This window comes from Dermacentor variabilis, chromosome 7, assembly GCF_050947875.1.
Source record: "Dermacentor variabilis isolate Ectoservices chromosome 7, ASM5094787v1, whole genome shotgun sequence".
NCBI classification, from domain to species: domain Eukaryota; kingdom Metazoa; phylum Arthropoda; class Arachnida; order Ixodida; family Ixodidae; genus Dermacentor; species Dermacentor variabilis.
The window spans coordinates 154,426,282-154,487,229 of NC_134574.1; the positions used below are offsets into that span (position 1 = coordinate 154,426,282).

A 60,948-nucleotide genomic window follows, 5' to 3' on the forward strand; every position below is an offset into this window, starting at 1 on the left:
CGAGCTCCACTGTTCCTGGTGGTGCTGTCCGTGGCCCTGATAGCCGCCGGCGGCATCCCTTCCCCCTTCGGCTACATCACGTCGGGCTTCCGAAGCCTGGCCGAATACAAGCTGGCCACCACTGCCAAGCTGGCGTCGTACCTCACGGGAGACCGAGCCGTCAAGGCCACCGTTGACCTGAAGGTGCGTGCATGACCCAGTTGGTTCACTGATCGACGTTCTTGGGTTCGATCGGTGTTGACCCCCATCCATATGTTATTTTGCGGTGTCATGCTCTTATCCGTGGCTGTCCCTATGCTTTACTCTGCGCTGCAGGTTGCCGACGATCCAGACGCAGGTGCAGAGCAAGCCGTGGTCGAGGGAGCAGCCAGCGACGTGCCCGTGCCAGAGCTGCAGCAAGCGCCGCCAGCCAAGCCGCAGGAACTGTCCGTCGCGCCCGCGTCGGACGAAGAAGCGCACGACTTCAAGAAGCACTTCGCCGCCGGCTACGCGGCCCTGGACTTCGCCAACCAGCTCGAGAAGAGGCGCCTAGCCAGTGCCGCCTCGACAAAAACGCAAAACTTCGACGCCCCGGTCCTGTCCCTGCCCCTGGAGCACTACAAGGACTACGTCACGGGTGGCGAAACCGGCGGATCGCTGATGCGAGTCGCCGTCGTAGCGCAGGACGTCCCCAAGCCTTTCTACTCGTCGCAGCCGAGCCACGACTCCGCCCAGGCGTGGAACCAGCAGGGTGCGCCGCCGGCCCTTCCAGAACAGCCAGTGGGTCAACAGCAGCAGCTACAACAGCCGCCGACCCAGGGATCCAGCGCTGGACCGGCACCCGCGTTCTCCGGGGACCACCAAAGCCACATCTTCCCCTACAGCGGATGGCAGTCGGCGCAGCCCTACGGCTACGGCGTGTTCCAGCCGTCTTCGTACGACGTTCCCGCCACCGCTTCCGACGGGCTTCCCGAGCCCTCGACTGGCGACGCCTCCCCGACGCCGTCGGCGGTCGAGCACCACGGCGAGGACGTCGTCATTCCCGGTAGCCAGTTCCCGCAGCTGTCCGAGGGCACGCCCGACGCCGAGTCCGCCCCGGACGCCGCCGAGGCTACGCCGTCCACTCATTCGCTGGAGAGCAATGTCCCGGAGGAACAGCAGGGCCCCAGGTACCGTCGTGACGTCGACGCGGAGGGAGCCGACACGACGAGCTTTCCGGTACCCGGAACGAATCTCACCATCTACGGCCAGGACATCGAGACCTACTTCGGCTACGTCAAGACCCACGACACTACGGAGTGCTTGGCCAAGATCTTCTGCACGATGGCCGGGCATCCGAACGTGTTCGGCACAAACGGCACCGACATGACCGATTTCTTCAGGTAGGCATTAACATTTTCTTGCAAGTTGATGCAACATGTTCTACCTCGTGTTTTCGAAGTGCAAGATTGCTTCACTAAAGAGAACGAAGGTCGTCTGGTGTAGCGTCGCCGCCTGCCTCCCGGATAAATTACCTGTTATACGTTGTCCACGTGTACCCATTAAGCCTTGTCTCTTATCGTCATTTTACTATATGTGTGGAGATACTCCTTTCTTTTTTCACCGATCCAGGTCGTACAGGCCGCTGCCCAGCCACACGGCGGTCACCTTCTACAAGGAAGCGTCCGCTGCGGGAGCCGCGAACGCCGACTGCGACGCCCTCTTCACCAAGTGCGCCATGGGCCTGGATCAGATGAGGGTAGCCTTCAACCACGACGTGCCTCAATAAGCAGGCGCTTGATTTAGTCACTTGTACAGTAAATTCCCCCCCCCCCCCCATTCTGATAGTCATCGCCCACTATTTAAATAGCTATATGACCAATTGTTGTGTATAAGAGCCCTCTTCTTGTGTATCCTTATGATTGTGAATAAAAAGATTGAGAGCTGCATCACTTTCACTCTCGTTATTTTACGTTCAGAGCGCCGGCGCTGACTCGAAACTGAACTTTATTTGAAGAGCCTGCTGCGAGAACCCGGGAGCCTTATTCACAAAAGTCCTTTCTCTTTCGCACGCTGTTCTTGGCTACGAGTTTATCGTACGCAGAACAAAAGTGGCGCTCTCACTGGTCCACACTTTCGGGTGTCTGCTACAGCGCTCGGGTGTACATAAACGGGTTGGGAAAGGCAGGGAGGTTAAACCGGAGAATATTCTGGTTTGATACCCTATATACGCTGGGGGAACGGTACGACGAAATGAGCAGTGAATCCTGTGATACGCATGGGGGCACGTCGAAATATTGTCGAAAATCGTGTTGCATCAACCATACACTGCGCATTTTAGAAAGGTAAGCTAGTATGAATGCATAGTACAGAATGATTTGCATATAAAGTGCAAATGCATATGTTCGCCTTAATTTCTTGCTCGTCATAATCGATATGGTTGTTGTCCGTTCCACTGTTGTCACGTGCTGACGTAGTAACCCTAGATATTGCCATTGAATAATATTAGTAAAATTTATTTGTAGATTAGGAGCTCCGCAACTAAGAAATAACTTGCAACGTTTTCACGAAGTGCCAGCAATGTTCTCTTATGTGAGAAAAAAAAAAAAAGATTCAACGAATACCGGAAAAAAGGCTGAGAAAGAACGGAGTGACGTGATCTCAAAGCTGTGCAATATTGGTCTGATGTCGAGAGCTGTAGGTATAATCAATTCAATGCTCCCAATATCTGCTGATACGGCCGTCGTCTGCTCGCCTGCTAGAAAAATACACGCCATTGAATATACATGTATCTTAGATACTATCTTCGATGCTCTTTGGGTATTTCCTATATGTGCTCTGATACGACTAGCAAGACGTGTATCAGTATCTGTATTCCCGACAGATGAAAGAATGCATCGTGCATCTTAAGATACAAGAAAGTGGCTATCGCAACATCACCGTGCGAAACTATATAAACGTTGGCTGAAATTCGCTTCTCAAGCTGCTGCTGCTGCTGCTGCCACTAAGTCGCCTGCATGAAACGAAAGGAAGCGACATTCTTTTATCTTTCCGTCAGAGCCATGCTGCAAGAGTATAGGCGATGAGGTCTGCGCGCAAACGGTACTGTGTAAACGGTAATACGTTTACGGACAAGGTGAAACTCTACAGCGGTATTTGCGTCATCGTGCATAGGCTTCTTATTGACGTTCTCGTAATTAGATGGCGACCCGCTAGCTAATCGGCAAGCAGAGCAGCGACTCAAATCAATTAAAAAATGACAAGCAAAAAGCGCCGACAGCGCAGCGTTTAAAAAGCTTTCATGTTAAGCAGCTAAATCAACCATAATAAATTGTTTCGGAATGAAAATATTATACTTTGAGCAAGAAAGACGAAAGCTATGAGATACTAACATATTTCATCCACATGAAACAAGCTTGGTCGCAGTTAAGAAATTTACAAACAAAAATTTTCTGTGCTTAAGAGTTTTCTACTACGTTATATACGTATGATGAGAAATCTGCGAATGTATCGAAGTATCTGAAGATACAAATGGAAAATGTCGCAAACTGCGGTAGTATCTGTATCTGTATCTCAAGTGCTTGTCACCCGAGTATGTCGTATCGTATAATGATATAACAAGAAAGTGTCTTTGCCCAGCCCTGCGCCCAAATCGCATTCTTTTACTTTCTTGTTGTGCACATAAAGCAGTCCACCATTTTCCCTTCTTTGATTACTAAGAATAAAAAAATAGATCCAAACAAATTCAACGAAAAAAACTGTACCTGTTGAATTTGTCAGACGTGACGATGGCGCTTGAAGAAACGCTGCGGGCGAGGATAGCGAAAGCGATATTTATTCCCATAAAGATTCTGAACCAAAAAATCTTGTCTTTTCGTCGCGGAGTTTTTCAAGCTGCATACCATAGACAGACAGACTGGGAGCTATTTCTTTGATGATGATGATGATGATGATGATGATGATGATGATGATTTTCATGACGCAGCAGCCGTGCGCATGCAGACTATATAATGCGTCAGGCACAAGCTATTTATGTGTTTCACGTAAGGGTTTGTCATACTACTGCAGTGCTAAAAACATACTTGGGCAAACACTGTGTTGACAACGCATTGCTGAACGATTGCTCAATCAAATCCAAATTTCCCCAGAGGCTTTCGACATATGCGCCTCAAACTCGCGGTAAATGATGCACGGTTATTCCACACACATATATTTTAACGAAACACTCTTATGCATTGAAGAACAAAAGTGAAATACATTCCAAGTTGACACGCCTTGCGAGCTCGCCGGCTACAGTTCGTAAATCGCAACATGTGTCGTAAAGTAATTAGGAATTTAATTAGTGCGTTTCCGTTAATTCGCGGAATGTGCGTTTCGAGTTATCGCGCATGTCCGCCTCTGTGACTATTCCAGCTCAAGAAACGGAATTATGCTATCCACGGGTGATTTGTGAAATTTCTGTAAAACTTAAAGGTGATCACCCGGTATACATAAGTTCCTGGCAAAACTGTATTCGCAAGTTCCGTAGACTGTCACGCCACCCCGCGGCCATCGGCGAATCTTTTTCAAAGAGTATTGCAGCAACCGCAGGCGGCGCGGAGGTAGCGCATTTGCTTGCTTTCTTCACGGCAACCAGTACACGCTTTATTTGTTCTTACGCATCCTTTGTGCAAGATCGTATATGCTGTTTCCCGCAACGCACCCAACAGAGCTGTGGCAACTGAAGTGAGTCTTCACTCGTGCCCCCAAAGATGAGACAAATAAGAAAGAATGGGTTGTCAAGTTGCGGATTGGCAAGCCAGTCACACCACCGTTGAAAGTGCAGTGCGCATTTCGTCGGCCGTGACTTCTTCTGGAGCGACGTAGTTAAGAAAACGAAAGTTATATGCTGGTGTACATAATTTTATTTGTTTTTCTACAGAGAGTCGATGCGTTATAACGATAGAGCTTGCGACAGTGTACTGCAGCACTGCGAATAACGAAGTGGCTTTGATCCCGAGTAACCCGCCGTGGTTGCTCAGTGGCTGTGGTGTTGGGCTGCTGAGCACGAGGTCGCGGGATCGAATCCTGGCCACGCCGGCCGCATTTCGATGAAGGCGAAATGCGAAAACACCCGTGTGCTTAGATTTAGGTGCACGTTAAAGAACCCCAGGTGGTCGAAATTTCCGGAGTCCTCCACTACGGCGTGCCTCATAATCAGAAAGTGGTTTTGGCACGTAAAACCCCATAATTGATTCCGAGTATATGTAGCACGTTGGCGTTGGAAGCATTTGCTCAGGTTTCGTCTGCATCAACTCGTAGTGTGTGGTTGCCACGGTGTTTCCCTTCGCCAGAAACACATGTTTTTGTCCTCACTGCACTCCGTGCGTCAACACACGACCAAGCTTTGCAGCTACAGTGGCCCTGAAAACACGATTGGTACAACACAAAACACAGACATTGAATTCGCGACGTGAGCGCGAAAAGCTTGTCGTGGCTGTTCCCTCACTCGAACGATAATACAATTGCACCAGCGAAAAATAAAACAACCGGCATGGCTTTCTTTACATCTGTATGCGCTAGCATAGCGACGTTCAATAAAGACGTCTGAAAAACCACAGTTGTGATAACCTTAGTGATATCCTTCCTCTAAGTATCGAATATAAATACCTGCTCATAACAACTCAATACATGAAAGGACCTCGGGAATATCACAGAGCAGTAAAATTGCTCTTTGTCGCGAAACGGCAGTGCGCGAAAGGTAGGTTTTGCGGGCCGTCGCGATTAGCACGAAGAAAAAGGTAAAAGACAAGCTAACGCCACCTTGATAGAACCTTCCCGGTTACAAATAAATTGCAGCCCTTGCGGCTTCTGCGGGACATGTGACGTCTGCAGGCAAAGCAAAGCGACAGACGATGCGCTGCAGGCTTTCACGCCGCAACAAATAATGCGCTTGACGTTCATGACTTCTTCCCCTCCAATGAGGCACCGTATCTGTGTTTCTGAGGCATCCATGTTGCGCACGATGCCACTTAGCGACACTTCTTCCCCTCCAATGAGGCACCGTATCTGCGTTTCTGAGGCATCCATGTTGCGCATGATGCCACTTAGCGACAGTGATTGTGAAAAGGGCAAAGCCATCTTGAAGCGCTAAGCCTTTTGACTTTTGGCAGCAGTGACAGTGGTGTACGCACGTTTTTACAAGCATCCATTGCACTTTCCAGAGCCGAGGGATATCGAGAACTGTCAAGCACAGCTGAACGGCTGCGGAAACCACTATCTTATTCACGCATGCGAAAGAACACGACGACTGACCGCAAGCGACGACTGGCGGACGAGGCCTCAACTGGTCACGGCGTCTGGTCCTCATATATCCGGCACCGACACCACGGATCGGCACTCTGGCAGCAGTGACAGCGGTGTACGCACGTTTTTACAAGCATCCATTGCATTTTCCAGGTTGGTGCACATGTTTTTGCATTGATCTGACATAGCTAGTATAATACTGAGCCGCTGTCGCTGCTGCCCTGTGCCCTTTCTTTCCTGTGTATGCCTGTTGTACCTATCATGTCAAAAGAGTTCGCAAAGCTGTTGCAAGATTTTATAGAAGAAATGAGAGCCGAGTGGAAACGCACGAAGGATACTGTCGAACGAAGCATGCGCACAGACGAGCGAAAAATGCGCGCGGAATTTGAAGAAATAAAATCTAGCTTGGATTACGTTAGCTCAAGTCACGATGATACGAGCCGTCGACTTGACTTTGTTCTCGACGAGAACAAAGGTATTAATAAGGAAAATGAGGCTCTGAAACTCAGGATCCACGCTCTCGAAAAAGATGTTGCTGACTGTCAAATAAACATGCTAAAATGGGAGCAATACGCGCGAAATCGAAATATTGAAATCAACGGTATAGTAAAAGCAGATGATGAGAACCTTGCACAGCTCCTGACGAAAGTTGGCGAAGCCATCGGAGAACTCATATCAGCCTGTGACGTGGATATGTGCCACAGGGTGCAGACGATAAAGATAAACCGACCAACATTGTCCAGTTTCAACGTTGGGAAAAACGTGACAGGGTTCTCAACATCACTCAAAAAAAGAAGATAACGAACGCTGCCATCGGATTGTAAAACGACGCTCCAATCTATATAAATGAGCACTTGTGCCCGGCAATGACAAGAATCCTGGGGATGGCAATTTCCCGAAAGCGCTAAAACGGTTGCAATGGAAGTTCGTTTGGACGAGGAATGGGAACATCTTTGCCCGTCGTACGGAGACGTCACGTATCATTGCTATCTGTCGCGAAAGTGATGTGGAAAAGATTTACCAACCCGCCGTGGTTGCTCAGTGGCTATGGTGTTGGGCTGCTGAGCACGAGGTCGCCGGATCGAATCACGGTCCACGGCAGCCGCATTTCAATGGGGGCGAAATGCGAAAACACCCGTGTACTTAGATTTAGGTGCAAGTGAAAGAATCCCAGGTGGTCCAAATTTCTGGAGTCCCCCACTACGGCGTGCCTCATAATCAGAGAGTGGTTTTGGCACGTAAAACCCCTCAATTTAATTTTTAGAAGATTAGCAGCACCTCACAATTGTAGTGTTCGAACCATTCGATGATGCCTATTCGCAATGTTATGTCGGCTAGTTATATCGCCCCTGAGGACATTCAGCACGTTGTGAAATCTAGGAAAAACGGTATTAAGTTGTTCAAAGTAATGCACTTAAACGCACGGTCACTTCAACCAAAAAAAGATGGCATCACTTTGCTGCTGGAATCATGTAGCATAAACTTTGACCTTTTAGTGTTCACAGAAACGTGGTATACTAGTGAGTCAGGACATTTCATGCTGCCAGGGTTCGACCATTTCTTTTTAAACCACACGGAGAGTAGAGGGGGTGGCGTTGCCATTCTAACAACTCTCGAGTTTTGTGAAGTAATTGAAGAATACAGCCGTATCACAAAAAACGACGACCATTGCAAATTTATAATTTATGCTGATGATTGCACACTATTTTTTACAGGAAAAAAGTTAGGTACTCTCGAGGCACTAGCAGCAAAGACCTGTTATAAGCTTCGCGTTTGGTGTACTAAAAACAATTTAACGCTAAATGAAACAAAAACAAAATGTGTCCTTTTTCGAGCCCTTGGCACATCCCTACAGTTATCTCACGATATTACCCTAGGCCCATACAAAATTTCAGTAACCAAATCAATTAAGACGCTTGGAGTAATTTTCAATGAGCATGTATCCTGGAATGAACAAATAGATCAGATTAATCAGATTAATAGATCAGATCAGATGAGACGCGTGGTTGATGTTTTAAATCGTTGTCGATATATTTTGCCGCTTACCATAAAACGACTTATTTATCAAGCTCTCTTCCATGCTCACTTGAACTACTGTGTTTTAATATGGGGAAACACTACATTAAACAATTAAAATAAGCTGAAAATACTTCAGAAAAGAGCTATTAGGGCAATAGAGAACATACCATACCTTGAAGACACCAGCCATCTTTTTGTGAAGCATAAAATTGTTACGGCGAACAATATATACAAATGCAGGCTGTTACAATCCTACATTAGCGCAAATCGCGGGAAGCTTGACACATTTCTCACACTTGCAAATCTTGGACCTACTCAAAGTATTTACTTCCATCGGTATAAACCCCCCTGGAAAACTCCATTCTCACGCACTATTTACGGAACGCAAAGGCTTAGCCACACATTACCAAGCACTCTTAACGCATATGAGCAGCAAGACATTGAAATCGAAACACTAAGCCCCCCCCCCCCCCGCCCCCCAATGTAGTTAGCTTGTTTTTGTAACTGCGGATTCCTTAAATTGTATTGCTTTATATCATTATGTTTTCACTAAGCATAGAACTACGATGCCAATTTGTCTTCTCTTGCTTTATTATGTGCAAAAATGATCCTATATGCACTATTATTTTTCGTACTGGTGTATAATAATTATTTGTTTTCGCTTGTGTGTTCGCCCTGTCACTTTAATTATTCACTTTTTGCTTGTATAATTCTCTTTTTGCTTGCATATTTACCCTGTCATTGCTCCTACAGGGTGGATGGTGCTAAGTCACGCTGCAGTGCCTGCAGCTTTCTCGCCGTCTCCCCTTTTTCACAGATGTTTTTGTGTGGTGAAAATAAAACACTGACTGGCTGAAATACGAGCTGACGTGAAGGACACACATGTGCTCAGGGATTCCTATACTCTCTGTAGGCGCCATATTGAGTCCCTTGCGCGCCACCTATAGGCGACGGAACTTGCGAATACAGGGCTGGGCAGAGATACTCTCCAACTGAATCATGATACGATACAACATACTCGGGCGACAAGTATTTGAGATACAGATACAAGATACTAGCGCAGTTATTGTATCCGATACGACACTCTCCATTTGTATATTAAAGTACTAATTTCTTAACTACGACCAAGCTTGTGTCATTTGGATGACATATCTGTTAGTATGTCGAAGTTTTCGTCTTTCTTGCTCAAAGTGTAGAATTTTCATTCGTAAACAATTTATCAGGGTTGCTTCAGCTGCTTAACATGAAAGCTCTTCAAACGCTCAGCTGTCAGCGGTTTTTGGTTGTCATTTTTTAATTGATTTCAGTCGCTGCTCTGCTTGCCGACTAAATAGCGGGTCGCCATCCAATTATGAAAACGTCAATAAGAAGCGCCCGCACGATGACGCAAATACCGCTGTGGAGTCTTACCTTGTCCGTAAACGTACTACCGTTTGCGCGCAGACCTCATCGCTTGCCCTAGCAGGACGGCCCTGGCGGAAAGACATAAGAATGTCGCTCCCTTTCGTTTTATGCAGGTAACTTAGCGGCATCAGCATCAACTTGAGAAGCGGAGTACAGCCAAGGTTTACAGTTTCGCACGGTGATGTTGCGATATCCAGGTACATACACGACATATACTTTCATGTATCGGAAATACAGACAGTGATACGCGTCTTGCCAGTCGTATCATAATACATATAGGAGATACCACCCTAACGCTATCGAAGATAGTATCTAAGATACATGTATCTTCGATACTGGACAGTACTCATGGGATAGTTACTTGAAGAAATCCACTTTGAAAAGCATACATTTATTTTGGGCGTTTCGGCCGGTTGAAAATAAATTTGTTCCTTTCAAGGCCCAGCAGTATAAAAAAAGGGGGGCTACGATATACGGCACGGCAACAACGGTATTTCGTTAGAATTCGCCTTGCGCACACTGGTGAATTTTTCTATTATAATTTATAAGCTAATTTGTCCAAATAAATTGCCTAAATTTGTAATTTCTTCCCCAACTGGGTGCCGTTGTCAGACGGGAAGAGGACTTGGCACCCGGAGGTGCCGCATCCCAGAGCTTACGTGTACTCATCAACTCTCAACACAAAAAAGGTCAAGGCATACAACCATGGAGACCACATAGCCATCCGTGGAGCAGCGCGACCACACGAGGGTGTGCCACGACCGATTCCAGCGCAGCGTTCCACTGAGCCAAACAAAAGCCCGTGGATCGATGACACACACGTCCAAGTCGAGCGACCTTGAGAGCATGCATCATAGCGTAACGGAGAGCTTTCCACCTGACTCAAGCTTGAATTTCAACTTGTGCGTGCACACACGGCCAAGTCGAGAGACCTTATAGGAGCATGCATCATAACTTAATGGTGAGCTTTCCGCCTGACTTAAGCTTGAATTTCAAATTGTGCGTCGTAATCGAAAATCGAAATGAGGAGCGAAGTTGGTCCCGCGCGTTTTCGGCGCTCTCAAAAGGGCGTTTCCAATAATCAATACTACACTCAGTGCCCGACTTCGTGACCACGAACAACAACAACAAAAAGGGCGAGGGGACGGCTGCCATTGTGGACCTTGCAGAGAAAGCGGAACAGCCGCTCAGCGACAAACCTTTCGGATCACAAGGCGCCGACTTGCTTGCCTTCGTAGAAACGGGCCGCAGTAAACAATGGGAGACGAGCAGCGAGTTTTGGGTGACGAACGCAGTTCGTAAAGCCTGTTTCGTGGTGCGATCTTAGGTCCTCCGCCCTTCGTCGCTCACCTGGCTTGCAGGTGAGAAATTCGTGCGGGTTCGTTGCATCGCTATGTGGTCTCCAATGCGGCAGGTTTGGTGCCTTCAGGGGGCACGCTCGGTCGCTCGGAAAGGTAAACACTCGCCAGCCAGTCTCCGAACGATTAGAGCACTGCGACATTGCGAGACGCGGCACAAAAAAACCTGCAGCAAGGCGACGGCTGCTGAGAACGCGTCCCAATATGTCGGCCATTGATCTGAGGCGCGCTTGAAGATGGCGGAGCGGGTCAAGATAAGTGGTGCGAAACCCCGCGGTAGTTTAGAAGAACTTCCACAGGGTGAGCTTAAGTAGCGTGTGTGAAACCGCAGAACACATATCGTTCTTGAGTGTAGCGGTTGAGGTGCCCTCTTGCGAGGCAGTTACGGTGCTGCTCTTTTTTTCTTCATTTCCTTCTAAGAAGCACCTCCCCCCCGCCCCCCCTTCCCCGATATGTGTCCCCCCGCTGCTTCGGGCACCACTGTCGCCGTCGCTTTGGTCTTTGCGGATGCTGGCTGGGTGCTTGGCTCTTCAAGCGGTGATGCGAGCCAAGCTACGCTGGAACGAATAATGGAGGCGTCTTTGCGTTTGCTGAACCGGAATAGACTCTCCCCTCCCCACTTTCTCCAACCACTTGTTTTCATCCCCCTCAGTTGTGATGCCCGTAGTAGCACCTTCGTCCTCCATGCATCCACTTTCTCTCTTTTCGGTGTCTTCGTTCATTCGCGGGCGAATTATTTAACTCCCCTTTCCTTCTACAAGAATCTCCCTCTCTCTCTCTCTTTGAAGTGTGGCTTCACCCTCTTCAGGCCACCGGGTTTGAACGCACCACACGGTGTATGCGCATTTACAACGAAGCCGACATCATCAACCTGTCAAGGTAGACTGATTTTTTTTTTTCGCTGTACTATAGTGGAAATCGCAAATCGCGAATCCGACTTTTCAAAGCTCCGACTTTTTCACAATCCACCTCTTTCATGTTCCTGTGCTGCACTCTGACGCATGCCGCTGGGAACGCTTTGGAAGGGTGCCCGGGATCTCGCCGGTTGATTTGTGTACCTGCGCCCACGTTGAGAGTGCGTCGGTTGTGCGTTTCGTGGATCGCGATTAATTATTAATGGTTTCTCCGGGACAGCATGTCATTCACCCATCGATTATAGTGGGTGAGCAGGCCCGAGTGCGCTGGTGTAACAGCGCGGCCGAGAAAGGCATGCTGGGTTCCGTCTGCCGACGTGGCTGCCTTGAGTTCGTTGTCGCCGATGTCTGCCATTGCACATCGCTTTTTCTATTCCTTTTACACATTCACTAAACATTTCGCATATTCAAGAAGCCTTCTAGTGCAGCCTTCCACGTGGGATTTGCCAAAGCGGTCCATTTGTTTGCATCCACAGCTTCAGATCGCTGTTAGCTTCGGATATTGTAGAAACGGCGCATCGCTGATATGACATAATATCAAAACGTAGCAAAACATACAGACGAGTCAGTATGACCGGCCGAGTCACTTAAACAACTGCAACTGTGATCCAGACACATATATATTACGGGATCTCACTACTGATGCTCGCTTTTGCTTAACTTGATCATAGTTACAGTCTGCGCGTGCTATAAAGTATTATTAGAGACAATTGTGCTCGGCATAAACCCCCACTTACAGGCCGTGTAGTTCTCTCGCGAAGACGTGGGTGCCGTCACTGACACCGTTGGCAACTGAGCGAGTTGATGGTGCTGTACCGAATGCACTGTCTCTTCTTTCCCGTTTGACGCAGAGGTAAACAGTGCTTCTCTGTAATGAAGAAACGTGTCAACAACACGTACAGACCCACCATCTACGGGGATGCGACCGGCAGCGCTTGGAAACGGTGACGAAAGTACAAGATGTCGACACAGCGCTGTGTTGCCGTGTGCGTGCCGTGCGGAGTGAAGAGCAGTTACATATCGCTGTAGGACCACAACTTAACTATAAGAGCGGTTCCCTTCGTCCTGACTGCTTATTTTTTAAAGTCCCGCTCCATCGGTAGCGGGTTCACGAACTCGACGGGGGTCAAGCCTAACCCAAACTTCGTTAAACAGGATCAACATTGACTTAAACTCCACGTGCACGGCTTGAGAGGACTGAAGCTCGTGCATTTCAGCTTCGAAGGCCTGTCGACGCATTTTGAGCGCGAATAATTATATTCACAAGTGAATGAGACGCAGCTATCGCGTTGTCGGTTCGACGGCTGATCAAGTAGGATTCGGTCAAGCTATCGTGGTCGGCACGCTGATTCTGTCGGTGCCGTTGACAAGAAAGCCCGTCGCGCTATATGACAACTCGCACCCGTCGTTTGCCTCGTTGTCGGCCTATTACGATCAAATGGCCTCAGTGACACAGTGCTGAATAGTCGGGGTCAATGTCTCGTCGGTCTCGTATCCGACCCAGTGTTACCACGCGTTAAAAAGGGTACATGAAGTCAGGCACGCGCTGCCACCACCAGCAACAGTGGGCCGACGCTGCAAGAAGACTGCGTCAGCAACGTGTTTTTGAAGTGTCGCCCAAGTGCAACGCAGGGGTTTATCGATAAAATTGACAGCCTTCAATGCAAGGCGGCAACTACGTGGTTCACGGTGCAGTCCGGACGAAGCCCTGGCCCTTTTCACTTTCAAAGTGGAGTTGCAGTCTTACGCACGTTTACGGCACCACACCGACGTCGAGCTGCCAGTTGAGTTTCAACGCGTTCACGGCACAATCGTTCGCTGCGGTGAGCGTCCGTGCGCTTTTTTTTTTTTTCGAAGTAGTTTGCCTCAATATCTGGCCGCGTAGCCGCGCGCGCGTCCCTTCATGGCCTCCGAGATCCACCACGGCGCGCGCGTTCGCGCGGGGGTAAATCTCGGAGGCCATGGTCTCTTCCAAAACGTTTTGCGACCAATCCGCTAGGGCAGGGCGCATGCGCCGTCGCGCCGTGAAAGAAGGTGGATTTCGGTCGGTTCACGTGGTATACTATAGTCGGTTCACGTGGTAAGACCGCGTAGCGAACACCGCAACGCTACCCAGTTTGTCTCCATGCATTTCGTCTCTTATAGACAAAAGTCACAATGCCGCGCTGCTAGTGAACATGAACATGTCGTGCTCGTATAATCGTACAAAGTCGTCGTTCGTCCCGGTTTTACTCTGGGGACCAGGAACGATGACTGCCGTTTGGCCAATCAACCCGCGCACATTACGGCAAGGTATATAATCAGGCTTGCAGTGGTTTGTAAAGGACATTGCGCATGAATTCGCTCTCTCCCCAATGGTCGGATTAGTTAAATACGAGTGATGCGCTACGAAGTGACGCAAGTTGACCAGTCACACGCTCTCGGTCAGAAGTACTTAACTGAGAAGCTAGAACCGATTCAGCATAGAACTTTCCGATTTAATTTCGCGTTCATAGTACAGTGAACTCTCACCTGAGTGAACTTCGAAGCACCCAAGGAAATAGTTCGCTTAACTGAAAGTTCACTAAATTGAATATTCTCCAGAGCACGGAACAGCACAGGGCACAGCATACATCGAGTGAAAAATTTGAAACGCAATTTATGCAGTTATGTGCATCAATACATACGAAGTGCGCAACAATTACGTTGCTGCCTATCCGATTTTGAGAATAGAAATATATATATAATTTTCATTTGCACTGATGCGGTTAAAGCGCAAGAAGTAACAAATCTATGCAGAGAGTCTACACTGTAAAAGTTTTTACACCCTTAAGAGTGTTTTCTTGCCGCACTGGTAACACCCTTACCCTCAGGGCCTTACAAAAACTTGAAGCGGACGACAACGGAGCTCTAACTAGACGTGCGATGGCAAAAGATGCAGTTGAAGACTACACTCTAAGAAGTATTCCGGGGAAAACGGGAGTAACTGGGCAGTTAGTCCTAAAAAGGGCGCTTTCGTCCCTCAAGGGAGTAACTGCATGGATGTGCGTGCCGTGTGCAAATTTTGGAGAGTAAGTGTTTAGTCCCTGGTCGGAAAGAGAGCAACGGGAGGACGAACGGCAACAGTTACTCCCCATGTGCTCCGCTGTTTCCGTCCGCGTCGTGGAGTGATGCGGCAAAAACTGTATTGTCTATAAATCGTGAATAGTTCGAAGTTCGTGCACTGTTTATTGAACGACATACAAAGCATCACTTTGCCTCTTCGCGAGAAAATTGCGTGAAATATAAAGTTGGAATGTGAAGAGCCATGCCCTTAATGCGCGCACCATGAGTGAGCGATACACATTAAACGCGCAAGTCATTGATAGACTGCTAGATTTTGCTGGTCAATAGTACCTAAGTTCATTCCGTTCCAAGGAGATTATGAACTCAACTGAAGCGATGTGTAGCTCAAACGGGACACACTAAGCGACAAAGCAATTGTCCGTCTCTGTCGTCTTATGTGCCCCTTTTGAGCTCGCTACACGTTTACATCGCGTAGTGCCTCAGTTTTAGGCCCCCTAAGAATACTCGGGTAGATTTCTTTTCGCACTCGCTTATTGTTGAAAGTACACTCAACGTTACACTCTCCCCGCACAGGATGCACACAAAATGCCGAATCGCTTGTACATTGCCGCACCTGCGTGCCGATGCTTAACCTGTCTCAATTTCCTACCCCGGTCAACCAATCTGCCGTGGTGCAGTGGTTAGAGTAGCTGACTTGTGAGTCCGAGGACGTGAGTTCGAATCCTACTTTCGGGCACGTTTTTTTTTTGCTTTTTTTTCAGCTCAGTGATCTTTTTTATTAGCGTATAAATGCCTAATTTCATTAATTCCACCTTTGCGGAGCATCGGAAATAATGGCCATTACTCCCTTGAGGAGCATCGGAAAAGAGCAACTGTTAGTCCTCAGAGGAGTAACGGCACGGGGAGTAACAGTTCATCCCCTCGCACTTACCCCCTAAAGGGAGGAATGGTTGTGGCAGATCAGTTGCTCCGCAAAAGGAGTAACCTCAATACCCCATTTCCTCCTTTTCTTCTTAGAGTGTATGTAATTATTCTGACAGCCTTGGGCGCACAGAAATATCCAGCAGGAGAATTTCACATGGAGAGATATGAAACTCTCATGTCGGATATTTCTGTGAAGCACGTGAAATTTCAGAAGCGTTCCATATCATAAGGTGCGCTGAAAGATGCATCAGTCAACCATCGGTTGCTATCACTGACAAAGAATTTGTATTCTTGAATACTGATTGAAAATTTGCAATCTGTTTTAGTAAATATTGATGACTCGTTTTGCACATGCTCAGTGCAGTTGGCTGGCGCTTTTACGTTCTGTCTCTTTCCAAAAGATAAACAGTTGTGAGTAAGGGATCGCGTGTCCACCTTGTCTGCGTCCTTGCCTATTATGCACCCTACAAGTTTCACCGTGAAATATTCGCCATTCTGAAATACGTTTAACTGAAAGATTTTTGCGTAAAATGCATAGGAAAACCACCGGGCTTCTTTTCTAAACGTTATTCTGAAATATTCGTTAAACCGACGCTCGTACAACTGCAGCCGTTAAATACTCGTCGATGCATTGGTGTTATCGTAGTTTCAGAAATGTAGCGACAACTCGTGGCTATCGCCGGCCCACGCATATTGACGTTTCCTCGTGCATTGCATATCACGAAGGTTGTACAAATGTGTACAGACGCGATCGTGTTCGCCTATGGCTCGGCACTATAGCATTGAACTCGGCCGCTTTCGCCAGCAATTCGGCTTAGGAATTACCTTTCCGACACTGCAGGGTTTTCAAGAGTGACCACGCAAAACTCCGACACCTGCAGTGAATTCATGAATTTTGCAAACTCTTCATAAGTTAGGCTTTAGCTGATTTCGTTTTTTTCGTCGTCGTCGTCATCATCATCATCATCATCATCTTATTTTCGCGCTTCTCTTAATCTAGGAGCTATGTGCTTGTTGTGATGCATGTATATGGTAGGTGCTAATTAACACATTACTCTTGCCTTGTGTTCCCTGCGCTGTGTTTTACCGTTTGATTGTATGCGTGACGTCCGCACATTTCTTTCCTTCCCTTTTTTTTTTTCTTTCGCTTTGCGGCTTACTGCTGTATTGCGCTCAGTGTAGATTGTGCGTTATTTGCGTATTATTTATTTTTCATACGTATTATTGCTACTATACCAGTTTTTTCTTTAAATATTACTCGGCCGACATTTGGTGTACATCGTGCTTACGTAACGCGCCTCTAGATGCCTGTAAGGTGTTTTAAAATAAACGAATTTAACTAAATCAACAACTTACGCAAACGGCTTCGAAGATAAAATTTGTGATGACTAACAGATTCGCAGATGTTGCGAGCTCCAGTGTTCCTGGCGGTGTTGTCCGCGGCCCTAATGGCCGCCGGCGACACGCCTAACCCCTTCGGCGGCATACGTACGCCCTTCGGCATCGTGGGAACCCCGACCGAATGCAAGTTGGCCGCCACGGCCAGGATGGCCTCGTGCTTCGCGAAAGACCGAACCGTCCCGGTCCCCGTTGACCTGAAGGTGCGTACATGACACAGCCGGTCCGCGGACCGGTCGGCCTCATTGTGTCTTTAGCGGTTGTAGAGGCGTTACGTTACGGTGGTTGTATAGCGGCAATCCATGTTGCAACTGCAAACGATCGCCCTCCGTAGATTCCTTGTTGTGTGCCGTACACTTCGTGCTTTCACTTGCATCCCCGTGCGGAGTGAAAGCAACGTACTATCGCATGCGGCAGTCATCGTTGTCATCCTACTTCCCCAGTCATATGCATATGCATGCAAATTTTCGAATTGCAAATCACCGCCTCTTTCTATGCCGTCTTCCCCTCTTCTGATGCGCATATTGTAACACTAGTAGACAACCGGCTGTCTGTCTGCCCTAAGCATTACCTGGTCCGCCCAGCTCCGTTTCTTCATGTATCGACTGTATGCCCCCGTACGCTGTCTTACGCTCCACTTCTCTCATGCGCGGAAACAGTTGGTACCATTTTGCTCACGCGTTTTATTTGCCTTCATTACGCATTCATCGGTGGCCGTCTCTATATGCTGTATACTCTGCGCTGCAGGTTGCTGACGGTCCAGACGCAGCTGCAGAGCAAGCCGTGGCCGAGGGAGCAGCCGTCGAGTCGTTCTGCCCGCTACCGCCGGCGGTCGAACACTACGGCGACGATGTCGTTGTTACCGGTAGCCCGGTCCCGCAACTGCCCGAGGACGCGCCCGACGCAGAGTCCGTTTCGGACGTCGCCGAGGCTACGCCGTCCACCCGTTCGCTTGATAGCTATATGTGTGAAGAACAGGGGGGGATCATTTATCGCTGTGGCGTCGACGTCGATGAGGAGGGGCTCGACACGTCGAGGTGCGCTATACGCAGAGTTAACTGCCCCGCCGTTAGCCCGCACGGCGTCAATATGAACGTCAGTAGCGCCGGGGTTCACGACCTGCTGCACATGGCGGGGCAATTGGCCAAGCTCTTCTGCATGGTGGCCGCGCGACCAACCGCGTCCGGCCCGGACAGCGCTAACACGCCCGAGTACTTGAGGTAAGCGATCTAGTCTAGTACCGCGTAAATAGAACGCCGCCAATTCCCGCCGCCGGAAGTGACGCATGGCCTACGAGAAGCCGCAGCTCGGTGCCCGCGGCTGCCCGAGGCGCGCTGAAACATGTCGGATGTGATGTGCCGGAACTTAGGTCATAGCCGCTAACCAGCAGGTGCGCGCTTTGTCTGCTTATAGGTGCTGTTTAGACGCTGCTAACAAAAAAAAATGAAACAATTACCTGCCCTGCGGCTTCGCCAATATTGGCCCAGTGGTATCCCTTACTCATTTATGACCAATTTGGCCAAATGATAGATATCGTTGCTGTTGGGCGTGCACTTTGAACTCTATTTTTTTCGATGATTATTTACCGGTAATAGGTTGATTACTGGAAGGTAAACTGAAGGCCATTTTTTTTTATTTCGTGCTCGAAACGTTAGCGCCGGTACGCCAGTGTGACGTCGTGGAGTTCTTTCTCGTATTCGCCATGGTATTCGTATTTCTCGCCGCTGTAGCGTAGTAGACGTTCACTAAACTTCAGATATTTATTCTTTGGCTCGATTCTTTAAAATACAGCCCGCATTTACTTGTTGCGCCTTTTATGACTCATCGTGCCTTCTCACGGCATACAGTATCGCTGCAATTTACTGAAACAGCTCAATGTACTTACCACGCCTGGTTTATACCGGCACGCTTCGTAGTGAAGCATGCACACTGTGTATACATAGTATGCACGTACGTCATTCAAGGATACTCCGCGACTTCCGGTTTACGGCGGCGCCATGTTTGGGAACCTATAGGCTGTTGATAAGGTTCCCCAAGATGGCGGAAGGTAGCGGAAGCAGACGACAGCAGCGGATGTGACGTCACGTGCATACTATGTATGGGAACGTCAAAATAAACGGGCTGGAGGGTGGTGTGCCCGTCACGTTTACTGTACTGTCTCGGTGATTTCATCTTGAATCGACTCGTCACGCTATTTGTCGGACGTGCCCCTGGTGATCACCGCTTTCTCGTCTGTGCAGTTGGTACGAGCCTAAGTTCAGCGACCGGGCTTTCGCCTTCTACAGGAATGCGTCCGCTGCCGGAGGATCGAACGCAGACTGCGAGACCCTGTTCGTCAACTTCGCGATAAGTGTGGAGCTGACAGAGATCTTCTCGAAGAGCTTCTTTGGTCGATAATCACGTGCTCCAATGTTCAGTCGCAAAGTGCATACTTTCACTGAAATTGAGGTCAACTGACCGCGACCAACTGTTCAAATAAAAGCCTTCTTGTATGTCCACGTGATTGTGAAATCAATAGATGGTGCTGCGTTATATGCACGCGGGTAGGCGATGCCAAACAGGTTTGACATCAAGGCGTCCTGCAGATATGCACCGGCGCTGACTATGTGAAAAGCTTTCTTTTTTTTTTTTGAAGAGCACAAATCTATACTTAACTGAGCTTGATCACTCGGAGAGATGGACATATATCGCTCGCGCAGAAAAATAAAAAGAAAATCGCACATTTTTGGGAACGCATTCGTGCTCGGAATTCGTTGCAATACGTGTCGCAAAGCAACCAGTTTATAATATAATTAGCGAAATAATGATTAGTCGCGGTTATGACGGAATTTCGATTTTCAGTGCAAACAATCATCTCTTCGTGCAATCCTGCTCAAGGACTGGCCAGGGTCACGTATGGAACATTAAACATTAACGATAAAGTCTACACCGGCTGTCGTTGCTCAAGGCATGAGTTGTTCGAGCACCAAGAAAGCACGCTCACTCACCCTCGTGAACACACCATTGATGTTGATGAGGCGCAGCCGTGCACACACCCTTTATGTAGGGTGTGTGTACGGCTGCGCATTCCTCTCCGCGATTGGCGACACGCACACACAGAATGGAAAAAAGAAAGTGAACTACACGTCTTGCCACACCCCGCAAGCCCACCAGTATTTGAATCGGCAGGGACAAACTCTCTGCAAGAGGTCACTCTACAAGTCGACCATGGGTGACTCCGACTTGGTCGCTCTGTTGTACACACGTAAACAGTGCCCTTCTTTACTCTCTTATCACATCTCTCTCTGTCATTTACTCCCTTATACTCCCTATGGCTCATACAATGGTATGAGCCATTGATGAATACAGTTTCCGACACGCTGTTTCCTATGTTGTATGCGTGATTAGAAAAAATGCAAATGCGGTTCGCATCCCTTTGCTGAGTGCTTGTAGCCTCTGCCTTACGGGGCTATGATCTATTGTATTTCTTGCTTGCTTAGGAGGGTATGAGTGCTTACAGGGGAATGAATGGACATGGGTATGAAAGCAAGGAACATTAACCATATACAGCTTCGCTGTAAAACAAAAACATAGCTTGCAACTATACTTGCAATTCTCGGCTTTTGCAGCATACAATTCTAAGAGAGGCAACGACGTCGAGAAAGCGACAGCACAGTTTTCAAGCGTTTTCACTATACGCTTTCAGCTTCGTCTTGAAAGCTATATGGGCCCATACATTTTAAACTTGGCGCAATACAGGACGCCGTCTGTGTTTTGCTGTCGGTCTGGCGTCTGGGACTCCGCGAATCACGTGGAACCGTCAACCCTGGTGGCAAGGCCTTTGCACTAACCAGCCACTGACAGATTGCTGCAGATATCTTCGCCCTCTGCCAGTTGAGAACGAAACTGGTGTTTGTCTGCAGATGTTCATAAAGGGCTTAATTCGCGACAGGCTCAAAAGTAAACGTGTTCAAAACTTCGTGTATACGTGCGTATACAATCAAATTTGAACGTGGAAGCGCAGCCGCGATCGATTCCAATGCCAGTGCGTCCAGCGAGAGCGACGAGGGCAATGACCTTTTCCTCAGCTATCATTTTAGCAATCTTTCGTAGAAGAGGACAGGACGTTCATTCCATTTTCTTTGTATTCTCCGAGCAATTGTCGCATATATTTAGGGATAACTTTTTTTTTTATTGCTGCAATAATAAACATAAGCTACTTTTACTGGAATTTCAATTTTTCTGAACGTTTTCTAAAAGAAAATAGGAAAGAAGACGCCTTTATTCACGCTCAAGATTTCACTACGTTTTGCGTCTCTATACTTCTGACTCGCCGTACTCTTGTCGAGTTCATGTAAACGAAGCTGTAGTCTTCCCGTGATGTCGCAGACTCAGCTTCAGCGCACTGCAGTGGGCAAACATGGCGGCTACGGTGACGAAATTGAGCCGTATTATCGGGCACATGTTGTTTTGCTTTATCTTTCAGTGACTTCTTTAACCCTATTATCGCCGTTATCGCGTTGTCGCTCGGCTCGCGCAATGCGCCCCTGTCGTGCTGTCATGCTGTCCCGTTTCTTGCTTGCGCCTCTTTTCGCCCTGCTTTAGTAGCCCAAGATGGCGGCCACGATGACGTCAATGCAAACTTCATGCATCACGTGGTAAAGGGGCTTTACCACACGGCGCCCAACAGTTGTCCCCTGCTATACTGTATGTTGAGACACCCGTATACAACAGTTTATCGGTTTCCTTAGCAAACAGAAGGATGTATTCCCGAAAGTTCCTTGATTATATTTTTTTACATGATCATAATTATCTCACGCTGTCTACGAACTTCGTCACTATATATGCAAGAAATTAAGGTCTACAAATCACTCTAAGCTCGCAGACTATGTTGGGCGGGGAACGTAGCTGCGAAGCCGTCAGGTACGTGTTGTTCTCGGCGGGAATGAAAGCACGCTGTTTTGCGTGCGGCACGGGCAAGCATTCTTGCCTCATTATTCTTTGAGCTGCTCCCGTTCCCAGACAGCCCGCATGTCATATAGGTTCAACCATGCGTCTTTTATTTATATTTTGTGCGTGTGAGGAACGCAGCAAGCTTTTACATTAGATCATCATCATCATCGTCGTCGTCGTCGTCGTCATCATCATCATCATCATCAGCCTGGTTACGCTCACTGCAGGGTGTTGCGTTTCGCCTGCGACACGTGGTTTTGCCGGCGCGACTGCGGCGGGGCGGCAGACATTTTGGCCCGATCGTCGTCGCCGCAACACTCATCGGCAGGTGTTTCCAGGCGCGACTGCGGCGATGCGACCGCAAAAGATCATCCTCTCATTCCAGTCATTGTGCCCGAAACAGGCGATGCCAAAGCAGGGACCATCCTCTCATTACAGTCATTGTGCCCGACCGGCAGCGCTACAACAGGGTGCTACGAGATCGTGCTCGACAGGGTGCTACGAGATCGTGCTCGTCATGGTGCTACGGCATCGCTACGACAGTGTGCGTCACCATTAGCCCATTGTACATTCACGTGCTCGTCTTTTGAGGGGTTCCTTCTTGCCCTCAACTGCGAGAGTATAAAAACAGCTGCCCCCGGACGCAAAAGAGAGGGCTCCGATTTCTTCTGTTGAGTGAAGTGCTCTCCCGTCTCTCTACTTCGGTCAACCTGACCGCCAACTCTTTGCGATGTTAAAATAAACAAGTTGTTTTGTTGTTACCAGTCGACTCATGCTTTGCCGGGACCTCCGGATGCTTCCAGTTGTACCCCAGGCCGCCAGGCCAACGCTACCCTTGGGGCTTGCGACCCAGGTACAACCACGGGCGTCAGCGCCGAGTTCCCAACAGATCGTACCAGCAGTCCGATCCAAACATCTGGTTGGCAGCGGTGAGATCGCCTACGACTTCAAACAACTGTCTGCCAGCGGTGAGATCGCGACAACGGAGGCCAGCAGCGAAGAGATGCAGTTGACTGTATGCTGAGCAGCTCAACGACGATCCGGGAGCAGTGCAACGAGCCCTGTGTGATGACTGGTTGCCTGCAGCGGAACGACTGCGCTGGACTCTTGGCTGCGAGGTTTGGTGAGTGCGGGACTTTCTTCTTCTGAGCTTTGCCAGGCTTTTGTTAGTGTCAGAAACAGAGCTGGTAATTGTGGTTGTCGTTGCTGCCGGGTTAGTTTGCGGCAAGACAATAGTAAGCAGTAGAGAAAGCAGCATTCAGAGCAGCCATGGATTTGAAGTCGTTGCGCAAACCGAAATTGTTGGAGCTTGCAAGAGAGTTGGGTCTGGATGTCTCAGACAAACTAAGAAAACCAGAACTGATAAAGGCTATTCTTGAGTTAGAGGCTGAGGATGACGAGCTGTCGGAATGCCTTGAGACCATTGAAGAGAGAGAGACTGCAAAAAGACAGGAGCGCGAACTTAAAGAGCAAAAAGAAAAAGAAGAGCGCGAACGTAAAGAACAGAAAGAGCGAGAGCAACAAGAAAAAAAAGAAGAGCGTGACCGTCAACACGCTTTGGAAATGAAGCGTCTCGAGATAGAGATGGAACGCGCTCGTAATGGAAGTCAGGCACACGGTGCAGGAGAACGAGTATTGTTCAAAATGACTGACCTGATGCGGCCGTTTAAGCTTGGAGAGGACATTGGTTTGTTCCTGGTTAACTTTGAGCGAACGTGCGAGAAGCAGGGGTTCTCTCGGGAAACGTGGCCACAGCGCTTGCTCACTTTGTTACCCGGCGAGGCGGCCGACGTAGTCGCTCGCTTGGATAGAGAGGAAGCAGAGGATTTCGACAAAGTAAAATCGAGTCTGCTAAAAAAGTACCGGCTGTCTGCGGAGGCGTTCCGTCGGAAGTTTCGGGAAAATGAGAAAGGCAGAAGTGAGTCATATACAGAGTTTGCGTATAGGCTTATGTCAAACATGCAGGAGTGGCTCAAAGAAGAGAAAGCGTTCGGTGACCACGATAAAGTTCTGCAGTGTTTCGGGCTAGAACAGTTTTATAGTCGGTTACCTGAGAACGTGAGATACTGGGTCTTGGATAGGCCAGACGTTTGTACGGTGGCTAAAGCCGCTGAGCTAGCCGAGGAGTTTGTGACGCGTCGGGCTCGCGGAGCTAAGGACGGTCAAAAGGGTGAATTTGGCTCGAAGTTTGAGAGGCCAAAGTTCACACCCATGAGATTAAAGGGGGACACGCGTAGTGCGGATGCGAGCGAAAGCAGTCCGACCAAACGTAAAGAGACGGCGGCAGCCAAACGCAGAAAGCGGTTCGAGATGAGGCGAGCGCGCTTGTGTTATACGTGCCAGAAGCCGGGTCACTTTTCGGCGCAGTGTCCGGAAACAACACCAAAAGTTGTTTTTTTTTCAATAGGCAGCACTGACGAGAACATGAAGCTTCTCGAGCCTTACATGCGAGACCTCCTCGTGAACGGGAAAGAGTGCCGAGTGCTTCGCGATTCCGCAGCAACGATGGATGTAGTTCACCCGTCTTACGTAGAACCCCATATGTTCACGGGCGAGTGCGCATGGATCAAGCAAGCCGTGGAAGCTCATAGCGTGTGTCTGCCGGTAGCAAAAGTGCTTATTGAAGGACCTTTCGGAGCGCTTGAGACGGAGGCGGCAGTGTCATCTATGCTGCCCCCCCAGTACCCGTACCTATTTTCAAACAGGTCCGATCACCTCCTGCGCGAGAAGGGGCTTTTGTTTGGTGAAGCTAGTGTTCAGGCCTTAACCAGATCGAAGGTTCGGGAGCTCGCTGCAAAGGCGGTAGTTGCGGGGCCGACGTTATCAAACAACGAAAAAGGGTCAGAGGCGCAGCAAGCTGATATTCAGAGCACGCCCGAACTGAATAAAATTGAGTCTGTAGCGTTGAAGGCGCCAGATACTGGAGAGGGAAATCCCGATTCGGGAAAGTTAGAAGAGCTATCTACTGATTTGCTCATCGCGCCTACGTCAGACGGACTTGATAGGTTGCTAAAAGTCAGCCGGTCGGCTTTGATAGCCGAGCAAAAAAAAAGGATGGTAGCCTAGAAAACATACGCTGCAATGTCAAAGAAGGTATCGCCAGGAAAACTGCGCGTTTTGTGGAAAGAGGTGGAGTCCTGTACCGGAAGTATCTAGACCGAAGAGGAGTGGAGTTCGATCAGCTGATCGTGCCTCAATGCTATCGTCAGGATCTGTTGCGCTTGTCGCATGGGGGTTCGTGGTCCGGACACCTAGGAGTTAAGAAAACTAAGGACCGTCTCTTGCAAGAGTACTATTGGCCAGGGTGTTTTCGGGACGCAGACCATTTCGTGAGGACATGTGACACTTGTCAGCGGGTGGGCAAACCAGGGGACAAATCGAGGGCGCCGTTGAAATTGGTACCTATCATTACGGAGCCTTTTAGACGGCTCGTTATTGATACTGTGGGACCTCTGCCGGTAACAGCCACGGGGTACAGACACATTTTGACTGTGATCTGCCCAGCGACAAAGTTCCCTGAAGCAGTGCCGCTTAAAGAACTCAGCTCAGTTGAGATAGTTAATGCACTACTGTCCATATTTGCGCGAGTTGGTTTTCCTGCGGAAATCCAATCAGATCAGGGCACAGTGTTTACTAGCGCTTTGACGACAACTTTTCTCGAAAGGTGTGGGGTAAAGCTGTTACACAGCTCCGTGTACCACCCACAGTCGAATTCCGTTGAGAAGCTCCACTCCGTCATGAAGCGCGTGTTGAGAGCCTTGTGTTTTGAACATCAAACTGACTGGGAGCTGTGTCTGCCTGGGGTGATGTTTGCTTTAAGGACCGCGCCGCATGCGGCTACGGGGTTTTCGCCAGCTGAACTGGTGTACGGTCGCTCGCTTCGATCTCCGCTTCGCATGCTTCGAGAATCGTGGGAAGGTAGGGGCGACGACCCAGTCGTGGTGGAGTACGTGCTTAAGCTCCTCGAACGCTTAAGAAGGGCACAGGAGTTGTCAGGTGAAGCAATGACAAAGGCCCAGCAGAGGGCCAAGGTTTATTATGATCGGACAGCCAGGGCCCGTCGTTTTGAGGTTGGCGATGAGGTCATGATATTGCGCACATCGCTAAACAACAAACTAGAACGTGCAGTGGGAGGGCCCAGCGCGAATTGTTCAGAAACTGTCGGACGTTAACTACGTGGTAAGTCTGCCAGGAAAGCGGAAAGCACAGCAAGTTTACCACTGTAATCTGCTCAAACCTTATAGACAAAGGGAAGCAGTGGTGTGCATGATGGTAAACGTTCCTGAAGAGCTTCCGGTCGAGCTTCCGGGACTAGGCTCAGTGACGAACAGGGAAGACACCGGTCAAGTCATTAGTGACCTTATCAGTAAAGCACCGCTGTCGCCTGAGCAGAAAACCGAACTACACCAGCTATTACAAGAGTTTCAAGGTCTGTTCTCTGAGAGGCCTGGTAGGACTTCGGTACTTACTCATGATATAGAACTTACCTCCCCAGAGCCAGTACGATCCAAGGCGTATCGGGTGTCACCCCGCCAGAGCGATATTATGGAGGCTGAGGTAAAGAAAATGCTACAGCTCGGTGTTATTGAGGCAGGTGAGAGTGATTATACCTCCCCTTTGATTTTAGTTGAGGTACCGGGCAAGGAACCTCGTCCTTGCGTCGACTACCGCAGGCTTAATTCCATCACTAAGGATCAAATTTATCCGATCCCTAACATCGAGGAGCGCCTTGAGAAAGTTAGTAGCGCTCAGTTTATTTCCACCCTAGATCTTGTCAGGGGTTATTGGCAGGTTCCACTTACAGAAGAGGCTAGTAGGTATGCGGCGTTCATTTCACCAATGGGAACATTCCGTCCTAAAGTGTTGAGTTTTGGTTTGAAGAACGCGCCATACTGTTTTTCAAGTCTCATGGATAAAGTGTTGCGGGGACCGCAAGAATTCGCTTTACCGTATCTAGACGACGTAGCGATATTCTCCGCATCCTGGTCTGAGCATATGACACACTTGCGGGCAGTGCTAACCCGCCTGCGCGAAGCAGGCTTGACAGTAAAGGCTCCTAAGTGCCTGTTAGCACAGGCCGAGGTTGTCTACCTCGGTCACGTGATTGGTCAGGGTCGTCGCCGCCCCTCTGAAATAAAAGTGGCCGCTGTGCGAGACTTTCCGCAACCGCGCACAAAGACCGATATTCGGTCGTTCTTAGGTGTCGCCGGCTACTATCAGAGGTACATCCCTAGGTACTCTGATATCGCGGCTCCCCTGACGGATGCTCTAAGAAAGACAGAGCCTCAAACAGTCGTCTGGGACGAGACAAAGGAAAGAGCTTTTAGCGCCCTAAAGAGTGCCCTAACAAGCCAGCCTGTGCTACGATCGCCAGACTATACAAAAGGGTTCATTGTTCAGTGCGATGCTAGTGAGCGAGGCATGGGCGTTGTACTGTGCCAACGGGAAAATGGAGAAGTAGAACACCCCGTCCTGTATGCTAGTCGTAAGCTGACCAGTCGTGAGCAGGCGTATAGCGCCACCGAGAAAGAGTGTGCGTGTCTCGTGTGGGCCGTTCAGAAATTGTCATGCTATCTAGCCGGCTCGAGGTTTATCATTGAGACGGATCACTGCCCTCTCCAATGGCTGCAGACCATCTCTCCCAAAAATGGCCGCCTCCTGCGCTGGAGCCTCGCTTTACAACAATATTCCTTTGAGGTGCGTTACAAAAAGGGGAGTCTCAACGGTAACGCCGATGGCTTAAGTCGAAGCCCCTAACGTAGGAATCAGCCTCAAAATTGTTTGTTACTGATGTTTTTTTTTCTGAGGCAGGATTTTTTTAACATATTGCTTTTGTTTAGTGTTTCAAAGTGATGATATGCTTTCTAGTGCAAGTTTTCAATTTGTGGACGCGTTCTGAGTGATGCTAGACTACTGTAAGGAACTAGGCAGTGGTATAAAAAGGGGAAAGAGCCTGGCAGGGCTTAGTGAGGGTTGTGCCGTGCTTGCTGACTGAGCGGTTGAGTTTCAGCGTAGTTCTAACGCTTACCGGGAACGAGAACAAAAATGTGAACTCTCCCGAAGTCACTTTGCAGTGTCCCGTGCGAACCTGAACAAGAGAACGAGGCCTTCTCTGTGCGCTGCGCTCAAGAAACGTCGAGGGACGCCCGACTTCGGTTATGAGCATCATCGAGCGACATCCCTCCGGACAGCGGATGCAGTCCCCTGTCCATCGGGATCTCCTTCCCCCGGCGGGGCGGTCTGTTGCGTTTCGCCTGCGACACGTGGTTTTGCCGGCGCGACTGCGGCGGGGCGGCAGACATTTTGGCCCGATCGTCGTCGCCGCAACACTCATCGGCAGGTGTTTCCAGGCGCGACTGCGGCGATGCGACCGCAAAAGATCATCCTCTCATTCCAGTCATTGTGCCCGAAACAGGCGATGCCAAAGCAGGGACCATCCTCTCATTACAGTCATTGTGCCCGACCGGCAGCGCTACAACAGGGTGCTACGAGATCGTGCTCGACAGGGTGCTACGAGATCGTGCTCGTCATGGTGCTACGGCATCGCTACGACAGTGTGCGTCACCATTAGCCCATTGTACATTCACGTGCTCGTCTTTTGAGGGGTTCCTTCTTGCCCTCAACTGCGAGAGTATAAAAACAGCTGCCCCCGGACGCAAAAGAGAGGGCTCCGATTTCTTCTGTTGAGTGAAGTGCTCTCCCGTCTCTCTACTTCGGTCAACCTGACCGCCAACTCTTTGCGATGTTAAAATAAACAAGTTGTTTTGTTGTTACCAGTCGACTCATGCTTTGCCGGGACCTTCGGATGCTTCCAGTTGTACCCCAGGCCGCCAGGCCAACGCTACCCTTGGGGCTTGCGACCCAGGTACAACCACGGGCGTCAGCGCCGAGTTCCCAACAGATCGTACCAGCAGTCCGATCCAAACAAGGGCAAAGGCCTCTACCATACTTCTTCAACAACCCCGGTGATGTACTAATTGTGGCCATGTCGTCCCTGCAAACTCCGCCCACCTAACTTTCTGCCGCCCCCGGCTACGCTTTCCTTCCCTTGGAATCCAGTCCGTAACCCTTAATGACCATCGGTTATCTTCCCTCCTCATTACATGTCCTGCCCATGCCCATTTCTTTTTTTTTTTATTTCAACTAAGATGTCATTAACTCGCGTTCCCTCACCCAATCTGCTCTTTTCTTATCCCTTAACGTTACACCCATCATTCTTCTTTCCATAGCTCATTGCGTCGTCCTCAATTTGAGTAGAACCCTTTTCGTAAGCCTCCAGGTTTCTGCCCCGTAGGTGAGTACTGGTAAGACATAGCTATTATACACTTTTCTCTTGAGGGATAATGGCAACCTGCTGTTCATGATCTGAGAATGCCTGCCAAACGCACCCCAGCCCATTCTTATTCTTCTGATTATTTCCGTCTCATGATCCGCATCCGCCGTCACTACCTGCCCTAATTCCCTTACCACTTCCAGTGCCTCGCTACCTATTGTAAATTGCTGTTCTCTTCCAAGACTGTTAAACATTACTATAGTTCACTTTACATTAGATGTGGGCTTCTTTCTGCGAATCTTGGTTTACTAGAATTGGGAGGCGCTGCTGGAACGCGAGCATGAATGGGATTTCTTTTTTAAGCACAAGCAGCACCAAAACTATTAAGTACGTGGTATCCTTTCGTGTTTCCCGTGCGTTGCATTTCTTTTCTATTTTATTTAATACATACTGCAGAGACATACGTCCATGCAGAGAGAGCAACAAGTAAACAAAAGGAAAAAATAAACAGAACATATGTGAACACAAGAAGTACAAATGTGCATATACAAGTGTCATAAAGCCAAGTGATTCCAGTCATCGATCGATGGTGCGCGGAAACAGCGAGTACTTAAGTATGTTAGTTGGGACAAAACAGGGGGTTAAACATTAAGATGACTGCGGCTAGTTGGTCTCATCATCAGTGGACCACTTTCGTCACGCCGGGCTTGACAGTAGCATGACGTCACAAAGCAGAGTGCACAGGCTTGCTGTCTAAGACGCATTGGCCAATCCCGGCAGCCGAGGCAATGGAAATCTCTCAATGAGCATTACAGATTTTAGGTAAAGGTGTGTTTAACAATACCGTGTGTCGATGCATTCTTGAAAGCTAATCGCATTAACGTCGACAGTCATCTTTAGGTGGGTTTTGTCTGAATTGTTCAAAGACAACATCGCGCGTTCGCCCTGCATTGTTAGCATTTCTGGTAAACAGTGGAGACATACATCTTGGTTATGCATAGTCTGGCATCTTGTCACAGTATTTTACTTCTTGAGCGGCAACTGAAAATTGCGCAGGTCATTACGACGCAAGCACGAAACAGGGATAAACTAGGGTGCCTCGATGTCCGCCTCCGCCACAGGGTGGGCGCTTTTATAGTGGGCGCCATCTCGGTTGGAACGTTCCCGTCCGCTGGGAGATTGGGCTCAGTTAATCAGTTAATCTCTCTTAAAGGTAGGGCTTGCGCATATATTGTTAGTAACAAATATGTGAGACTTCTTTTTTAACGTTAAGCTTAAGCTACGCTGTTCGGTAGTTGAAAATGCAAAGCTATTCAGTGTGTTCATCTTTGTTTTCGCAACACCAGTATACTTACGACGCTGCGTTAACTTAGACTTAATCTTGACAATGTGAAACATTTTCTCCAGTGGCAGAAGATTACCTAAGCTGTTGCCGACGTCTTTTCGGCACTTTCACAGCACTCGCCGTCAAAAAAAAAAAAGAAAAGAAAAGAAAAGAAAAAAGATAGAAAGAAAAGGAAAAGGCAAAAGAAAAGAAACGCTTACGACAGGATTGAAATATGACTGACAACACACAGCGCTAACTGAAACTTTTTTTCATTATTAATTGTAATTTTGTCAGCTTCAGAGGTTCATGATTGGCAACAGCTCATCAGTTACACCAGAAAAAGACACGGTGCTTCTCACTTGGAGTTTTGTGCCTGTAACAGTCTTGCTGCAACACGACTGGCCCGGTTCTTCCGGCTTGCTAAACCAGCGCGTACTAAATGTGAAGTCGAACGGAAACAAAGCGGCTTAGCAGCTTGTCAGTTAAGTCTGGATGCCAAGCGCAAGAAAGTTGTCGTGCACCGACATGTTTACAGCTGCTTTCAGAGTCTTTCTTCATTGGCCGCTTTAGACGGTTATCTTCGTTCTCACACATATATGCTTGAAGACACTTTCGCATTGAAAGACAAGGTTAAGCATCTCCCGTCTTGCATACATGAAGTTATTGCCACCTTTATCGTACTCATTCAACTGGGTAAGTTGAGTTGAGTGGTTGTGTAGCTATACTGGTGGGATTAGCCTTGCACTTGCTGCCGGCAATCGCTCCACCGAAGCGACACTTAAATAAATCACGTAAATCAGACACAGACCTCACAATTACGAATAGTCACTCCTAAGGTCACCATGTGGAGGCCAAATCCGTGTCCTGCAGGTAAGTCAACCGGGTAAGTCCGTGCTACTCTATTGGTTGTTCAGCCAGCAACAGTTCAGCGCGATTTCCACAAAGCTCTACATCAGAAACTATTGGCTTCAGTAAGAATACAGCCATGCGCTAGTATTTTAAGGCGTAAGCCTTTAGTGGCTCATGAGTGGCCGGGCAGTCCGTGGTGGACGCAGGAAAGCGGCGATAACTGGCGAGGGGAGCAAGGAGAGGAGGCGCCATGCCAGTAGCGCTGTGAGAGTGGGTGAGCGCGGACATGCGCGTGGGGGTGCGCACACATGGGCGACAAACCTTGAAGCCATGTGGCTGTGATTGCATCCCATACTCGCGGCCACGGCAGCGTCCGTTTGCAGAACAGTTCAGACAACAGCAACAGAGGCAGTCATAGATAGGTTTTCGCCTATCGCAGTTTAGCTCAGCCGCAGTGCCCATAGATTTGTTTTCCCTAGGAAACTGGCGCCAGGTCGACATTTTCATCGGTGCTGTTATTCACTGCCTTCTGGGTCACCAATGCTTCATCCGCGACAATTCTAGCTCTTTCGTTGTCCTTTGTGTTCACACGAGCTGCGCTGACGCGCAGCAAAGGCCATGCCTCGGCCATTTGCGCCGCCGAACCACGTGGAAACTTGAAAACAGTGGCTGCTGTCGCGGAAAACGAGAGAAAATGCCTCGTCACATGCTACGACAAGGGAACAACTCACCTCGCATATCTTGGTGCTGTCTGTCGGGTGCCAACGGTCGCGCTTCACTTGTGCCTGCCACTTATTTCTTTTTCTTCGCTCGCTGCTGCGAGGGGAGCGAAACATCCGTTTGCCTCTCGCGTGTGAAGGAGCACACAGCGGCACACCACAGCCTGTCACAGCTTTCGTTGAACAAGTGATGTAATGTTTTAGATAAAACACCGACGCGTTTACAGCACCGTCCCCGCGCTAGCCACTGCATTTCTTACAACGCAACGCCAGACATCTTCGAACCAACGTGGCTCCCCGCGAAGATGCGGCGGCACGGCCTGGATCGAAAGGTGTCTTCTGTCTGAAAGCGGCGGCGCTGGCATCGAGGCGCCCTATAGAATCAACAACGCAGCAGCGTGAGCAAACCATGGCACCTGGCAATGGAAGACGCGCGCGCTCGTGCACCATGGCTGTGTTCTAATACTCGCCGCAGACGGCAAAGTAGACGTAGGGCAGATTTTTTATACTTATATAATTAATGTAATATTATTTATTAGGCAGATCAATAAATATTGGGCCCCTCGGTTAACCCCCTTTCTTGTCGTTCATTACACCACGAGGGTCTCGAATCCGGCAACGTTGACGCCTACCCGCCGTGGTTGCTCAGTGGCTATGGTGTTGGGCTGCTGAGCACGAAGTCACCGGATCGAATCCCGGCCACGGCGGCCGGATTTCGAAGGGGGCGAAATGCGAAAACACCCGTGTACTTAGATTTAGGCGCACGTTAAAGAACCCCAGGTGGTCGAAATTTTCGGAGTCCTCCACTACGGCGTGCCTCATAATCAGAAAGTAGCTTTGGCACGTAAAACAACATTGACGCCTTCAGGTAGCACGTGTGTGTTTATTGACCAGTTGCCTTCACCCAAAAAAGAAAGATCACGTACTCGTGATGCCTGCGGCAGAAATGATGTTCCACATCCGCCGCCAATGCATGCGAGTGGTGGCGCTGGCTAACAGTCCCAGGGTTCTATTAGGAAACATAAATACCCAAGAAAGTGGATGTGGAAACGGCGCCGCGGTAGCTCAATTGGTAGAGCATCGCACGGGTAGTGCGAAGAAAAAAAATTATGGGGTTTTACGTGCCAAAACCACTTTCTGATCATGAGGCACACTGTAGTGGAGGACTCCGCAAATTTCGACCACCTGGTGTTCTTTAACGTGCGCCTAAATCTAAGTACACGGGTGTTATCGCATTTCGCCCCCATCGAAATGCGGCCGCCGTAGCCGGGATTCGATCCCGCGACCTCGTGCTCAGCAGCCCAACACCATAGCCACTGAGCAACCGCGGCGGGTGGGTAGCGCGAAGACGTGGCATCGTTCCCCACCTGCGACAAGTTGTTTTTTCATCCTTTTTCATTTCCGTTAATTTATTATTCCTTTAATTCAATTAGTAAGTACAAGTAATTTCCACTGTGCTGTCCTTGGTGTCTTTGTTCGTTGGCTTCTTGTGCTCTGAAAAGGAAGAGGAAGACAAAAACGCATTGTAATGCAAGGGACTCATAGTACTATCTGTGGTCAGGCATATCTTTTTTTCCTCCCAAATCATGACCCTTTTCCCTTCCCGCAGCGTTGGGTAACCAACCAGACTCTTGACTCGTTAACATCCCAGCCTTCCTTTTATCTCTCTCTCTCTCTCTTGACGATTAGGCTGAGGGGGCTCTTCATCCACAGCTGTTCCGCGCGTTCTCCTAAAGATAAGAGTTCCTGGAGGGACAAGAGAGTGTGTGTGCGTGTGTGTAAAGGGCCGGGGGGGGGGGCAGGGGTAAAACGTCGATAGCCTGAAAACAGCAAAAAAAAAAAGACATTGTTTGAAAGAGAGCAAGCCAGATTGCCACCACCAAACGAAGGGGCTGCTGGAATTTCTAACATCTCGCCCGCCAACCTCGGCCACACTCCTCACGTGACGTCGGTGACGTCAGCCCACCCAGAGAAAGCCTTTCCAAGCGGGCCCCCAGAACACGTGTGCGAACACGCCTGACAGGCTGCTGAAAGGCAGCGTTATTTTGCTACAACTATGAATCTGGGAACATGTTTCGTCGTACTTCTGCTACTCGTGATGGGCTCCAGCGGCCAGGACCACTTCCCGGGCAGCTCGCCGCTCTCCTGGCTTCGTAACCGCGTGTTCGGATCGAAGCAGAACGAACAACGGTTCATCAACCGCGTGGCCGCAGCCACGCAAAGCCTGGCCGCCCTGATGAACGACCCCGTTGTGGTCGCCGAACTGAACAGGTTTTTTTTTTTTTTCGGCATATTCAACTCGCTCACCGCGCACGTTTCTTGCAGCCACTTTGCATGCGGTGCATACGACGGCCGGCGATGCTGATCGTTTTGCTAACAACGGTGTTAATATTGCTATCAGTATACGCAGTTTGAGCGTGAGTGCGCCTAATATGTCATCTGCGTATTGGACTGACATTTTTGTTTGTCTTCATCGTACTATTCTACTTACAAGGATAAGCTGTTGACTGGTTGGTTTGACATAGCGCCATCGTTCATCCCAAAGGCGAAACAACTCGTTCCTGCCTTGTCTGTTTCATTGTCTCGTCTTTGCGCTTGGAAAACGGCACCACGTCAAACTCCGATAGCCCAACGGTTCATCCTTGTAAGAAGAAAAGCACGATGGACGCCACAACACAGACAAGACGGGAACAAGCGCTGTTGTCGCATTTTCTTGCCCTGAAAAATAGCACTATCTATATATTGTGCTATTTTATAGTGTCCGCGTTTTCGAATAAAGAGTCTCCCTCTTTCCCCAGATACTACGGACTGCTGCTTCGTAACCCCGACGTCAACAATATCGTGGAGTCCGTACGACCCTCAACCGCGCGACCGACAACGCGACGCATCTCTGTCGCACCACCGGAAACGCCGCCACCACCGACGACGACAACGACTTCGTCGCGGACGTCTACCCCGACCTCGCAGACGACGGGCGAACCGCAGTCGCCGACGACCACGGCCATTCCGACGACCACCGTTGGTCCCGTGAGCCCCAGCGCAGGAACCAAGGCCGCGGTTCAGTCGAAGGAGCCCGGCAGCCTCGTGAGCAGAGTGAACGGGGTCGAGTACCGCTTCTACTTCGACCCGAAGTTGGTGGTTCGGCCGCCCGACGGACCGAGCGTGCGGGCCCGGGTCCGCCGCCACTTGAACCTCGTGCGGCTCAACGACGCGGAGAACTGCATGTCGTTCCTGATCTGCGAGATGTCCCGGTACCCGCTGCGTTACGGTCCGCTGGGCGTCAAGGTGGATCGCTTTTTCAGGTACGAGGCGTTTTCGGCTGTTCGTTAATTAAACGGAAGAGGGCATAGGCAACCGGGCGAGTTGGTATCGGTGCGTGGCTAATAATAAAAGCGAACCGAAGGCGAGTGACGCAGCACAGGCGCTAACTGTCAACTGGAAATAAATAGCGGGAACGAGTTTAATACACACCTCTGCACGTGCCTTCGGGGAAACGAAGGATCGTGACAAAGGATCGCGGTTCGATTAGTTACATAAACACGCAAGAGAAGTAGGGCGGGCGTTAAAGAATCACAACTGTGTCGAACCCGTAAGCCCAAAACACCCGTCCACGTCAAAGAAAATGAAACAACCTTGCTTTATTTCTGACCATGAAGAGTACATTCGATAAAAGGAAGCAGAAAGTACAATGAAATGTTAGTTGAGTTACTTAATAGTGTAGCAATTCACCATTGTTTTGGTGAACTTTCCACGACTCAAACTTTGCCTTTGGCTACACGTCGTTTTTTTTTCTTCGTATATGCGTCATACGCACACGCATGCGATGGTGCTTCTAACGACGTCCTCACTCATTTACGTGACCAGAGTTAGAATATACCCTCACTGGGTACGTCACAAAAGAGACATGCTCAGAGCGTATTGACATCAAAGTCACTGACATGCACGATAACCACAGCTTCAATTTATTTGTACTCATGGAATGCGCAAAACTTCCAACTCTTTCCTTGATAAAGAGATGGACGAGTTACTGAATCATGCATCACCACATAGGTGACTATGCGCTATGATTAGGTTATTAACTTGGTCAACCCCAAATGATCGCTTTAGCATTTCAAAAACGCTACTGTGGCGTACTGCGAGTTAAACAAGCACTTCGACGTATCAACTAGATATAAGAAATAATGCATGGGGTGTTAAAAGTACTGTCAGAGGCAGAAACGGCTGCACTGGATAGTCACGATGCGAAGGACGCCAGCTGTGAAACTACATCGAAATGCGAAGAATGGAATAAAAAAATATCATGGCCTTTCAGAGGGGTGTAAATTCAGTTATATCAGGGTTTCTAAGAACAGGTGGGGGGGGGGGGGGGTCACAGGACAAAATTTCCTGATGCCAATTATTCCTGCGACGCGTGCGGAAAGCAGATGCTTCTAGCAGCAGCTGGGAGGGGGGGGGGGGGGGGGGGGGGGGAGGGCTGTAGAACCTTCCGCTTGTTCGGAACTAAAGCGACACGTGCGTGTGGGTTTTGTAAATCTGGTGTGCATCAGTTTTCAAAAAGCAAGCTGCTGTGGGGCAATAAAGATAAGCCTTGGGCGGGTTTCGGGAAATGCCTATAGTTGAGTAGAAAGTGCGAAAAAGAGAGCGATGGCTACGAAGAGATATCGTGCCGAAAGTTAAATGAAGAAAGACGATTAGCTATAACGCAACAACTGAGTGAAGAAATGGACACTAAAATTTGTTGAAGGACTAATGATAAATCGCAGAAGAAAACAAACCATAGTAAAGTGCAACCATGACCCATAAGAAAGAGATACGATTAACTCTGCTGTGGCAAGATAAGCGCTGTTGTTTGAAGAAGTAAACAGTAAACTTTCTGCGGGACGAATGATAAATCACAGAAGAAATCTAACCATAGTAAAGAACAAACATGACCCATAAAAAGGAGGTATGATTAAATGTGCTCTGGCAAGATAAGCGCTGTCGTCTGCAGTCTTGTCATTTGTGTATGACTAGTAGATTCGAGAACAAGCACACGAGCGGGCCACCCATGAAGAGATAGTGAGACGCGAGCTGCGGTCGACGGGGCGACGCGTCTTTCGTCTGCCCTCTCCCGTCCCGCATTAGCTAGCTTTGCGACTTAAATCAGCACTAAAGCGATTTATGCTGTGACGCCACCTAGCGGGGCGCGTGATGCAGACATGCACGCACAAGGAAATGAAATGTCTGCGCGCTTACCAGCCGTCTTCGATTATTTCACTGTTGCATCGAAAAGCGCTTCCCCGGATGTACACCGATGCCGACAACCGCGCGCGCCGTCGCAGCATGTGACGACAGTGACGGGATTCCGTGTAGATGACGCCGCCAAAGCTATAGCACCGTGCCATGTGACGCCACTAAGCGAATGCGTCGCATGCGCAGGGACTTTAATGCCGCGATATGCATGCGAAAGCATCAAATGGACCATTGACGGGAAAAGCCGGCGGCCTCTGCAGCAGCGAAGCTGCACCTATGGGGAACCAGCGCTGGATAGGCGGCGCGTCGAAAAGAGTGCGTTGCACGCCGCCCTGGCGACGAAACGCGGCATATTCCAGCCACACAACCAGACGACACACGCATACGCAGCCGTATTATAGTTTGTATGTTTCCGTTTTCGCGCCGCTTCAAGTGGAGTTTTTGTAAAGAAGCTAGCGCCATCAAGTGAAGAAATGACGAAAGAAGCTTTTTAAGCTTTATACATATTTCACAGTGCGTCGCGGCGAGCACGTGTTTCTTTAACGGTTGCGTCGTGTATCGATGCCATGCTTGCGTGGCTGCCTGCCTCGCAAATCTAGCAGTTATGGCTCCGGTCGTGCTGCGCTATGGTTTCGGAAGTATTAGTTGGCCTGAAGATATTCCATATTTCTCTGGCTAGACATAAAAAATTCTGATGTTACTTCGCCACAGCAGTCAATGGAGAAGAAAGCTTTATCGCATCAGCTGACTCGCGCAAGCAAAGGTTTGAGTGCTCGGCTGCTTGATCCGTAACAATTCTGGCTACATTTAGCACTAATTACATTAATTTGCCGGATGCATCTCAGCGCCGAGTCCTCATCCGCATGCGCATATTTATAAACACATAGGTGGCTTAGTCGCGCGTGCGCCGGCACTATGCGCATACAACTCGTATTACAAGGCAGCTTGGCATTGAATGGATAATTTTTACCTTTCGTATCGTTCACTTGGTGCGGTGGCGTTGGAAGGGGCTTGGCGGTGGCATTGCGAAGGAAAAATGGTACATATGCCGGATGGTGCATGCTATTGCTCATTTTGTTTCCGACGAAATACCGACAGCAGATTCTGCTGTTTGGTACTGTCTGCCATGGCTGACCGTCTTCACTATCGAATAAACCAAGGATACACGCAAAATTTGATTTAGAAACCAGCCCGACACCGCTTGACAGGGCGACAAGACGGGAGCTTACACCGCTCGCCTGACTGCTTGGATCCAACGCCGCCTCCGTTCTTGTTCGTAGGGTTTAGATGGAAAGACGCAGAAGGATACATCCTCCCTCATCCCGACTTAGTTGTGGCACTTGTATACGCAACAGTATCGTCGGCGCCCTTTTGTTTGCCTTCGACTTTAAGGGCACGCAACGCAATTTTCGTCCGCGGGGGAGGCTGCGTTGTGCACATTCTGACCGCCAGGGCGGCGCTGCAGGCGCCGTGAAAACTCCAGCGCTGGTTCCCCATAGCTTCCCGCTGGCTGCCACGTCACGTGACGCTGGCTCGCCCTTAGTGGCTCGGGCGAGCCACTGTTGCGCGAGGAGGGAGGGCATGGAGGGCAGTGTTCGTAACTCGAAGGTCCGTTCAGCGGCGTTCAATTAGACATTAATGCTGTATTGCCGGAAACGTGCTTCCCCTCACTCCACCTAAATCTCCGTGTACCAGGCAGCCGCCTGCCCAACCCTTCCCCTCTCACGATGGAATAGGTGCCGCCACCTACCCCCCCCCCCCCTCCCCGCATCGAGAAATATTCCTGTCTACGCTACTGCGCCCTAGTTCTTGTTGCTGCAGTGCTGCTGCAGTGCTCTCGCCTGCGATAACATTAGCCTGTTAGTATTAGTCTGATAGTCTTATAGTTATTAGCTTGATAGTATTAGTTAATAACCTCATATGTTATTAGACGATAGCCTGCAATAGTCTCGCTGACCTGTAACCTCGCAGGTATCCCATGTGGGACACGGGCTCTTCGGCTGCGCACTACGCCGCCATGGCCCGACACGGCCGCCGCGACGGGGGCTGTCGCGGCCGCATCTCCTCCTGTCGGCACCCGATTGGGCCGCTGTTCCAGCGCCGCTACAGCTTCCGGTACGGACACTTTTGAGCGGCGCCGAGCGTAAGGAGCACGTTGCTCCGTTGCGTCCAAAGGACGCAGGGCCTACCGGCAAGCTCACTCACAGCGATCACTTCATCAGACCATAGTAGGGATGAGTCCACGTGCCTTTCCGATGGAAACGGAGCGTGTGGTTTCTTCACTTGCGCGCAATAAATGCAAAGAGCTCACTCTCCCAGCGTTTGCGTATTGTTTTGAACGGATCTTGTTATATAACGCAAACAACCACACACTGTAGGCAGTAACACTCAAAGCTTCACCGAGATATGTACTGTGCAGGCATGACGCAAACTGGAACTGTTTTTATATTTACGCCGGTTACTAGTTCCGTATTCTGGTGTAGCGCACGTGAGAATACATCATTCTCACGGTAAAGGCGTAGTTGTTCGAAATGCCACGGACTGGTCTTTTAAAAATATGGTATAAAGAAACGGAATATGTCCCTCAAACACAGTAGCTGCGCTCAGACGTTTACTCTAAAAAGTTTGCATCCTTTGGTACGGTGTCTTGTCCCACAATAGTAATTGTCATCTGCCTTGCTTGCGTTTGCTTCCTTGGAAGCTCTGCGCTCGCTAATTTCCCGGCAAGAATGCAAAGTCACGCTGACAATGCGCATGCCGTTACTGACCTGGATTTACCAGGTTCGGAGAGTTAAAGGAAATTCAGGCAAGATAGATGGCGATTGTCCTTGCGCGACAAGATAGGACCAGAAGGGGTTGCAATCGTTTTAAAGTGTTATCTTCAGCGACGCATATTAAAGGGGCAACGGAAGAGAAAATGGCAACTGAGAGATTCTATTTTCGTAAGTCGCAACCACACGATAGAAACCGATATGCAAGGAAAACATAGGGGTGATTACATGTTTGTTTATTCTACGCGCTCTCGCACCACGCATAAGCTATGGCGTAATAATTCGAGTACGGGGGTTCGCATCCCGCCTGCGGACAGTTTTTTCGTCCACTTTCATTATTTATAATTACTACATTCATACTTACCAAGAAATTTACAAAAAAAGTAGACGTTTGAAAGAATAAGTTATCAGGCTAAGCTGATGTAGACTCTTAAATTAATGACACCTTATCAGTCCCAATTATTACATTTACTTAATCACTTGAGCTGGTACCTTAGGTTCCAGCCTTTTCTCGCTGCTATGGGTCGGTCTAAACGCTGTTAGCTCCGCAACACGTGCTTGGAACTAAGAAGTATAGCATATCAGACATTAAAGGGTCATGGCACGGTCGACCATCAATTAGGTAGGATGTTGCAGCGTGTGACGCAACTACTCGCGGCGCACCGAAGCGTTGACGGCAATGCATAGACCACTTGGTTATAAACCGAGCTGCTGTAACGGCACGTAGGATTTCTGACGTTTCGGTATTGTTTCCGAGCCTATTCAGCAGCTGCCGTGTCAACGCATACGGTCGCCATCAATATGAAAGGGAAGTCCTAACGTTTTTTCAAGGACCCGTACGGGATAAACGCACATTCCCTTCACAAAAGAATTCGATGAGACAAAGTTCGATAGAAAAGCTTATTATAAATGGCCTAAGAAAAATAATTTAGGTGCTAACACTCCGCCCGACGATGCGCCCAGATATTATTCGCCTCTCCTCGTACATTCCTTGAAGCGAGGACAGGTTGCACTACGGAAAGGGATTCGATAATAGCTAAAATTCTGGGCTATAAATAAGAAACCTTGTGTTTCGGAGATTAACTAGAGGACGGAGGGCCGACTGTCTTTGGGGGCCCACCGTGAAATCACAAAGGAGGCAGTGCAATGTGACATGGGTTGGCCTTCTTTAGAAGTCGGAGAAGCGCAGAGCAAGATTAGTGTTGAAGGAATACCAAGGAACATGGATGGAAATAAATGGCCGGCTAAAGTGCACAAATATCTGTACCTCAAAAACACGGACACTGAATGGAGGAAGAGGTCAAGGAAGGTGGCGACGAAATACAGGGTAAGTGAGAATGTAAATATAGACAACCAAGAGTCATAAAAAAACTGCGAGAGAAACAGAGAAGGTAAATTGGATGCAAGGAATGGAAAAATGGATACCTTCAATGTTTACAAGAATGGCAAAAAAAGAAATCGGAAGGGCAAGTCTGTATGATAACGCAAAGGGAAGTACATTGCTCCTTGAGGATTGAGCTGGCTGCCTGAGGACAACAACGTACCGGAGCAAATATGAGCCACAGGATGAGGCAAATGTGTGCTGCAAGAATAGCTCGGAAACTGGGGACATTGTAATTGAATTCCAATGTTCTCCCAACGAGACACGCAGGGAGTGTCCACCTTCCAGAAGCATTGGGATCAAAAGGAGGTGGAAGTAGTATACGGTCGGCAGTCGACACAAGAGACGATTAGAGTATTGCTGGGGGAAAAATCGGAGAAGAGATTGATAGAACCGGAGTCATTGCAAGCGTAGGTAATGGTGCAGTGTAGTGATTGAGCTCTTAAATACGGAAGATCGAAATCAGATAGGCAAAAGGCTCAATAGTGATAGATGTAGCGAAACGTGATTAAAGCAAGCAGGCTAGGTGACTTCTCGTCTCCACCCAGTTTCAGACGGGATGCCAATCATCATCATCAGCATCACGACAATGCTCCGCTTCTTTCCGAAACTTTCTTTTTCGCCTTATCTTCGGTCGCCAACTCACGCAGCTTTACATCAAAGGCATTACAAAAATATATCTGTGCTTCGTCAACCTACAAAGCAGAAGCTGTGCTGGCTTCTGCTTCCAAAGGAATAAATCAAGCAGGTAGTTGTTGCAGTTGACAGGCTAATTAGCGCTCAACTTCGTATAACAGCTAGGAAAATTTTATGTATGTTGCAAATGCTTTCGTGTTCGTAAAGTAAGCAATCAGCGGTCAAACAAATTCCTTACAGCTGCCTGCGCATGCAACCCCTCAATTTAATGCAGATGTAGTGCCTTCGCGCTCCATATTCTAGTGGGCAATAGCGGTTTCTAACTGTGGCTTCGCGGCTATGGTGCTGCGCTGCTAAGCACGAGGTCGCGGGTTCAAATCCCAGCAGTGCCGACCGAATTTCGGTGGGGGCGAAGTGCAAATAAGGCCCGTGTCCCGCGCAATGCAGGGCAGGTTAAAGATCCCCTCAGTCAGTGATTTTAGGTGCACGTCAAAGAACCCTAGGTGGTCCAAATTAATCCGCAATCTCTCACTACGGCCTCACAATCAGCGGTTTTGGCACGCAAAACCATATAACTATTTTTTTTGCCAGCTAACCAACTTCACACGTGACAAGCTTCGCCTTACTCAAGCAACTTGACCAGCTGTTTAGGCGCAGTGTGCATGTTTAAAATATGACGACTGTGGTAGACGTTGAACGAGCGCCAGTCTTGTCTCGTGTGCCTTGCAATAGCTGTAGAACCCCTTACAAGCCATTACCGGGTCTTTGGGTTGTGAACGAGTTACTGCATAAGTCATCTTTCGAATGCTGCGCGGACCCGTGTACGTTTGACACAGAGTCGGGACACGTGACATTGCACGTGCTTCAGACACGAAAGCCGAATAAATATATAGGTTGGAATACTCTTTATTAACGCTATATACAGACACATGAAACCGCAAGGTTCCGCACGTGCTGGCGTGACACAGTGGCGCCGACGAGCTAATAAATACGAAGTAGTGTATCAAATGCTACACAAGAACAAAAAAAAAAAAGACATTATCGAAAACATGCCGCTACATACAGAGTGCACGAGGTTTCGCGCGGTTGCCGATAAGTCATTTCCAACAGAAATAAATGTTGGAAGCAAGAAATCGCGCCACAGTTTCCGCCACAAAAGCTTCTACATCTCACGCATAGAGTCACTTTTTTTTTTTTTTACAACATAACACGAACAACTGTTATCACAGCAGGTTGCCAAAACGCGACAGGTCGGCCAGCTCCGCACGGCCTCTACAAGTCACCGCGACGTAGGCGCCCCTGCCAAACGCTGCTCGCTGTGGAAGACTGCATCTCGGGTTTGTACCAGAGACCGACCGGTCCACACACAGTCTGCAGCGTCGTGTGGCCTGGACCGCCGTGTTCGCCGCAGCGCGCCGAGGCTTCAGCCGAAGTTCGCCGACAGGCTGATCAGGTCGACGACCGTCATGGGGCAGCTGTTGTACTTGATGCGGCAGCCTTCGCCGCCGTGCGTTCGGCCCACTTCGTACGCGCGGCTGTAGTCGGCCGCCACGTCGCTGGAGCTCATCAGGCTGTCCATGTATCTGAAAATATAGCGTTAGTGAAGTTCTGCTTCTCTCTCTCTCTTTCTTTGATTATGTCGATGAGGGGGTGACGTTCAGGTGTATTGAGCAAATTTACTTTGTTATAGTGTAAAAAAAGATAATAAAGACAGAAGATCTTGCAACGACTTTCTGAAAAAATGGCACACTGAAAACCAAGGAAAGAACGAAACTAAAAAAAAATATTTATGAAATTGACCACTCTTGAATTGTTCAGTTAATTCTCGCGATTGACGTGCCGTGGTGGCTAAGGCGTTCCGCTGCTGACGCCGAGGTCACGTGTGCGGTATCCGGCCGCATTCTGACAGAGCCGGAATGTGAAAAAAAAAGAAAAAAGAAACTCATGCCACATACGTCTTTCCGTGTCAAGGACATTCCTTATGCAATGCGCGAGATGAATCACGGGAACCGAGGATGTCGATATTCAGTCTCGTAAAACCGAGCTACGCCATGCACGTTAAGCCAACACAGACTGAAGCTTAAAGGCAATAAACAGTTAACTCCCCATTCCGTTTTCTCCCTTCCTAAAATAAGAAGAAAGAAAAAGAGAAATAAATGTACATTTTTTCTTACAGCGAAGCTGTCTATGGCTAGGATCCGGGGATTTCTTCGGCTTAACGTCGACAAAGAACAATGGTGGGCCGATCCTGGCCGCAGTACAGGGCACAGCAATGGCTCATAACCCCGTAAGGCAAAGACTACTCCCGTGAAGGCGGTTGGCCAGCAAAGCTGCCTAACCACCTTCACGGTGCTCAACTTCTGTGTAGATGGTTGGTCAGCAAAGCTTACCAACCACGTATACATAGATGTGGATTAGTAAGTCTTGCAAGAATGTTCCACGGGTGGGCCACGCACGGCTAGGACTGTCGAAAGAGGCGTTTCGAACTTCAAAGGGGCCAATTCTAAGTTCAAGAGGCTGTTTCTGGACCAAGCGTTCGAACTCACGTGTAACGTGTGCGATATCGCTTGTGGTTCGAGAGCGATCTGTCGTCGGTCGCAAACTTCAGAGACGAAGCAAGGAGATCGCGGGCACTAGAAGCGTTAGGGGAGCCGTTTCGCTACGCAGATATCACAAGCTTCAAATTTTGCGGTACGTGCAAAGAGGCAAAGTGTTCTTGCTCGCAAAGTCGCACGGATACGCATGCCGTCTGATCCCGGAACATTTGCCAAAGTGGAACGTCGTGGAAGAGCGTCTGGTTGCTCCCAGAATCCAATTCATGAACACAAGGCACCTCGCTCACGGAGGTGGTCAATTTGGCATTAAAGGTCAAATCGTTAACGTCGTCCCCACAGACGTGCATCAAAAGCTCCAGAGTCTTCGCAGACATGTGCGCAAATGGTCGCACACACCATGGGATCGTTGTTTGACGTGGTTGCCCTAGATTAGGCGCCACAAATCTACAGCTTCGCTGACCAACCACCTCCAAATAAGTGGGTTGGCGGTGATCTTTTTTTCTTCTTCTTTTGTACCTTGTTTTGCGTAGTGGCACTGATTGTCAGCATGAGTGAACTGTTCCATATCGCCCAAATCGTCACCCTGCCAAACTCTAGGGTTTTCCAGCGGCGCGGAATCGAAGCCGCGGTCTCGATATGACTAACGCAACGCCACAGCCACTAAGCTACTGCGGCGGGTTGGCTCGGCAGGCAAGCGGGTTCGTCGTGGCATAAACACAAGACGCTTCTGGCTGCATTTTATTTCCGGCCCGCGAAGAACTGCTGCTACTACGGCGTGATTTACGGCAGTGGCATTGTGAAACTAGTCGCGAAATAGATCTGTACACCTAACATTTCCGATTAGGATCACGTTCACTCAGAATGTCGCTGTTGTAAAGGGGGCAAAGTGCAGTGTTAGGACGGCGTGGATTAGCGAAGAGTCGACAATATCTTATCCCAAAGCACTCCAGATCTTGGCAGTACAGGTGACGCACAGATTAGACAGAGTGCGCTACACTAGGGCAGCACTGTGAACGTCAATCGAACAAAAGAAGAGCGACGGCGTACACAGGAGAATCTTATGGTATTATCAGATACGTATTTTTTTTTCTTTTTGTAGTTGCACGCGTAGTGTTCCCTCAAGATTGTTTCAATTAGATTTTTTTTAATTTTTGCCGTACTACGAACAAGTTGCAGTAGGTGTGCCGCTTATTTCCTCGCACGCTCCGCGATATTACTTTAAACACTGTTACTCACTTATCACATTTTAAAAAGAACCGTTTTCGTAAGCTTAATTAATCATTAAGTTTCACATTTGTCTACTTGATATATTGAATATCGTTTTTGTATTTTCTGTCTATATCTGTGTAATTTTTTTCTTAGTGCAACAATGTTTACTGCTGCTTTATTGCCTGTTCTCAATACATACTCGTGAAGCGTTAAGTGGGAGGGAACCTGACGGGAAGCATCTTCTTGCACACGAACCGCACGCACAGATGCAGATGTATAGTTTTTCTGGCACTGCATAATCGAGAAAGATAGAGAGATGGGAATTCATGCAAGCAGAACCAAGATAGGTCAGGGCTGGTGCGACAACTCTGCTCAACACTGCGTAATAATTGGGAGCATTAATTAGTAACCGAGACAACCTCAACACGTGCGGTCATAAGTTCTCGTTATGGTATCTTCAATGTTGCGGTACTCATCGTCCATATTCCCGCGCGTTTAATCACAAGTGTCGTCTGGCATGCTAATACATCGGACAGCGCCACCAATGGCAGCATGGCAGAGGATACTGACTTGCAAAGCTTGCTGATGAATAACCTTACGTGCCTAGACCGATGTTTGCGCGAAATTTCAACATGAAGCTGCAGAACTAATTTTCAATATACTTTAGTGGTATGACTAGTCCTTGAACAACAATATCTCTAGTTATAAATTCAGTAAAAATGCGTATTGCGACGCAGAGAACATTTATTTGCAAGTCGTAACAGGGTATGTGTATTCAAATATAAGGCGAGGGTACCAGCTAGGGGACCCGAGAGAAAGAACTTAAGTATGTCCACTAATATAAGGCAATATAAGCTAACCGAAGAATTATTAAGACTGGGTGGAGATTTCCCGGAATGTCGAATAATTGGGAGGCCCCGAAATAATCGGATTAATCAATAGGAGTTATGCGCGAATTTCTCCTTATAATGTGGCTTCACGGCAGCAAGCGTCGCGCTGTTGTGGGGCCACATTATAAGGCAAAATTTACACTGCCGTGAAGTCACACATCAAGGCGAAATTTGCATATGATTCGCACCCAGTCCTTGTTTATAACATTTCCAATTCTTGTTGCGGGTTATATGCGGAAAACATACGGTACTGCCTGCCCTGCCAGAATTGATTAGTTGACACAATTTAGGCTACCGTTTAAAATTCGGGTCACCAAAAATGTGACGCTGCAGCCGCCATATTGCAACAGTGACTAAATTTATCAACTTCGCATTTAAAAAGGGGGCTGACTATAGAGGCTAAGAATTCCGCGGGGGGACCTCGCCTTATAGTTGAATAAACACGGCAATGATGGATGTAGAAGCGTCTGTACATTTATGAACTTACAGAGACACCAAAGAGAAACAATATTTAAGTTCCGACCCGCCCCCCCCCCCTAAAATATTATTTAAATACTCAATTTTCGCTAATTGAGCGTTAGGTTGATTACCGGAAGAGAAAATGAAGGCCAAAGTTTCTTAATTTGCACGCCAAAAAACACAGCGCCTGTGCGACGTCACGGATTTCAGCGTTGTACTTCGACCAATGTGGCTTTGTAAAAGTTCTTCAAGCTTGCTAAGCTTAGTCCTTGGCTCTCTTATAGTACAATGTAGTCAGTCTCAACCAATAAACAAAAAAAAGTTAAAGAAATTTAGACGAGGAGACGCAATCTGCTTGGGTACCAGAGCAAGACCAAAACAGAATTTGCGTTTCCGCGCCAGTAATCTGCTTGCATCTCGAAACTTCAAAACTAGGCCCTAACTGAGGCCATCGGAATCCGTGACGTCACAGCGAGCTGGCACGGCAACTTCAAGTCGGAGTCGGGCCAACCGTCTAGCGTTTCTGAGACATTTAATTCTGGCTCATTCTCAACCACGGTGACAAATGATCCATTTGCGTTATTTTAGAAGGGCAATTCGCTAATGCGGCTCAGCTTAACACACACGCTCTCTCTCTCTCTCTCCTATCTATCTATCTATCTATCTATCTATCTATCTATCTATCTATCTATCTATCTATCTATCTATCTATCTATCTATCTATCTATCTATCTATCTATCTATCTATCTATCTATCTATCTATCTATCTATCTATCTATCTATCTATCTATCTATCTATCTATCTATCTATCTATCTATCTATCTATCTATCTATCTATCTATCTATCTATCTATCTATCTATCTATCTATCTATCTATCTATCTATCTATCTATCTATCTATCTATCTATCTATCTATCTATCTATCTATCTATCTATCTATCTATCTATCTATCTATCTATCTATCTATCTATCTATCTATCTATCTATCTATCTATCTATCTATCTATCTATCTATCTATCTATCTATCTATCTATCTATCTATCTATCTATCTATCTATCTATCTATCTATCTATCTATCTATCTATCTATCTATCTATCTATCTATCTATCTATCTATCTATCTATCTATCTATCTATGTTCAGTGTCCTTTAGCAACAGTGGCGATCCCATGGCAAGCACGAGTGTACCTGATGATGTAAGGGGCCATGAAACGGACGATGTACCTGATGAAGACGGAGGCTCTCTCACCGTAACGACCGTACGTGTGGTCGTTGGCGCCGATGAAGCAGATCATCTTGAAGACGCACTTGCGACCGCCGTAGGTGCGTGACACGTCCGACGGGGCCGTCGTCGAGTCGGGGCTGTCCCGGCGGACTCGCGCCTTGGCCGGTCCGGTGCTCTGGCTGCCCGCGCACCGATGGAGAAATGCGGCGGGAAGACGTGGTTACAATAACAATTAAAAAAAAAAGAACCTTTCGGTATTTGCGCGAAATGGTCACTACACCGAGAGCTTCCTTATAAGCGGAGCTACCGCAAAGCCTCACATTAGTCGACTAAGTTGCTTCAGCGTTTCGTTTGTAGTACTTCGCCAGCAAAACTTCACTGCAAACCTTCCAATATATATATACTTCCACCAGCAATATTCCTACCGGCAATACTTCTACTAGCAATACTCATACTAGCAGTAGAATATTCTCAATAGCTTACTAGTTTTTAGCTCATTATATTACGGAACATACTGCAACTTGCGAATTGCAGTCAGCGAGTTCGTAAGGCGTACCAACCTGGAACAAATTCTCGAGATGACATCAGTTTAGAGATACATATGCCGCAAGTGTGCGACGCAATACGTTATCATTGCAGCTATTTTTGCTTTAATGCACAAAAAAAACCATTTTGTTAATAAAGTGACTAGAACAACAGTGTATCTTTACCGCAAGTATGACGACGCATACCTCGAAACCAGACCCATACTCAGAATTTGTTCCGAGTGGACGCATTCCTTGCAGTCACAACGGCTACAATTCGCAAATTTCAATATGGGCCGTCCATAACGCAATCACCTAAAAAGTTATTTAGCGAATTAGTCAATCATGCGTGTTGCTTTATAGTGCAAGTAGTTAACCACTTCTTCGAGTAATCGAGTTTAAGGAATAATTATTGCATACGCCTCCATAGTAAAAACTGGACATGTTGCGGCAAATTACGAGCGCACTACTAGCCAGCTTAGAAGATGTCGCTCACCTGTCCTTCTTGTCCTGGTCGCCGAAGGCAGTCGGGTCGAACAGGGCAGCAGGGAAACCCGCCACGTTCTCCTCAGGACCGCCCTTTCGGCCCTTATCGAACCGGAACTTGCCCGTGGCAGGCACGTAGACAGGCCTGACGGCAGGCGGTGGCGCCATTTCCTTCACGGCGGGCCTACCGATCCCATCGGCTGCGGGCGAGCTCCCTTGGCCTTGGTTGGCCGAGGCGTACACGTCGCCCTTCGTTTCCTTCGCGACAGGCAAATCTTGCTCGGTGACCGGCTTCTCGGCGACAACTGCGGCGCCCTTATCCGCTGTTTCAACTGAACCAGCGCTGGTTACGGGGGAGGCCTTCGGTTTGTCACTTCTGGGTGCCCCATATTGTTGGACGGCGGGAACCTCGGTCACGACCTCGATTTGATAGGAAGGCTTCGGCTTGGCCTTGATTGTTCCGTAAGTCGGGATGGCCGGTTGTACAGGTTGAACCTTTTGATTTGACGTCTCAGGCTTGGCTTTCGGAACGGGCGCATAGGCTTGGGCGACCGGCTGCTTCGGTCTTTTCGTCGTTGCGACAGATGAGGACGTCGTCTTAGGCTTGTCTTTACGAAGCAGTCCATAGGACTCTAGGGCGGCAGGGCGCTGGGTCGTCGCGTCCGTCTTATGCGACGCCTTGGGTGTGCCTTTCCGAACAGATCCGTATGCTTCGATGGTGGCCTTTTCCGGTTTCCTTGTGCTGACGACCGTTGGGGGCAATTCTTTAGGCTTGTCCTTCCTAACGGACCCGGACTCCTGGACGGTCGGTTGTTGCTTGTCGGGACGAGCGGTGGCGCCGTGCTTTGTCACCGAGGCGCGACTTGGATAAGCTGCGAGCTTCAACGCATTTGAAACTTGCTGAGGCGTCATAGTTGACCAAGGAAAACGGGGGTACACGACGGGCTGTTGAGGTAGGCCGTGTACGACGGGAAACCCTAAGGGGGCATGCGGTGACGGTCCGTAGTTGGGAATGGGGTATACCGTTTGCGGGTAGCGCTGAATTGAGTAAACTCCCGGGGAAGAAACTGGCGGATTGGCCGCCGTCTTGGGCGCTGCCGACGGCAGAACGGGAGCTTCGGCTTGTTTGCCGTCAACGGGAACGTTAGCTGGAACGTCCGGGGATCCCTCCGCTGTGCCGTTGATGGGTTGCTTGAAGTCGAAGCCAGAAAAATTGGCCGGCGGCGCGGGTGTCGGCTCCTTTACCTGGCCCGATATTCCCAGGAGGTTGTCCACGAGGCTGGGCACGAATCCCGGGTCCGCCCTGACGATGTTGCGCACGAGGTTCGGGTCCTGGCGCACGAAGTTGAGGAGGGCCTCGATGTCGCCGCCGCCCACTTTGCTGCCCGTCAGGCCCGCATTGCTGTGCGCCGTTCCGACGGGCGTCTGCAGCGGTTTCGAACCGGCGATTCCTTGGATGAACTTGACCACCAGGTCCGGGTTGTTGCTCACGATGGTGGACACGGCCGGCGACTGGGCGATGCGCAGTATCTGGTCGAAGGTGCCGCCGGTAGGCGGCTGTGCGCCGTGGAGCAGCTTGTCCGGCGACACGCCTTGCGTCGGCTCCGGTCGGACCACGGCCACTCGCGGTGGGACCACGAAATGGAGCGGCGGCGGTGGGGGCACGAAATTCGTCGGCCCAGAGAACACGAACGGTTGCGGGACGGGCACCTGCAGATATGCGAGTGACTGTGGTTATCGAACTTTCTGGGTTATCTCCGAGAGAGATGAGCGGATGTAATGCAACTAACGAGCTCATTATCTGTCACTGTCTCTCATTTCAACTTTCGGCGATACGCTTTGCGTACTAGTCCCTGCCACTCAGACTACACAAGCATAGATCCTGGGACCTTGCCTCTGGTTATCGACCTTTCTGCGTTGTGTGCGAAAGAGATGAGCGGATGTTACAGAGCGCATTGTCTGTCACTGTCTATCATTCGACTTTCGACGATACGATCTGCGTACTATAGTCCCAGATGCTTAGAGCACATAAGCAAAGATCCCGGGACCTTGGCCAAAGAATACCGGTATGCACAAGATCCCGAAACCATTAATGCGCTTCTTCATGAGAACTGTACTGCACGAGCTCTTGTGACTATACGTGAGTGAACATTCATCTGCAGGTTTGTGCTTACACTGGCTACCCTTCTCCTTATCGTTCTTTTCCCCTTCACCACGTGTGGTGACCGGGTAACCGAGCGCGACCATATGGTTAACCTCCCTGCCCTATCCCTTATTTATATTATAGATATCTCTCTCTGCATTATCTGTACCCTTTTATGAAAACAGACCCCTATAGTCATACCTCGAGATGTCACTTACGAATGTGGCCGATTGCGCTGCTTGCGACCATTGCTATTCCGGAAAGAAAACTATCATTCATGTTTTTAAGCCACTCCGCCCAGCATATACGGTAAGATAAGGCGCTTGCCAGTATGCTGAGGTTTTTGGATGACCCCGACATGCCCCGCCAAGGTATCGAGACGTTATCAAAGAACTGTATGAATGAAGCAACAAAATAATAATATCCGGCTGGGACACGTACGGCAACTAATTTCAAGTTATGAATTTGGCAGCTTACCGACACACTAAAAAAACAAAGCGCATTCAATCACTTTATTAAGCACATTCGTGAGGAATCTATCTATCTATCTATCTATCTATCTATCTATCTATCTATCTATCTATCTATCTATCTATCTATCTATCTATCTATCTATCTATCTATCTATCTATCTATCTATCTATCTATCTATCTATCTATCTATCTATCTATCTGTCACTAACTAACTGACAAACTAACTAACTAACTAGCTAGCCTGCCAAGATAAATCGAGTTGCCTTTTGCTGGATCATCTTTAAACCAACCATTAAGACAATAAAAGCTTACGCCAGTCATATGTGTGGAACAGATAACAGTTTGTCTATATGGGCTATGAAATGACGTCATCGAGGCCGCCATGTTGTACAATCAGTACGATGAATAGCTGCGCTTTATATCTATCCCCTTATCTCTAACAGCACATTGGAATCTTTGAATAGGAAAAAGACGGCGTACGCGACGTCACGGGAATACTCCTTATTAGTGTAGCAGAATGGGTACCATGGGAAGGAAAACGCATTCGATGATGGCACAGTATATGGTGGTGTGATCAGATTAAGATATTTGCGAGTATATGCCAGAGTGCGCTGTCGCAAGACATGGATAGGTGGGGATCGCTGGGCGAACCATTGGCCCCGCAGTGGAACTAAATTACGCGGATGATGTGACACAGGACCAACGGCATGAAAGAAACAAGCAGTTATACGTGGCTTCACGGCAGCTCAGCACGCAATGCCGTGAAGTAACACATTAAGGCCAAATTTGCACTGCCGTGAAGCCACACCTCAAAGCGATACTCGCATGTTATTCTCCTCCGATATTACTGTTAACTCACAAGCCATCGCAGCAGAGGGCGACGAGGGCACTGTTGCGGTTTTTGAGGGCGACAGAATTGGATAGGCGGCTGTAGCCTGAACAGATGTTGATAGTGCGGCGAGTGTCACTGTGCTGTGCGATGACAGTATTCGGTGCCAGTGACCGATTGTGATTGTGTGTCTACGCTCCTTCCTTTCCTATTTCTACTTTGTTACCACTTTACTTCCCCCTCCCCTCTCTCCCCAGTGTAGGGTAGCCAACCGGATCTTTCTCTCTGGTTAACCTCCCTGCCTTTCCCCTTTCCTCTCTCTCTTTCTCTCTCTTGTTAAATTTTTGGTGCATATTATACGCCCAAAATATATGGTTGGCCATAGAAAGGGCGAATATACAAATGATCAAAACTGAACTCGGGCGACTAAGGGATACAAAAAAAAAGAAGATAAACGAAAAGAACAAAAAGAACGTGTGCGCTCTGTTCTCGCCCTTTAGTTCGCGTTGAAGCGAGAGGCAGCACGAAGGTCAATTCGCTTGCTGCTGCTGGTCTCATCTTGAAAGCGATAGCCTTAGCGTGACGGACGGGTTTCCTCGTTGGGTAAGCATAGAAATGCTTACGCATTGAAAAAAGACGCAAAGGAAATATAGCGCAGGAACAAAGCATCACCTAATTGAGGTACACTCTGCTTGAGGTACACAATCAGAGTGCGTTGCACATGCTACATGCGAACGTCCAATCACAATGCGTGTTATCAGAACCGTCACTGTGTGTAACAGTGACGGCCTACAGTGACGAGAGATACAGGGACTCTACACTGTGACGTAGGGTGGGACGGTGACACTAACACTAGGAGCAGTGACGAGAGGGTCAAAACACAAAGCAAGCTCCGCTATATAGAAGAAATGTAACGCATCCCTACTTGCTGCTGGGCTATATATTTGGTTTACGCCTGTTACGCCGCGATAGGATGCGAAACGGCGCGATGCAAAGGCAGCAGACGAAACGGCATCTTGACTGAGAAACGGAACACTTTACAGAAAGATGGGCCAAAAGGACCAGGAACGTCTCAAATGTCGTAGGTTTCAGTTACGGCGCAGCTTTCTTCCGCCTCGCTTACCTGGAACGGAGAGGCCGGACCCCTGGCGAACGCCGTCTGAAGGCCGCCACCCGCGACGCCGTAGGGCTGATGCGAGGGCAAGCTGAACGCGTGTTCCAGCGTTCGGGGCACCGGGGGCAGCACGACGGGTGCCTGGTGAACGCGCTGCAGGTCCTTGGCCGGGATGTGGAGGAACTCCTTCCTGACGCTGATGCCGCGCTGCGGGCCCCGGTTACGGACGAGGCCGGCCAGGAAGGCGATGATGCGGCTGAAGAGGGCGATCTTGATGCCGACCGCCCCGATGCCCAGCGCTAGCGGGCCGAACGGCAGGCCGATCAGCGCGGCCGGAAGCACCAGCGAGCCCAGGGAGCCGCCGCCGAAGACGCCGAAGGTTCCGTCCGCCGGTGCAGGCAGCGTCGTCAGCGACGTCAGCAGCAGCAGGGCGAGCAGTAGGTGGGAGGGAAGCATGGTGCTGGAACGGCTGGCCGCCGCACACACCTGCACGCGCGGCAGAACGGGAATCGTATATATATTCGCACGACCCCGGTCGCAGGCCGTACTCAATCCGCAGTGCGGCGATGAGTAGGTAAGTAATAGAGAGTTTTAGATAAGGGGACGCAAAGGGCTAATCTAATCTAAATGCCCTAATCTAATCTAATCCAAATCTAAAGGCCCCTAATCTAAAACTTCGATTTCTTCGATTCTACGTGCCAAAGCCGCGATGTGGTGTGAGGCACCCCGTAGCGGGGGGACTCCAGATTAATTTCGACCATATGGTATTTTTTTAACTACAAGGTTGTTTTTTTTTTTTTTTTTTGCACTCAGCCTCCATGGAATGGAGCCGCCACGGCAGGGATCGAACTCGCAACCTCGTGCTCAGCGACGCTACGCCACGACCATTGAGCAACCGCGGCGAGCAGTATGGCGATATAAATGAGCAGAAGAATGCGCGCTGTCGCCAGCATGGCCTTGTAATGCACAAACGCAGTTCTACATCAAGTATATTTTGAAAGAAAGAACGACAATGGTACGTTATGCGAGTTAAGCCTAATTACACAACATCCAATTATTTAAGCTCTCCACCACGTCAATAGCGCTATTATATGGGCTAAGTACTGCATTTTCATTAAATAATATAACTTCTTGGGTTCTACGTGCCAAAACTGTATATACAATGACTATGAGGTACGCCGTATTGGGGAGGGAGGGCGCAAGCAGGGGGGTGGGGGGGGGCTCCGTCGACATGCGGCAGCCGCGGCAGAGATTCAATCCCGCGCCCTGGTGCTTTTTTCCCTCAGATAAATCGCAATTTTCAAGTACGAACTCAGCGTATCATACACGATAAAGTGGGCATTGCAGGCTTAAAGAACAAGAATAGAAAACTGAGCGCTTCGAATTACGTGCGATGCAGGAGCGCAACGACCGGACACAGACAGGACTAGAAGGGATGACGCAAGCGCCCGTCTTTCAACCGAAGGTTTTTTTATCGCGGAGCGATACGTATTCGTCTCGCGTCTGTATAAATTTCCGGTTGAAAAACCCAGCGTTCGCGTCGCGCCACTCACATTACTGTCTGTGTTCCGATATTTGCGCTGCTACGTCGTCAAATCATCGTAAGATGCTACAAAAATATTCTTACCGCACGCAGTCAGTATGGGTTGCGAAGAGGGATGCCTTCGCGGGGTTGCGCTTTACGCTGCGCGATAGTCGGACGACTAGTGGCGGTTGGAGCGGTAGAAAGTGTTGGCGCTGTCGTCTGCGACGCCAATCGGCGTGCCCAATTGAACAGCGAGAAGGCGGAGAGAGAGAGTTGGGGCAGAGGAAAGGCGGGCAAGTATGTGCTGTCCCCGCGAGGACACCCCAACCGCACAAAGAAGGTGCGGGAAAGCGGCGGTCAGTATGCGTAAACGGGAAAGTGGGAGGGGCGGGTGCAGGGGGGGGGGGTCGTGTTGCGGGGGCCCCTTTTCATTTACCGGCGACCATAGAAAATCGGGAGTTTGCGACGTTTTTAAGGACTTCGGCGAAGTTCGCTTCCCCTCGAGAAAGGACAATGGATTGTTACCAGGCGCGCAGAAAACTTGAGCATCAATGAGGCCTGTTTCGTTGTCCACCTTTCCTTCCCCACCCTCGCTCTCCCTCTCTATCTGATGATGATGATGATGATGACTCTGTTCTCTTCGCAGAGGGGCACCGCGCATTTGTTAGCAATGCGTTGTTTGATCAACTTCGCGTGACACACTGACCTCTCCCCGCTCGTATTTAAGCACCTATTATTAGGAACATTCCTGGAATCCACCCTTCTCGTCTTACAAGACGCGAACCATTTCTTGGAGGAAATTTCTAAACTTCTAAACCTGGATGGTGCCTTTCTCGTTACTATAGATAGACGTGGCTTCGCTGTACATAAACGTCCTACATGGTGACGGAATCACGGCTGTTATCATAGAATCTTACAGAAAGAAACATGCGCGCCGACTTTCCTAGCCTTATCGTAATAGAGACCCGTAGAAAACTTGTTCTAGAACGAAACAGCTTTGAGCTTGAAAGACAACACAGAATGTTACGAGAGAGAGGAATATAGGAAGGCAGGGATGTTAACCAGTCAAGGGTTTGGTTGGCTACCCTACGCTGGTGGGCGGGATAACAGATGTCGGCGTGGTGCTTGAGGGTGCTCGGATAAGCGCCGCGGAGGAGGATGTCTGTTAAAAATCATGAATCATTAAACCGTGTGAAAGTGGTTGACAAGCGAAGCTGTTCAGCACATGACACGGAGGTTACGCATAATTTTGAACAAAAGTGCGAACTCATTTATTGCCTTGATGGGTGGTCATCGCGACGAAAGGTACGCGCACTCTATTATTGTCTTCATCGGTTGTCATTATTTCACTCGCGACTGCAACCACATTCTTTGACAATGTCAGATCGACGCACGTACGCTGCTGGGTGGTCGGTTGGGCCGGATCGACGTGACATCGCATGGGATGTGCCTGCAACACAGAACGCGTAAACCGCTCCCTTTTAGATACCGACACATCCACATTGAAATCACCGACAACAGGGGTAGTGTCATCGCAGCTAGTTCACGCAAAGGGAGTAGCCATGAACCTTAAGGGACAATGAATCATTGCATTTTATGCTTGCTTACGGGGTCATGAGCCATTGCTTCGGGGGTATGAGCCGTTGCTCACGGGGCTATGCGCCATCGATGATGACAGTTTTCGACATGCTGTTCTGTGTGTTGTACGTGTGATTAGAAGGAATTTAAGCACTGTTCGCTTCATTTTGCTGAGTGCTTGTAGCCTCTGCCTTGCGGGACTATAAGCCAATGCACTTTTTGCTTGTTTACGGGAGCATGAATGGTTACGGGTATATGAGCCATTGATGGTGGTAGTTTTTGTTCACGGAGAACAAAAATGCACGGAATCTTAGCCCATATACAGCTTCGCTGTAAAAAAAAAAAAGCCCCCTATATGCAAAACTGCGGTAATGCACTGACAGCGAATTAATGCAGCGCTGACGCTGCCCTACATTCCGGACGATAAGTGTGGCATTCGGAGGATTCAGTGGCTGTGACATTCGAACACTAAAGGCCCGACAAAGCCATGATAAGACGCATAAGTGCTACCAATGAACATATAACGAACGTCATTAATCACAAGGCATGATAACATAATGAAAAGCACCCCATCTCTCGCATGGCCTGTCTGCGTGCACTGCTTTTGGCACTTTCTTTTTCCTTTGTTAAATAAAGCCTGACGATAAAATGAAGAAGGGATCGCCAGACCAGTCTGTTTTTGATGACTTTTTTTTTTTACTGTGTCAATCATGCATGACAGGAGAATTCGTCACATTCTCGTCGAGAAGCTCTATTTGTCATAACACAGCAAATAGAGTTGTTGAATGAATCAACGGGCATCTCAGCGCACACTGCAAAACGTGCACCCACACTCTCAAATTTGTATAGTTGTGCTTTTCTCGCTTGCAACTGCAATCAATGAAGAATGCTTGTTGTCGAGGCGAAGATGATATGCGAAGAAAAAAAGATGTATCAGTGTAACCTCCGTAAAGCCGACGGAAAAGGAACTTCGTTTTTTTTTGTTTGTTTTTAGATCCCACATGAGGGCAGTGTCCATGTTCAAAAGTCGCATTTATGATGACACGGGTTTCAAGTAAACCAGTTGAAAGTATGCGCTATGTGTGTTTTGTTCTTCGTCCCCTCAATGCCTATTAGGCGCGTTTATACACGCTTGCCAGTTCATGCACATGGGAGCGACTTCGCCTGTTTATATAGAACGTTTGTGCCCAAAAAGACGGCTGTTGCCATTACAGCGAGAAAAATCCCGAACTTTGGGCTGCCAAACAACAAAGCCCCCGACTTCTCCCCGGCTGTCATGTCCGACAGGAAAATAATAGAAACGAGATCTCCCCGGTCTTACTACTTAAAAATAGCCCCGAAGTCTTAACCCCCGAATTAAAAAAAAAAAAAAACACGCATTTCTAATTGAGGCAAAATACCCGTATTCATAAGCTCGTGGAATTTGCTGAGTCATCGTTGTATTCTCAGCCTAATGTTCAGGTAATGCAGATACATCAGTTCAGAAAATATCTTTCATTCACTAGCAGCTGTGATAAAAAAAAGAAAGGAACGCTGTGATGCCTGAGCTGCAGTTACGAAAAGCAGAAAATAAACACTGAATGAGTGAGTTTCAACACATGCACCAGCACAACAGCTTCAGAGCAGAGAAAAAAAAAACATTATGCCCGTTTTCCTTGTAAATGATATATGAATATTGCCCAAACTTTTTACAATATGTGGAAAAGAGGAACGCGCGCTATTCAAAGGTGTTTGAACTTCCCAAAACGCAGTTCGCGTCACTCAAGAGAAAAACCCACCCCACCCCACCTTGCCCAACCCCGACCAAAAGGCACCGCGAGGAATTGTGTTAGGCCTCTCACTTAGCCATTCAAGAGGGACGCTCAACAGCGCACAGACAGCCGAAACTACAACGAGCCAGGTGCCTACCAGCTAGAAAACCCTACCACCAAAAAGAAGCACCCCGTTCGATTATTTACGCCTGCATCGTCGCTCCGTGTCGAAGCGGTGTCTGCTGTAGTACGAAAAAGAAACATGCATTTGCACTGCTAATCTTACTCACCTACTTTTCCTTTTCTTATTTTTCTCAAGAACCACCGGAATTTCTTGCGCAGTGCAACATCCGAACACAACGGCCGAGCTGGTCAGACGTCGTTCCGAAAATTCACTTTGTGTGCCGCCGAGCGAAGGATTGCTCAAAGGATAACTCGAGCGCGATTGACAATGTGGAAACTAGGAAAGGGAACACGACACTCAAGGTCGTTTTGTACCTTTCTTTGACGGATACCTGCGCCAGGACGGTAATAAATAAACAGGTGACCTCAAAGGCTGACGCCGCCGACGCTGGGGCGAGGCGCCCTCCATGGACATCCAAGAACTCTCGATGCACTGCTCCTTACGGAGGCTTTCACGAAATACATGTCATAGCTTGTGCGCGTGCGAGCGAGAGAAAAGGCGATGAGCTGAAAACATAACGTACGGATGAACAGAATCATCGCCCCTGGATGATGCTGACGTACGCTGCCTGACAACTACTCTCCTCCCTTTTCCCCTCTATCCCCTCATCTTTCATCCCGCGCCCCCATCCCCAATACGCTGCGCCGTGCTCCCATGCGGGCTGCAGAATTGAGCGTACTTTCCCTCTCGCAAATAACGAAGAAGAATACGCGACATGTACAGCCAAACTTCATTGCAGGGTCTTGTTTGGGGCTACAGCACAGTGTCGAATACTCAAAAACTTCTCGCATTGGAAGAGAAAATGCTACGCATTATTGTTAATGTATACTTATGGTTCACACACCACTTATATTTACGGACGGTTCAGTGTGTTGCCCGTAACGGAACTCGTTTGATCGAAGACCACAGTGTTTCTGTATGAGAGAAGATTGGCCAGAAATGATTTCTTTTAGCAAACATGTATACACTTGAGCTCCCCGAAAAAACACATTACGCGAATAGAACCCCTGACGCATTTCTGTTGTCCCATTGCAAAAGTAACTATGATGTTGCAATGTTAAAAAAGACTCACACCTAAATTTCTTAATATGTCATTCTCCGACAAATGAATATGCGCAAGTCTTGCCCAAAATACCGTTCTAACATTATGTTCATACCTTTGAAAATTGTAGGCATATGCATGCTTTTCATTATTATTGTGCTAAAATATATCGTATGTCCAAGCATCATGTCACGTAGATTTCTTACATGTGCTCTACTACTGCTGACTTCCCGAAGCTGCGAGGACAGTCAAGCGGCGCTGCTTTATTCTCATTGCCCTCAGTTCTGCAAAGAGAGAGAGAGAGAGAGAGAGGGAGAACGAGAGAAAGAAAAAAAGACTGGAATAAACTGATTGATGCACGTATGAATGGACTGATGGATAGATGAACCGATTGACTGATTTAAAGCAGGCGAGCTGTCAGGTGAAGGAACGTGAGTAATATTACCATCGAATATGTTATTATATTGGTTGTGGCCATGGCCCGGCACCCAGTGGGCGTCATTGGTGAAACTGAGTGACACGAGAGGT

At 48.7% G+C, this 60,948-nt stretch overlaps 4 protein-coding genes across 4 annotated transcripts in view; 3 read left to right on the forward strand and 1 right to left on the reverse strand.

Moving 5' to 3' along the window:
* The window catches only part of LOC142588901 (uncharacterized), a 1,862-nt gene extending 6 nt beyond the window's left edge, over positions 1-1,856 (forward strand). Inside the window, exons 1-3 of the mRNA XM_075700713.1 lie at positions 1-183; positions 316-1,361; positions 1,591-1,856. The exon at positions 1-183 is cut by the window's left edge and continues 6 nt beyond it. Coding sequence (XP_075556828.1) covers positions 1-183; positions 316-1,361; positions 1,591-1,747 — 1,386 coding nt within the window. The 3' untranslated portion in view covers positions 1,748-1,856. The remainder of the gene's footprint in view (positions 184-315; positions 1,362-1,590) is intronic.
* Positions 1,857-17,326: 15,470 nt separating this feature from the next.
* On the forward strand, positions 17,327-19,772 carry LOC142587222 (uncharacterized). The gene is made up of 3 exons (XM_075698094.1): positions 17,327-17,508; positions 18,053-18,525; positions 19,546-19,772. The coding sequence occupies exons 1-3, from the start codon at positions 17,356-17,358 to the stop codon at positions 19,700-19,702; spliced, it is 783 nt and encodes a 260-aa protein (XP_075554209.1). The 5' UTR covers positions 17,327-17,355; the 3' UTR covers positions 19,703-19,772.
* A 14,633-nt stretch (positions 19,773-34,405) lies between these two features.
* On the forward strand, positions 34,406-39,945 carry LOC142587223 (uncharacterized). Its single transcript, XM_075698095.1, has 3 exons — positions 34,406-34,676; positions 35,204-35,707; positions 39,609-39,945. Exons 1-3 carry the CDS (start codon positions 34,462-34,464, stop codon positions 39,766-39,768), a joined length of 879 nt encoding a protein of 292 aa, XP_075554210.1. The 5' UTR covers positions 34,406-34,461; the 3' UTR covers positions 39,769-39,945.
* A 3,381-nt stretch (positions 39,946-43,326) lies between these two features.
* LOC142587224 (uncharacterized) lies at positions 43,327-54,825 on the reverse strand. The gene is made up of 4 exons (XM_075698097.1): positions 54,350-54,825; positions 49,791-51,490; positions 48,770-48,949; positions 43,327-44,008 (listed from the first exon to the last, which is right to left on the reverse strand). Exons 1-4 carry the CDS (start codon positions 54,794-54,796, stop codon positions 43,849-43,851), a joined length of 2,487 nt encoding a protein of 828 aa, XP_075554212.1. The 5' UTR covers positions 54,797-54,825; the 3' UTR covers positions 43,327-43,848.
* Positions 54,826-60,948: the final 6,123 nt, after the last annotated feature.

What these genes read in the sequence shown, in the direction of transcription:
- LOC142587223 (XM_075698095.1), top strand. Translation starts at nt 34,462, where the DNA reads ATGAATCTGGGAACATGTTTCGTCGTACTTCTGCTACTCGTGATGGGC. An exon ending in GTGGTCGCCGAACTGAACAG is followed by an intron (nt 34,677 to 35,203) that starts GTTTTTTTTTTT and finishes CTCTTTCCCCAG; the next exon opens with ATACTACGGACTGCTGCTTC. An exon ending in AAGGTGGATCGCTTTTTCAG is followed by an intron (nt 35,708 to 39,608) that starts GTACGAGGCGTT and finishes GTAACCTCGCAG; the next exon opens with GTATCCCATGTGGGACACGG.
- LOC142587222 (XM_075698094.1), top strand. Translation starts at nt 17,356, where the DNA reads ATGGCCGCCGGCGACACGCCTAACCCCTTCGGCGGCATACGTACGCCC. An exon ending in CGGTCCCCGTTGACCTGAAG is followed by an intron (nt 17,509 to 18,052) that starts GTGCGTACATGA and finishes TCTGCGCTGCAG; the next exon opens with GTTGCTGACGGTCCAGACGC. An exon ending in AACACGCCCGAGTACTTGAG is followed by an intron (nt 18,526 to 19,545) that starts GTAAGCGATCTA and finishes TCGTCTGTGCAG; the next exon opens with TTGGTACGAGCCTAAGTTCA.
- LOC142587224 (XM_075698097.1), bottom strand. Translation starts at nt 54,796, where the DNA reads ATGCTTCCCTCCCACCTACTGCTCGCCCTGCTGCTGCTGACGTCGCTG. An exon ending in GTCCGGCCTCTCCGTTCCAG is followed by an intron (nt 51,491 to 54,349) that starts GTAAGCGAGGCG and finishes GCATATCTGCAG; the next exon opens with GTGCCCGTCCCGCAACCGTT. An exon ending in AGAGCCTCCGTCTTCATCAG is followed by an intron (nt 44,009 to 48,769) that starts GTACATCGTCCG and finishes CTATATTTTCAG; the next exon opens with ATACATGGACAGCCTGATGA.